At 39.6% G+C, this 72,089-nt stretch overlaps 1 protein-coding gene across 1 annotated transcript; it reads right to left on the reverse strand.

The window, feature by feature from the left end:
- Positions 1-14,404: 14,404 nt before the first annotated feature.
- psmb2 (proteasome 20S subunit beta 2) lies at positions 14,405-48,238 on the reverse strand. The gene is made up of 6 exons (XM_078204263.1): positions 48,026-48,238; positions 41,320-41,442; positions 35,847-35,917; positions 17,073-17,235; positions 15,485-15,534; positions 14,405-14,586 (listed from the first exon to the last, which is right to left on the reverse strand). Exons 1-6 carry the CDS (start codon positions 48,114-48,116, stop codon positions 14,485-14,487), a joined length of 600 nt encoding a protein of 199 aa, XP_078060389.1. The 5' UTR covers positions 48,117-48,238; the 3' UTR covers positions 14,405-14,484.
- Positions 48,239-72,089: the final 23,851 nt, after the last annotated feature.

Consider the following 72,089-nt stretch of genomic DNA (forward strand, 5'->3'; position numbering starts at 1 on the left):
TCTACAAGGTGGGCATGTCTTGTGTGGGATTTTACCTTCAAATGTTTACGCATGTGTAAGTCGTGATGCTCTGTATATTCTTGTTTCTGAAATAGATCCCTTGATAGATTTCTTTCAGTTCCGTCTGCTGGCTTCTGACAATTGTTACTTGTGTCACAGGGTACAGCTACAACTGTCATTTAGAACTATGATGTACTTATTTAACTGACAGGACTAATCAGATAAATTATTGATGTTTTTCTTTGCCCCCACCCTGCCCTGTGCCAGTTTCTGACTGCCCTTCATTCTGTTTACTTTTCCTGGCAGGGGCAATTCTCAGCATCACAGCTTTCTCCTGCTCGGAGTGTTGGGGTCACTGAGGGCCCCAGCAAACCCAGTGTTAGTTTTTCTTTTACAGACGAGACGTTCTAGAAGCTATAGCACAAGTGGCTGACCAAGAACTGGTGAAATCCACTGATGGGTAAGTAGGGTTTCTCTGGAGTCAGGGTTAGCTTTCCAATGATATGCTTGGAAAGGTCAGAGCTGAGTGCTTTCTTCACGGCGGACTCAGCAATCTCACACTTGACCAAGGTGAGTCTGCAGTAATACAATGATCCAGCAGCAGCCAATCTTATCAATGGGGACCAGAGAGGTTAGTCCAGACCTCTTTGCAATGTCGCTGAATAATTCTGCAAGACTAATGGGTCAGATGGTAGTAATTGGACAAGCATCAAAAGCTCACTAGCAATATGCATGTCTTTCATAGAAACATAGAAACTAGAAGCAGGAGTAGGCCATTCATTTTGATCATGGCTGATCATCAAATTCAATATCCTAATCCCCCTTCTTCCATATCCCTTGATCTCTTTAGTCAAGTTGGCTAAATTCTAGTAGTGGTCCTGCCTGCACACACTTGAGAATCCAAAGTCTTGACCTTTGCCAATGTCTCCAAAGCTCTCTGGCCATAAATACCGGAACAAGATGAGAAATGGGGCAGAGAGTATGCACTCTGCAACGGGTTAACACACCTCTAGACTTTGCAATGGTTTGGATTAGGAGATGACGAGGTTCCATACATAACGAAAAAAGGAACCGCTTTACTGATGCTGTGCTGTTGATAAATGGAAATTCTCTGATAGTGTCTGGGACTTAAGATGCTAGGAGACTCCTTTCTACCGGCCAGTGAACAGGGAAATTAAGTTCCATATAAAGAGGAGAGTGATGTTCGGAGGTTGCAGGTTTCATTTGAGTGCTGATGTTCTGGAGCACGGTATAAAAGTGGGTTGACAGTAATATAATCCTGCCGATTGTAATGCACAGTATTCATTGCCGCCAACCGGCGCAAATGGTCTAAGCTCCACAAACCTGGAAACATATATTGTTACGGTTCTCGTGAGCTGCGTTAAACTTAACAGAGCAAGACAACAAGGAGAATTGTAGATTTATGGCGTTGATAGGAGGACGGAAGGAGAAAGAGGGTGGCAGATCTTTGACGAAACGTCATCTGGACTCGAAACGTCAGCTTTTTTCTCTCCTTACAGATGCTGCCAGACTTGCTGAGATTTTCCAGCTTTTTCTATTTTGGTGGGAGATCTTCCCTAAATATAAAGTATATTTAAAAACTGGAAGGTCAGGTTTGGAATGAGAATTGGATTTGTGCTGACAAGTACCATCCGATCAGAGCTGGGTGCAGACTAAAAGTTCTCAAAGTTACAAAAGGAAGATGGATTCCAAGATACAAGTTTTTTCAAGTTCAACTCCAAAATTATGGCCCAAAATGTGCTTTTAACGCTTAACTAAGATGTTTCCATTTTCTACTGGTTGCAAGTCCTAATAATCAAAATTAGAAAATTCGTTTGCGAAGTTTGAGAGTGACAGGTTATTTTCAAGTGATTGAAAATTCTCAGCTAGATTTTTGCGTGTTCGGTATTGCAAAGTATTCAGCGAGTTAGAAATATTCGGCTGCACCCTGGACCATGTCATGAGCCAGAATTGAAGGACTCACAACCAATCTCCCCTCCAGCAAACTCCCTGCAAACCCAAAATTATCAGTTCAGTAAAATGAGAGAAATTCACTTCTAAACAAATATCCGCACAAGTTAAAAAATAATTACATCTTAGTTTTGCACTGCAGGTTTTTTTATTCGCCAATTAGAATGCTATTTGCATTAAATGTACCATATGGATAAATAAAAACAAAATATAGGCTATGACTCAGGCCCTGTGTGTTTCATGACATCAGATTATTGGCAATTAATCTCTCTGAAGGCAGAAGCTCCTGTAGAGCGTTGATTTGGAAATAAATATTTGGGGGGTTGGGGGGACGTTCCTGTGACAGGGCCGCCAAGAGTGTTGGCAATGAATGGTGAACTGTGACAGGCCAGGATTACCCTGTCATTCTGTGCTTGATTAAACTGGTAATAATAGAGGTATTGTCAATGACCGAGTACCTCTGACCTCCACAATGGGGAGAGGCAGCTGACGGCTGCAGCTGTTTCCAAACACACGCACACCCTATCGAGTTCTAATCTGTCATCAACAATGCTATTTAACTGAAAAACTTCAGCGTTTAGAAAAATAGCCTAATGCTTCAGGACCCAATGAATTTAATGTGTATAATAGAATTAAGGGACACAGTCACACGAGCGTTTAGTTGGACTATTGAATCATTTAGCATGGCACTCCCCTTAAACCAAGTGCCTTCTCCCGGTCTCCATTAACCTGACCTCGGATTTCCTCATGGTTTGTGAATTAAACATATGGTGCTGATTACAAGAGAAATCGAGGCAGCAAAGGCCAAGTATTATTGGTAGAGAAGAGCTAAATCTTTGTAAAAAGTAAATGATCGGTGCTGTTAACTGTTTGAGATCTGAAGAATGTCCAAAATGAGTTTACATCGCCTTTTCTTTCATTGTGCCATTCACAGAGAAGGAATAGTAGACGTTTTGGAATATGGAATAATAAACCAATCGCTATACAGTACAAGCAGCCAGTAAATATTTCATCTCCCAATCTCTGCTGAGTGAGTGAACATTTTTCAGGACCGCAATTGAGGTGTTTGTCCTCAGTAACACTGGGTCGAAAAATCATCCAGGGCTCTGACTTCTCATTGCTACCGATGATGCTGACAGCCTCCATAGAACTATATCCTACCCTAAATACAGGGAGGAAAAGAAAACATTATTTAAAAAAGCAAACATGAAAATGTTGCCCCAGGTTGGGGTTGCGTGAAATGAGCTGACGGAATAAGGTCCTTGGGTCTACACATAGATAACACACAGACACAAACCCCTTTTCTTCAGAGATTGCTACATTTCACAACAAAGCAAATCAGTGAGTTTACATGTTAGTCAACATGGAGCATTTATGGAGATCATTCGCACAGTAAAGATACACTGATTACTGAAACATTTCATGGCGATTTTATTAATGAAACTGAATGAACTGTTTTGTCTGAAGTAGTCTCACTTCCCCACCTTTACCGTCCAAAAGCTTCTTTTATTCATTTTTGACATATCTTTTGGGAGATACTTCCATTTTTTTCACACTTAGTGGATATATCTTGGAGCCATTGAGGGAACTCCTTTTGTTTTATTTGTGTCGCTTGTCATACTGCCGTTAAAAAGATTGAAACATTTTGAACATATTCTAGGTTTTTGGAGCACAGTTACAGGGAATAGAGGGGAAATCGGCCGGTTTGGTCCCTGTAATCAGCCTTCTCAAATCAACAGAAATCAAAAAAAAGAAAGATCTATTCATATAATTGTAAGAAATTTGCCATGGACTGGTTAAGTGGTCCTCTCACTGTGATGCAATGAAAGTACACCTTATCTGGTAAGGATGTGTAATTTGTTATATGTGCAAACGGATTATGTTGCGGACATTAAAGATAAATTGCTGAAAGCATCTGTTGAAATAGCGGACTGAGAAATATCGTGGGAACGCTTTAAGCATTCGTCCACTAGTAGCCGGTAGATAGTTCCAGCCTCTTGTCTATAAACTATTAATTGCACACCCCCCCCCCCCGCCCCCCGCCACAAAAGGCTGATTGTGTTTGCAGACTGCTGACAAATCATGGTTTAAAAACGAGTTGTCAGATCCAGTTCGAGTCAGACATTAAGAAACTCCGTTTGCTATCTGTTGGAAATTTGGTGGGAAATAATTGCAAAATCAAAAATAGCCAACATCAAATAGATTGGAATAATGGCTTTCATTTTTTGCTACTTCGCTTCAAAACAGTCAACAAAGAAACTCCCACCAATCATCAATTTGTTTCTACATTCATTCGAATGGCAACAATAATAATCCGGAGAAGCACAATTTCAACAAAGCCCATCCAGATACAACACAATGCTTTGTTGTGGGCAACCTAAGGAAAACAAATTGATTGTTACTTAGTATTTCCAACTGCTACTAATATCCTCAAATGATAAACCTGTATTGTCGCAGATACTCTTGTTAATCCCTGAAATGAAGGGGCTGGATAGGGTAGGGTAGGGTAGAGGTGGAGAGATTCTTTCCACTTCGAAAAGGAAGCTAGAACTAGAGGGCACAGCCTCAAAATAAAGGGGGGTCAGTTTAGGACAGAGTTGAGGAGGAACTTCTTCTCTCAGAGGGTGGTGAATCTCTGGAATTCTCTGCCCACTGAAGTGGTGGAGGCTACTTCGTTGAATATGTTTAAATCACGGATAGATGGATTCCTGATCGGTAAGGGAATTAGGGGTTATGGGGATCAGGCGGGTAAGTGGAACTGATCCACTTCAGATCAGCCATGATCTTATTGAATGGCGGGGCAGGCTCGAGGGGCTAGATGGCCTACTCCTGCTCCTATTTCTTATGTTCTTTTTCTTATGTTCTTATGAAAGGAAGGAAAATGTCCCACAAAAACAAAATACTGCTGATGCTGGAAATCTGAAATAAAAACAGAAAATGCTGGAAATATTTGATTTGATTTATTATTGTCACATGTATTAGTATACAGTGAAAAGTATTGTTTCTTGCGCGCTATACACACAAAACATACCGTTCATAGAGAAGGAAAGGAGAGAGTACAGAATGTAGTGTTACAGTCATAGCTAGGGTGTAGAGAAAAATCAATTTAATGCAAGGTAGGTCCATTCAAAAGTCTGATCGCCTCGGACACTCAATACTCAGCTCGCCTGACAGCATCTGTGGAGAGAGACGGAATCAGGTCATAGAGTCAGAGTCATAGAGGTTTACAGCATGGAAACAGGCCCTTTGGCCCAACTTGTCCATGCCGCCCTTTTTTTTTTAAACCCCTAAACTAATCCCAATTGCCCGCATTTGGCCCATATCCCTCTATACCCTTCGTACCCATGTAACTATCTAAATGCTTTTTAAAAGATAAAATTGTACACGCCTCCACTACTACCTCTGGCAGCTTGTTCCAGACACTCACCACCCTGTGTGTGAAAAAATTGCCCCTCTGGACACTTTTGTATCTCTCCTCTCTCACCTTAAACCTATGCCCTCTAGTTTTAGACTCCCCTACCTTTGGGAAAAGATAATGACTATCTACCTTGTCTATGCCCCTCATTATTTTATAGACCTCTATAAGGTCACCCCTTAACCTCCTACGCTCCAGAGAAAAAAGTCCCAGTCTATTCAGCCTCTCCTTATAACTCAATCCATCAAGTCCCGGTAGCATCCTAGTAAATCTTTTCTGCACTCTTTCTAGTTTAATAATATCCTTTCTATAATAGGGTGACCAGAATTGCACACAGTATTCCAAGTGTGGCCTACCAATGTCTTGCACAACTTCAACAAGACGTCCCAACTCCTGTATTCAATGTTCTGACTGATGAAACCAAGCATGCCGAATGCCTTCTTCACCACTCTGTCCACCTGTGACTCCACTTTCAAGGAGCTATGAACATTTACCCCGACCTCTCTTTGTTCTGTAACTCTCCCCAACGCCCTACCATTAACTGAGTAAGTCCTGCCCTGGTTCAATCTACCAAAATGCATCACCTCGCATTTGTCTAAATTAAACTCCATCTGCCATTCGTCAGCCCACTGGCCCAATTGATCAAGATCCCGTTGCAACTGGAGATAACTTTCTTCACTGTCCACTATGCCACCAATCATGGTGTCATCTGCAAACTTACTAACCATACCCCCCTATATTCTCATCCAAATCATTAATATAAATGACAAATAACAGTGGGCCCAGCACTGATCCCTGAGGCACACCGCTGGTCACAGGCCTCCAGTTTGAAAAACAACTCTCTACAACCACCCTCTGGCTTCTGTCAAGAAACCAATTTTGTATCCATTTAGATACCTCATCCTGGATCCCATGAGATTTAACTTTATGCACCAACCTACCATGTGGTACCTTGTCAAAGACCTTGCTAAAGTCCATGTAGACAACATCAACTGCACTGCCCTCATCTACCTTCTTGGTACCCCTTCAAAAAACTCAATTAAATTTGTGAGACATGATTTTCCACTCACAAAGCCATGCTGACTGTCCCTATTCAGTCCTTGCATCTCTAAATGCCTGTAGATCCTGTCTCTCAAAATACCTTCCAACAATTTACCCACCACAGATGTGAGGATCACTGGCTCGTGATGACCTTTCATTAGAGAGTCTGAAGTAGGTTTCAGGATTATTAGTACAAATGTTCCAATAAGCATGGACACTTTTCAGTTGGATTACAGTATGTGGGGGGTGGGGTGGACGATAAACGTGAGTTCAACTTTAGCGTTAAGTTCCAAAATGTAATTAAAATATGATCCTCGCGCAGTTTCAGAGGTAAAATGCATTTTGCTCCACCGTCCAGTATGGCAACGGATGTCTTATGTGCCTCATGTGATATCGAGTCCCACTGGCTTCAATGGAACTCGGTACCAATTCGGGGGAATAACAGTTTCAGAAATATAACATTGTAATTCACATTTGTAATGGTCATTCACTTTGTTATTTATAATGAAATGTTATTTCACATTCGTATCAAAATTTAACTATCTGGGGAAGTTTGACCATTTTATGCGTTCATACAAAACGTTGGGAAAGTATCTGTTTCTATGCTGGCGGCGTTTTGGCTGCAAAGTCGCCAGACTTTGAACCATAAAAGCAATTTATTAAGAGAAAACAATAGGATTATCGTCCTAACTGCCTGGACAGTAATGTGGTAGGACAAATTGCCTGCCCTTTATAGAATATGCATCATTTGCATTTAATTGATGAAGATCAGGTGGGTTATTTCATCTACGCTGCCACATTACATCACAGACCATAAAGGAGAAATTTAAACTCCACACTTGTCTTTATTTAATAGTTACGATTGATTTTCACCATTAAATGTTAATCATATACACAAACGGTTGCCTTATTTACAGCTTTAAATCAGTGCCAATCTGAACGCTAACCTGAAGTGACCAAATTCTGATGAAAAGTCCTAATATAATAATCTTTCTCAGTTGCTGAATGACCTCTTGCCTATTTGCATATTTAAAAACCGCGCTCTATACATTTTAATCAGTCTCGAAAAATTGAAGACTTTGGGACTGATTTAATTACAACTTCGTTGTGTAAAGTCAACCAATTGACTGAATCAATCCAGTGCATCACTTTCCTTCCACTGTGATTTTGCAGCGCATTGGAGTTCCATCTTTCTGCACTGGTCTAAAGTTAAAGTTTATTTATTAGTGTCACAAGTAGGCTTACATTGACACTGCAATAAAGTTACTGTGAAAATACCTTAGTCGCCACACTCCGGCACCTGTTCGGGTACACTGAGGGAGAATTTAGCATGGCCAATGCATCTATCCAGCACGTCTTTCGGACTGTGGGAGGAAACCAGAGCACCCGGAGGAAACTCATGCAGACACGGGAGAACATGCAGACCCTACATAGACAATGACCCAAACTGGGAATCGAACATGGGTCCCTGGTGCTGTGAGGCAGCAGTGCGAACCACTATGCCTCCGTGCCGCCCTTAATCACCAAAAGGAGACAGAAATGTTCAATTCCTTAATAACGTCTTTATTTAATAGTAAACATTAAAAAGATCTTAGCTATGAATATAGATCATCAAACCAAGTTGTAAAATATACCTTGATGGTCAAAGATATACAATTGATCCAAAGTAGCATCAATTTTTATTTGAAAAATGTACCTCCCCTTAACCTTGCCCTCTGCTAAAATTCCATTTATTCCCTGTGTTTGCCTGCTAACCAAGAATGTCCCATTGAAAACTAATGAATAGGTTTTAAGTGCTTTGATGTGAGGAGGTCCAACTGGGCACTTTACAGCCTCTGTCCTCAACATTGAGTTCAACAATTTTAGTTCATAACCTCTGCCCCCATTTCGCTTTGTGCTTTATTTTTGGTTCTGTTTCTCTCATTCCTTCATTTTCTTTGTGTTTGGATGGCTGTGTCCTGTCATTTACATCTCACCCACTGTTTGTTCACTGTGTTGATTCCTGGAACGAAGGGGTTTATTCTATGAGGAGAGGTCAGGCTGTATCCATTTGGAGTTTAGGAGAATGAGAGCTGATTACATTGAAACATATCAGATCCAGAGAGGACTCAGCAGGGTGGATGCTGTAAAGATGTTTCCCTTGTGGGGAAAAAAATCCTATCTGGTTCACTAATGCCCTCTTAGGGAAGGAAATCTGCCATCCTTACCTGGTCTGGCCTACATGTGACTCCAGAGCCACAGAATGTGGTTGACTCTCAACTGCCCTTGGGCAACTAGGGATAGGCAATAAATGCTGGCCAGCCAGCGACACCCATGTCCCATGAATGAATAAAAAAAAGCAGAACTAAAGCGGCAGAGTGCAGAGTATTGCTGCCTCAAAGCACCAGGAACCCAGATGCAAACCCAGCCTTGGGTGACTGTGGAGTTTTCACATTCTCCCCGTGTATCTGTGGGTTTCCTCCCACAGTCCAAAGATGTGCAGGTTAGGTGGATTAGCCATGATAAATTGCCCCTTAGTGCCCCAAAATGTGTGTAGGCTAGATGAATTAGTCATGGTAAATGTGCGGGATAATGGGGATAGGGCTTGGGTAAGTTGCAGATTGAATGGGCAGAATGGCCTCCTTCTGCAGTATAGGAATTCTATAATTCTTGGGGACAGTTTAGAAATAGGGGTCTCCCATTTAAGATGGGGAGCATCTTTTTTTCTCAAGAGGGTCGTGAATCTATAGAACTTCCCAGAAAGTGGTGGAGACAAGGTTAGTGAATAATTTTAAGACTGAGTTGGATAGATTCTTGATTGACAGAGGAGTCAAAGGGTATTGGGGATAGAAGGAAAGTGGAGTTTAGGGCACAATCAGACCTGCCATGATCTTAATGAATGGTGGAATTGGCCTGAGGGGTTGAATAGCCTACTCTTGCTCCTAATTCATGTTTCTTGTCCCATTACTTCTTCCTTGGTCTTTTGTATCATGAAACCATTTGTCATTTAATCTGTCCTGCTCTCCACCTGACTGTAGACCTTCCCTTTTTTGTTCTTTTCATGCTCCCTTTCTCTTACTCATTTCTAACTTTCCTCAGCTCTGATGAAAAGTCAGAGACCGTTTCCCCACAGATGCTGCCAGACCTGCTGGGCGTTTCCAATCTCTTCCATTTCTTTTATTGGATCTGCTTTTATTTCATCTGCTGCCATTGAGAGTATGGAAGGGAATTTCTGCAGCAGATGGGCTGAGGCTGCTGGATGTGGAAATGTGCATGGAAACTGATGCTATGTAGACACATGATGTTGCCAAGCAGCAGCTTGTGTTTGAAGAAGAGGGGGGCAAAGATGGATCCATGGGGAACTCCAGAGGCAACAGTGAAGGGGAAAGCAGAGAAACCATTGTTACAGATGTGCTGACTACAATTGGTTAAGTGAACTGGTGAAACCAAATATGAGCAGTCCCAGTAAAAATGGACATGGAAAAAAAACATTAGGAGAGGTGGGGGTGTTTAAACTGTATTGCAGGAGGCAAATATGGAAGGACAGTGATTATTCTGTTGGCAGTCCAAGGGGGCAATGGTAGGTGGAGGAAGTGGGACTGGAAATAATTAGCTCACTATACAAAATTAAGCAACTGCCATCAGTATGCGTCCTGTATAAATAAGACAGGGACCATTTTGGGTTGCTTTAGGCTACAATTATTACCATCCTTTCTGTATCAATGCGAAGTGGTTCTGAGTGTGCATCAGTCCAAACGTGGCAGCACAACACCGGCATCAGGCTTGCTTTTGACTGCACAAGATCCCATCTGGGTGCTTATCTTGCACTTGAGATTCTTAGCAGGTGGAACTTTAACTCCACTTCAGTGTGAATACAATTTCAAGTATTCAAAGGTCCTTTATGCCAGTTATAAATATATCATCTTTCTTCACACTGAGTCAATGGATATTGAAAATATTGAAAAATGAATTAGAGAGTTTTATGCACATTAACTCGGCACTCCTCTTGTAGGTAGGATACAAATAATAGCAAGGCACAGCCTGTATTGTAACTCCAGTTCTGCTTGCGTTTTGCATTTTTAAGTTGATAATATATTTTGCAAGACAGCTGCTTGCATTGTTGGCTCCCCACGCACAAGTTTCATGCAGCACATTCTAATATCAGATTGTACCAGATTGGCTAAGCCTGGTGGGGATCTTCATGGTGGATGGCCTAAATGAATCTGGCAGGTTTACCATCAACCACCAAAGTAAAATAGATCAATCTGAAAGGTTAACTGTTTCCTTTCACAGATCCTGCCTGATAGGCTTAGTGTTTTCCATTTCATAGGTTTACCTTTGAATTCCAGCAAGCAGTGCAAGACCAGTATGTAAAAAAAAACAATGGTGCTTCGAGGTCTTGCATGGTATGAATACAGATTTACCAGATTTATTTCAGTAATTTTGTATATATGTATCCTGTGTGTGAACCAGGTGCACAGACAAAATATTCTTTAATATCTTTATTTTGCACAGGATTCCTGCAAAATAACCGCATGTTCAATAACATTTTCCCGTCCGGGGCGGGGGGGGGGGGGGGGGGAAGAGAGAGAGAGAGAGAGAACAGGACAATTTTTGCCTAGTGTACCTTTTAAATGTACAAGATTGCTCCATGGCAGTTATCACCTCATAATTCCTCCCTCTGAATTAGCACCAGCTTTTCAGATATCTTCATTTATGAGTTTCAATAAATAATTCCACATTTAGCTTTGGCAAACTGATCAAAAACTTGGGTTTCTAAGTATATATTTTAGGCGAGTATCAATGATACTGCTATGATTAAATTATTGATGCAAAATTGTAAAGCTTCGGTTTGAATAGTTTGATACAGGTATTGGGAACAGGAGGCCATTCAGCCCCTCAGTTAGTCCATGACTGATCTGTACCTCAACCCCATGCACCCACCTTTGATTCCTATTACCCAAAACATTTATTGTCCCCCAGTCTTAAAAGCTTCAGTTGACCCAGAATCCAGCATTATCTGTGGAAGAGTTTAACTTTCACAAAGCTTTGTGTGAAGAGGTGCTTTCTGATTTAATTCCTGAATGGTCTGGCTAATTTTAAGGTTATGCCCCCAGCCATGGAAATATTTTTCTTTTATCTACCCTATCAAATCCTCTTATCTTAAACAACTTCCAAATGTTTTTTTTTATAAAAAGGTTTATACAACGACCTCAATCAACATATTTTCTCCGTTTTAGACTTTGAATGCCATGAAATTCTCAATGAAAGCTGCTGGCTGGTTGTGTGTCTGTGAAGAGTGCAGTAATACCCTTGCTGCCTTGCAGCCTCTCTCAGCGGGGAAGCCGGAGGGTCTCCTGCCTCAGGCGAAACATATGTTACTTTCAAACTGATTAATACGAGTTTATTTTGGAGCAATAATTATCAAATGTCTATTAATCACCTCTGTGCACATGAGCACCACTGAATAAAGATCACCTCATTGAGACAGAGGCACAAAAAAAAACAAAGGAACAGGTGAACAGGCAGAGAAGAGAATTTTGTTACATCTCACCGTATCAGCAATTGTGTCAAGTTGTCATTCTGCTGAGCTGCTTAAAATCAATTTAATGCAAATATAAACTGGAAAAATAAGAGTTTTGTTTCACATTTTTAAAACCACAAAAACTTTAGTACATGTCCACTCCAATTAGCCACGTTAATTGGATACAGTAGATTCACACAACAGTGACCGTTCCTTTAGTGACAGGTTCAAGCCACAAGGCTAGCTGCTAAAGACTCAATTTATCAGAGTAAAATGCTAGGACTTTCAACAGATGAAATAATGGAGCATTTCAAAGAAGAGGGAAGGAACGGAACAGCCTGATAGAAACCATGATTCTTACTAACTGAAATAAAGCAGCCTTGGTGTAAATTATTGCAAAGTCCACGGTCTTAGCAATGGGAGGAGTTTAAGAGGGTCATGGGGTTAATGATGAATTATGAAAAGCTATGCTAATAGACAGGACAAAGCAGCAATAAAATCCTGACTGCTGTGTCCTATGGATATGGGCAGCTGAAATTGTGGTCGTTGGTTCAGTTTAAAAAATATGGCAAAAACATTATAGCTTCAACTATAAATGAACAACCTTCAGTTATACTGCAGTCTTATCAGCAAGTCTCAAATATACTGCATTATCACCAGTAATGAAAATTAGTGGGAGATCCAAAGCTCCACATTTTCCACTTTCAAAATGATAGTTCACAAAAGAAAGACCTAAATCCCTGAGCTATGGGCGGCATTGTGGCACAGTGGTTAGCACTGCTGCCTCTCAGCGCAGTGACCCGGATTCGATTCCCAGCTTGGGTCACACTCTGTGCGAGTCTGCACGTTCTCCCAGTGTCTGCATGAGTTTCCTCCGGGTGCTCTGATTTCCTCCCACAGTCCAAAAGACGTGCTCGTTAGCTACACTGACCATGCTAAATTTTCCCTGTGTACCCAAACAGGTGCTGGAGTGTGGCAACTAGGAGACTTACACAGTATCATTGCAGTGTTAATGTAAGCCGACTTGTGACACTAATAAATAAACTTAAAACTTACATGACGATTTTGTCATGACCCAATGAATGTTAGGATTACTCCAGTTCTGCATGTAGATTTACATGAAATGATAATCTTCATATTAGTAATGTAGAAAAATCACAGTCTAAAGATTGGCTTTTGACCCCTGACTCAGGGAATAATTTCACTTTACTACTTATAGGCCACATAAAGCTGTTGAGGCCAACCTCAAGACCTTACGCAAATTAGTGGTGAACTGCAGCATTAGCTGACCATGATTGTGAAAATCTTTCAATAATGACTGAATTTGCTCATGGATGTATGTGATGCAATCAATAATCTGATTCTGATTAATATTCTATTGTAATGACAAATCAGAGGGATCACAGCACAGGAGGAGGCCATTTGGTCGGTCATGTCTGTGCTGGCACTTTGCAATGAATAACTTCGTTCAGAAAATAAGAATGAAGTAAAATTTATTTGCAAGAATTCGGCACATTTCTATTAATTAGCAGAACAAAAAAAAACAAGTGTGCAACATTTTATGAATTCAGCTAATAGAAAACAGGTGTCCAGAGCTTCGATGTGGGTTAGACCACTGCAAACTGGGGAAATTGGGACCGGACAACACCCTTCTATCCAGACACCGAGCTTTCCAAATTTAAATAAAAATTCTCTTGCCTAATGTGGCGAGTTTCAGTTTCAAAAGTTTTTTTCTGATTGTATGAAAATGGTTTCCAGTTGCTTACCTAAATATCTGTGATAATGGTAGAATATGATAACATTTTTCAAATACATTTGGGATGAGTTTTATACAAGTCAATGTTCAGCATGAAACATTACTGTGGCCCACATCAAATGATCAGGCACCCCCAGGTCAAGTATGACTGCATGGATCAGATAGAAAGTTTGTATTGCTGCAACGACACTTAACACAAGAAATGTGGATTTGCTCATAAAATGAGCTGAATAAAGTATCCCTCCCTTTTTCTACTTTCAAGGTTCATATTTGCTCATTTTGGGGCGGCACGGTAGCAGTGGTTAGCACTGCTGCTTCACAGCTCCAGGGTCTCAGGTTCGATTCCCGGCTCGGGTCACTGTCTGTGTGGAGTTTGCACATTCTCCTCGTGTCTGCGTGGGTTTCCTCCGGGTGCTCCGGTTTCCTCCCACAGTCCAAAGATGTGCGGGTTAGGTTGATTGGCCAGGTTAAAAATTACCCCTTAGAATCCTGAGATGCGTAGGTTAGAGGGATTAGCGGGTAAATATGTGGGGGTAGGGCCTGGGTGGGATTGTGGTCGGTGCAGACTCGATGGGCCGAATGGCCTCCTTCTGCACTGTAGGGTTTCTATGTTTCTATATGGCTAATTAATATTGTACCAATATAAATGTGAACTATATGCAAGTTTGCGAGAACCACATTTTCAAATAAAACTTATTAAAACAAGTTCAAACTTAGTGTGAATCTCAGCCTTTATTCTGAGCTCATATACACAAACTTCAGAAAGTAAAAAACAAAAAAATATGCCCAAGAGTGAAATTATAAATCTGCCACAGAAATCTGCTCCATATCATGAACACCGTTGTTATCAATGATCCGAACAGTGAAGGAGGGAAGATTCAGAATAAATCGTTTTTGAATCTGAGAAAAAAAACCAAATATAAGTGAATTCAATAAACTAACATTTCAGTTAATGAGGATAACATTTGAGGCATTTATCCTGCACAGGTTCATCAGAGAAATAATTTAAATAGAAAATGTTTGATAAACTCAGCAGGTCTCACAGCATCTGTGGAGTGAAAAAAATGTTTAGAGACCGTATGACCTTCTGTAGAAGGGTCAGATGGACTTGAAATGTTAACTGTTGTTTCACCACAGATGCTGGCAGACCTGCTGAGCTTATCCAGCATTTTCTGTTTTTATTTCAGTTTTCCAGCTTCCGTGTAGTTTGCTTTTACTTGAGGGAAATAATTTGCTATTGCAATCTGTAAAGTTAGAGAGTAACAGGACACAGGTTCATACTTGCTACTCCTAATGTCAGCTGATTTAAAAAGCTGAGGACACTATAAATGTAATTCTTTTAAAGCAGGAACTTTCCTTTTATGCCTCATACAGATACTCTAGAAAATTTGTTTATAGCAGAAATACAGCTAAACTCTAAGAGGCGTTCAGGTCAGGTGGAAACCCACATTCCCACTCAATGGTGCCAGAGAACACTTGCATAAAACGAAGGGTGAACACATTGTTCCTTTCTTGGATGCCTATCAACAGCAGATGAATTTCGAAACTCAGTAACTGCCAAGCAGCACTCTTTAAAAGAAAACAAAATCTTGCTCTGTGATGAACACACCTACTGCTGCGTGATTAGAAAGCAGCAGTACAAGGGAAATGTCGGGGCCAGACTTTCATATTCTCATCTGCTGATGTCGTGTGAGAAAGTATAAACATATGCATCCATTTTCAGAAATCCCACAGCTGAATACTGTTCCTTGTATTGAACAAATTTTCCTAGACAATTTTGTTCAGATTTGGACCTCACCTCTTGCAAGCACTTCTTCAAGAGCTCCACTGCCTCTTCGCGTGTGAGATCTGCAAACACACATTGTTTCAATTTTTGAAGTCTTCTCAAATAAAAACAACCCCCCGCCCCACAAAATTAAATAAAGTCCAGACTTGAAAACAGAAGTTATCTGACTCACAGCTGAATACAGTCCATATGTAAAGCAGGGTTCTTAAACAGAGTCAGTCCCACTCAAGCCACAAGCTGGAATGAATCAATTAGTTTTTGGAAATTGAAGCGCATCAGAATCCGCCTCCTTTTCCTGGTCCGAACTCAGGAAAAGGACAGGCACCTCAGATTCAATTTATTACAAACAGTGTGAAAATGAGCTCCATCTGCAGATGCCGGCTGCAGTTAGCGCACTTCTTTCACCAGCCTCCTGCTGAGCACTAGATTCATCAATGCGTGTGACACGTGCTTTTTACTTCTAAGAGTACAGACCTGTGCTTCCTCTACTATTACTATCTGTGATACAGTCAATGCCACTCAAAACACAGTGAGAGCAAGTATATTCATTGTGCGCTTAAAATAGCTCAAAAATAAACTGCAGTTTTTAAATCCTTTAAACACTACTATTTGTTTCAAATGGAGTGCAAAAACATGAACTTGGGTAGTTAGAAGTCCAGTCAAAGTACAATTCTTGTGATTCCAAAATTCTGTTTAATTGAACAAAATCTTTTCTGTATATTTTATTAGCCAATACAATTGTTTTGGTCACATGGTATGTACATTCACTAAGCTAAAAGATACTTTTTAATTTGAGGTTGGTGTAGGATTTTAGCTCATTAACATTTTAAAAAGTGTTTTGGAATTTACAAAGCAAGATGAAAATGTAATATCAAGGGATTGGAAATTGCATACAAGAGGGTACTGCAGCAGAAGAAGAAAATGCAAAGAGTATATTTTAAATTTGCTCTTTCTCCCCAAAAAGCAACCTTCTACGCTCCTTAACGCAAAGATATCTAAACGTCAGCCTCAACTGAACTGTATTTTGGTAAAAATTAAATTCAAACAACTGATGGCAACCAATTCACTAAAACATTAACCAAATGATTAATTTCGTCCCAAATTAAATAACAGTTTAAGTATTGCTAAGTTATTTGGTACATAAAGTTAATTTCCATCAGTTTTTCACAGCTGGTTTCAGGAAATGTATATCGGATGCTCCAGAGGAAAAAGTTTGCTTCTTACTAGAGTCTCTTTGGACCAGTTCAAAGTTAACGGTGTCTGAGAGCAGCTTGGTCATTCAATATTAAAACCAGGAATAAATCTGGACACAAATCAATAAGCCAAAGTAGTAGTACTCGGATTGTCTTGTTGCATCAAAGAGCAAAAATTGACCAAAGCGGAGTATGTAAATAAGAGACTGAAGGAACATCAGTGACTGAAAGTGGCAAAATGCAAATATAAACAAGACAACTGTGCAATATTGCAGTGTAAATCTAGGCTTTCACGTGGTCTGAATGCCATTCTCAGATGCAGAGTAGCTGGGAAATAGGAAATAGGGCAAGCACATGAGAATCTGCATCATGACGCCAAGGTTCTTTCCACCACAAATTACACCCACCTGGTTTGTAGTATCGGTCCAAGATACTGAGAGTCAGAAACGCTCCATATCCATGAGCGGCAAAAGGGGCTTTAGCCAGAGCTGCCAGGTAGTCCATGTAGTACAGTGCAGGGCCCTCGTGCTCATCGCAGCCAGCTAAAAGCATATTCACATGGTAGGGTGTCTACAAAGTAAAATGGGTTAGACTCATGAGGAGGGTAATCACCACTCAAAAACAAACTGACAACTCTTCCGATAAACAGCGCTTTTTAATTCTGTCAATAAATTCTGAATGCATTTCTTGTGTCCTGCCTCATGATGAGCATTTGAAAGCAGTTGAAATTAACTAAAATGGTGAGGATTACTATGATTTATTATCCGACAGATTAGATGGTGGCCAAAACCAAGACACTGTTGTACTACCAAATAACCACCCACTTCAATTAAGCAGATGAATTGAAACTGTTATACAAGTACCCATTGCTGGCTTAAAATATCAATGACATTCCTTACCTGTGAACATTTTGATATGTATATACTTATTGTTTCTTTGATCCGAATTTTTTTTATATGTTCAGTTCTTGAATATTTTGATACCGTATTATTATTTAGGCATAAATAAATAAAATTGAAGCACTGATTTTCCTTTGATACGTGTCAATGTCTGGCAAACATATACCTAATTTCCTGTTAATTCATTGATGGAGGTTAATTCTTATATTGAAGCTGACTCATGACAATTTAAAAAAAATACAACTAATATGAAGATTAACAAATACCTAGCATTTAGAACAGTTTGGAACCCTTTTGTTGATAGTCACTTCAGTTTGAGCACAAACTGTGCTTTAATATCTGGTCTCACATTTTCTGGAAGAATGTTTTTTTATTCTATTTAAAAGATGGATTAGGAGCAAACTGATAACATGGCCCAGATTAACGCAAAATACTGTGGATGCTGGAATCTGAAACAAAAATAGAAAATGCTGAAAAATCTCAAGAGGTCTGACAGCATCTGTGCAGAGAATAGAGCTAACATTTCGAGTCACGGTCATCTTGCCCCATAGATGCTGTCAGACCTGCTGAGATTTCCCAGCATTTTATGTGAAGGGCCCAGAGTTGTTTTAGACATGTATATTGACAAATGGGCACAGCTACTTTTATACCTAAAAATCAGAAAGCAACAATCTCATGCTTATAGAACTGAGTCTCAATACACAGTTGTTTTGCATTTGTCCTTGCTATTTTCCTCCCGTCAAACGGCTGATGGTGGACAACAGGAACATGGATAACTTGGGTTTGCCAGTAATTAACAGTGGGGTTGTATCGCCAGTAGCGTAACTGAACAATGCATTTTATGCAGAACCATAGTTACACTGCATTTTGCAAAAGACAATATATGAATGATGGTTAAATAAATAATCTTTGAAGTTTAAGGCACTGTCAATTGAAACTCAAAGATTGAAAAGAGTTGCTGTTATATCCAAATCCTATTGCATTATCGGTGCATCAGTTTTGGGACAGTTTTATTTCTAATGAATTTATTATCAGTCACAGACAACTTTAAATAAAAAAAGCTTCAAAACTGAGCTGCTGAACATATTCAGTTTAAAAAAAAACACCTTTTCATTGTCAATTCTTTAACAAATGCAAGATTTATTAGGCTCGGTTAAAGAAAAAACACTAGTTACTAAAAGTTAGCAAGCAAACTGTGTGAAATGACACAGACGTGGTAACCAAGCTAACAGAGTTTAATAAAGAAATTTAAAAAACAAATAGGAAAAAAGAGGCAGGTTACTGACGAGATTCTCTGCGACATCTGGTGAAACAAGCTCACAGTTCGGGCAGAGAGCAGAGAGTGAGGAAGTATCCTACTGAGCAGCGGAGCGGGAGCGTTAATCTCATATTGGACCTCTTCCAAACCCCAGCAGCCATAATTAAATCTTTAGAAACTTGCACCACAGCCGGCACAACTTGAGAAAGAATAAAATACTGAAGAGGGAACTCTCACTGACTGACTTCCTGACCAATTGCAATGAAACAATTCAACGCTGCAACAAACACCCAACCTGTGCCAACCTATACCTCCTTATTTATTTAACTCAGTAATCAAACCTTTGCTTAAAACAAAACAACGGCACATTAGATCTTTATCCACTGCCTTTTTTGAAGGAAGAGAAAGGGAGAAGAAATATATATCATAAGCTCAAGTTCAGGGAAAAACAATTGATTGATGACAGATATCTGCAGCCGCTGGTTCACCTTTGAACAGAAGGTAATGATGAAAGGTTTGAAGCATTGGTTGATATCGGCAGAAGAATGAGAATAATCGTCTGAAATAAGCAGTAACAAAATTGCCATTTTAATCCAAAGCCTGGGTTATCCATCGACATTATTCTTTTGGTTGAAAAGAAAAGATGGCCCAAGTATATTTAACCCATGAAAACAGTCATTATCTATTGGCCAACTAGCTAGCAAGAATACCCTGATGTAGTATCCAAGAAGATCAGTCTTTAGACATTCAGGACAGGTAAAGTTATCCCCATGGAGAAGTTAGAACAAACTTCATGTTAAAACGAGATCTGAACCCAGGCATTTTGCTTCATAATCAGCAAATATCTCATCTTTTGCCCCTCAATCTTTGGTGGGATAAGAGGACATAAATCAAACCTGATGTACTCTAATATTTTCTAGATAAATACAAGTAGCTTTAAATTGCTCAAGACCCATACTAATTCGGAAAAGCATGCATCCCGTAGTGGACTGGAAGCTCAATACAAAACTGCAGGGAATCGTTAAAGAGCCCCTAAACACAAGTCTTCCTGGCAGCCAGCTTTAATGAGTCCTTGCAGTGTAATATTTGCCTTACAGCCAGCTGCACAAGACTCAAGCTTCTGGGAATCTGAATCTGTGACACTAGCAAAAGATCTCAAAGCAAAGCACCTCCATTTTCAGCAGAGTTTACCAATTATACTGTAGCTATTGTACAATAATCCTTTCCCAGATGAGATCTACTTCTGTCACTATTTGAAATGAACACACAACAGTTACAGTGGGTTCCCTGCACTAGTGCCAAGGCAGATACAAATGATCAACGTCCCCTGTAGGCTGCATGAGAGCAATCGGGCAGCAACCCAAAACGTACCACGCAGACAGCACAGACGTTGTCCCATTTAATATACTGCATGTTCATGGGTGCACAGAACATAAAACGGATATTCGAAATGACCTGTAGAAGCATGAGCTTCCTTCAGAGTCAGAACACATGGTGATATTGGTGTGTGAAGAAATCAACCATCGTAAAATGCAAACAAAGTTGATGCTATTTATTATTGTATAATCATTTTTTCCATTCTCCACGTAAGGAACCCAACCTCATTTTGTTATAAAAATTGTTCTGCAGACTTTTAAAAAAACCCCAATTTTTACTATTAGGGAATCAATATTTCTCTTTCTCCATCAATTCCAGTTTGTTGAGATGGGGAAATGAACACAAATTGGACAATGAAATTTACAGAAACACACCTGCATACACAAGTTAACAGGAACAGGCCCTTCGGCCCACCGACTCTGTTCCAACACAGATGCCTCTCTAATATTTTCTTGCCTCCACATGGTCCATATCCCTCTATTCCCTGTCTATTCATGTATCTATCCAGATGCCTCTTGAACGTTGTTATAGAAGCTGCTTCCACCACCTCCTCCGGCAGCATGTACCAGGCATTCACCACACTCTGAACAACTTGCCCCTAACATCTCTTTTAAACTCCCTCCCCCTCTCACTTTCAGCCTATGCCCCCAAGTAACTGACCCTTCGACCCTGGGAAAAGGACACTGACTATCCACTCTATCCAAGCCTATCATAGTCTTGTAAACCTTTATCAGGTCCCCCCTCATTCTCTGACACTCCAATGAAAACAATCCAAGTTTGTTCAACCTTTGGAGAGAGTACAGAGGAGGTTTACCAGGATGTTACCTGGTATGGAGGGGCTTAGTTATGAGGAGAGATTGGGTAAACTGGGGTTGTTCTCCTGGAAAGACGGAGGATGAGGGGAGACTTAATAGAGGTGTATAAAATTATGAAAGGCATAGATAGGGTGAACGGTGGGAAGCTTTTCCCCAGGTCGGTGGTGACGTTCACGAGGGGTCATAGGTTCAAGGTGAAAGGGGGGGGGAGGTTTAACACAGATATCAGAAGGACATATTTTACACAGAGGGTGGTGGGGGCCTGGAATGCGCTGCCAGGCAAGGTGGTGGAGGCGGACACACTGTGAACGTTTAAGACTTATCTAGACAGCCATATGAACGGAGTGGGAATGGAGGGATACAAAAGAATGGTCTAGTTTGGACCAGGGAGCGGCACGGGCTCGGAGGGCCTGTTCCTGTGCTGTATTGTTCTTTTTTCTTTGTTCTTTCTTCATAGTCCATATCCTCCAAACCAGGTAACATCCTGGTAAATCTCTTCTGCACCCTTTCCAATGCATCAACATCCTTCCAGTAGTGTGGCGACCAGAATTGTGCACAATACTCCAAATGCGGCCTAACCAAAATCTTAAACAGATGCAACATGTTTTTCAATTCCTATATTCAATGCCCCGACCAATGAAGGCCAGCATGCCATGCGCCTTCTTGGCCACCTGAGTTGCTACCTTCAGGGACCTGTGGATCTGCACGCCTCGATCCCTCAGAACTTTTAACATCTTTCCTCTCACAGAATGAGTCGAAGTAAACAAAACAAATATGGAGAAATGAGAGGTTCAGAAAAGGCCATTTTAAAATATTTTGGACATTTACATATTGTCCTTCAAAAGGAAAATCTTTTGCTAACAGCACAAATTAATTTTATAAAAACTGGGAAAAAACATTTCAAATTTGAAAAACAAATTCTAATGAACGGAAAATGAATCTAGACAGTGCAGGAAGAGTAACTGGTACTGAGTTAACACCTCTCTAGAAATGTAGCTAATTGTACTTTACTCCTAAATAATTAAGCACAAGGTAGTACTGGCCTAGATCATTCTAAAAGAACAGATGTGTCACAGAACTTGTCCCCAATGGTGATATACTGCAATGTGAGAGTTTTTAGAATGGAAGATTTGTTGAACCTCAATTAGTCTGGAAGTTTTTTTAAAAATCAGGAATGTTGGGCAGAATGGCACAGTGGTTAGCACTGCTGCCTCACAACGCCAGGGGCCCAGATTCGATTCCAGCCTTGGGTGACTATGTGGAGTTTGCACATTCCCATCATGTCTGCGTGGTTTCCTCTGGGTGCTCCGGTTTCCTCCCACAGTCCAAAGATTTGCAGGTTAGGTGGATTAGCCATGTGAAATTGCCCCTTAGTGTCCTGAGATGTGTAATTTCGGGTGTTTAGTGGGTTAAATGCACGGTATTATAGGGATAGGGTGGAGGTCCTGGGTAAGATGCTCTGTCAGACAGTCGATGCAGACTCGATGGGTTGAATGGCCTCCTTTTGCACTACAGTGATTGTATGAGTCTAAAGTTTCAAATATGCCTCTGGTAGCTGCTGAAACAAAGGAAGACGTCAAGAAATTGCATTTGGATACTGCCAGACAAGTCAGATTTTCTTAAAAAGCGAATGCATGCTTTATCTTTTACAATGGAATAGCTGCATTCAAGAAAGAGTTGCAGAAGCAGGAGAAATGATGCATGAAGCTTTGCAGGTTGAGGAACTTGTGCCGAAAACTGCTGCGATTCATAGTGCTGCACCAGCCGTAACAATCAGGGCCATATCGAATACTGTACCACAAGGTTGGATTCTGAAGGGAGTAAACTTTCCTTCCTGGCCTTTGCAACAAGGCAACATTTCACACCGACCTTAGCTCCATTCAAGTGGGAAGATATTGGAGGTGCAGATAATGGACCTTCGAAAGCATTTTATTACTGGCCTCAATATATTTACCTTTATGTTAACTACTGTACAGGCATTAAATGAATACCCATGCAGCATCAAATCACACATCCAGGAGTATGACTGTTTCTCCAGTTAAATACTATTTCACCTGCTCTTAATTAAAATGGTTATACTTAGTGATTCAATTTGTGCCATGGATTACAGGCGCAATGTTATCCTGATATTTTACACTTACCATTTGCTGTGTAAATCAAAATGGTTAATTTCAGCAGTGTTTTCGAAGAGAAAAAAGGCCAAGTTAATAAATTCAAATTTTGTTGTGTATTATTTCCAAGATTCCAAAGTAAAGATTAACCGTCAAAAGATTAATCTGTTTCTGACAATGAAATAGTTTTGAGGTTTTGAGCCAGATTCAAAAATGAGATGAATACATCTGAAACAAAAACAGAAAATGCGGGAAAGTCTCAGCAGGTCTGACAGCATCTGTGGAGAGAGAATAGAGCCAACGTTTCGAGTTATGATGACCCTTCATTAGACCTCTGACAAAGGGTCATCCAGACTCGAAACATTGGCTCTATTCTCTCTCCACAGATGCTGTCAGACCTGCTGAGATCTTCCTGCATTTTCTGTTCTTGTTTCAGATTCCAGCATCCGCAGTATTTTGCCTTTATATTATGAGTGCAGCTGAAGCCTGTTAGCTGGGACAGTGTTTGAAATTAAACAAATCTGTATCAGTCATCGTTAAGTAAATCCATCACTGCTAATTTGAGGTTATGGAATTAAATTTATTTTCACAACTTTTAAGTTTAATAATTAAACAAAACTTCTATGTTTTGAAATTATTACCTGCTGGAAGCTTTGTAAAATCAGTTGTTTGACTTTTAAAAACAAAATTTCCTTGGCATTTACTGTAACTCAATCGCTTGAAACTTTATTTTATACTAGTGTACTCAAGTGCTTCCTTTGAAGGGTCCAAGTAAAATATTTTACAACATTTTGGAGTCTTAAAAAAACATATCAGAGCTTCTTGCAGAAGCTGCAATGCTTCCTTCCATTTGTGCCATATAAAATAGGCTATTCATACAATCCATCAAGTGTATGAACTGTAAATAGTTCTCATTTTTTCCAAATCAGTGATGTACATTTGGCAGTAGAAACTGGAACACCTTTCCCATTTAGTCCTTCAGTTCACATAACTATATCCCCTTCCCCAGTTCTGCTCCAGCTGTAAGTAGTCAGAAAGCACAAGGAATTTAAAGCATCAGAATTCAATATGAATACATTTAGACATAGTAAATTTAAAGCCATCAATTGCCACAAGGAGAATAAAACCCAGGATCACCACATTCCAAAGCCACCCATAAAAATAGTACAAGTGCTACAAAGTGCCAAATACTGGTTTCCTGCACCATTCCACTTGCAGCCACATGCATTCCTAATACTTCTCCACAGTGGCTGATGATAACCTTGCAAATGCATATTTTCTGAACAAGCTATTAGCTTAGTGACTCACTGCTGAATGAAGTTCTATGTGGGTCTCAGACTCCCCATGCATTTCATACATAAGCACTGCCTTCCATCATGAAAATCTCCTGGCCTGAACTCTGAAGACCCAAAAAGCAGCTCAGGGTATTAATAGTCCTTGGCAGTCATATAAATTTGGAAAAACATTAATAGTACGAAAAGTTCAAATAATATATAAACATGCTCCAAATCACATGAAAATTGTGTTAATGGATTGTAACAAAGTGCTGAATAACTTTGTGAAACTTTTATTAACAATTTTTGCCCATTTCTCCTTAAAGCTGGAAATCTTGTAAAAGATTGAGTGAACTTGACGAATAGTGGAAAATTGAAACCTGAAACAACCTCAAGGTTGGCACGGTGGCACAGTTGAATGGCACGGTGGCACAGTGGTTAGCACTGCTGCCACAGCGCCAGGGACCCCGCTTCAATTCCCGGCTTGGGTCACTGTCTGTGTGGAGTTTGCACGTTCTCCCCATGTCTGCGTGGGTTTCCTCCGGATGCTCCTGTTTTCTCCCACAGTCCAAAGATGAGAGGGCTAGGTTGATTGGCCACGATAAATTGCCCCTTAGTGTCAGGGGGATTAGCTAGGGTAAATGCATGAAGTTATGGGGATAGGGCCTGGGAGGGATTGTGGTTGGTGCAGACTTGATGGGCCAAATGGCCTCCTTTTGCACTGTAGAATTCTATGTCTATCTATGTTTTTTCATAAATTGAACCGGTATGTAGAAGAAATCATGCTAAAACTGAACTTAAAAGTAGTCTTCAAATGAATGCTTAGATGGCATGGAGAATGTATAAAGTATATAAATTAACTGACAGCCAATGTTAAGAGTACAGCCAGAAACAAGTGCAGCATCAAGATATCTCAAGGAAGTGAACATGGTATTTATGTACATAAAAACTGGACAATTTGTGATGAAGTCAATGGGTAATGACGTTTGCTACCTCTAACCACACAAGAGCAACTCAAAGATGGCAATGGCACTGAAGGAGACAAATCTACATAGTGGAAAAACCTTGTGTTGGAGTTACCAAATTGATCCTTGGGAATGGGATTTGCCTACAGCAAAATTAAACGCCAGATATGGTAGAATATCTGTTGACTATGCGGTTCTGCTGCTTTTTTGATACTGCTATCCGGTATGGATTTGTGCCCGTCCTTGGGGAAGGCCCCAGCCACAATTACAAAACTGGGAATTCAACTCAAACTGCACATGTATAATTGCTTCAAAGCTACATTCATGATTTCTGAGTAATTATACTATTGTCAATTCTGTTTTATAGGGCCTTTCACCAATGTGAGCTTGCACAGTAACAGAACCATTTTGGAAATGATTCCATTAAAAAAACATCTGGTTCACTAATATCCTTTAGGGAAGGAAATCTTTACCATCTTTATCTGGTCTGGCCTCCATGTGACTGCAGACCCACAGCAATGTGGTTGATTCTTAAGTGCCTTAGGAAGTTACTCAGTTCAAGGGCAATTAAGGATGGGCAATGAATACTGGCCCAGCCAGACACTCATTGCACTTGGAATAACAAAAGGACACTAAAGTTACATTACATTCTATCAAATGGATGTCAAATAATAGGTTTCACATGTTGTAGCATTAGAACAAAAGTTTTCTGAGTCGGCTTACATAACCAGTCCCTCAGATTTTAAATATTCAAGGAATCAAATGGTACCCGAGGAAAAATGTTGCAAATAAAAACTATCCATCTATTTGGAATCAATATTTTCAGTAAAAAGGTTTCATGCTCCAGAAAGATCACATGGAAAAACGACAAGTATTAAATATCATTCATGAGATAATTGGGATAAGTATGCTTTCCCTTTACAATACATTTGGTGATATAATTCTTCACGTCTTAAATCAAAACATAGACCTTTTGTAGATTTATAAATAGGAGGCAAATTCTTCAATTAATGCCTAGTAAAAGTCAATTTTTCTCTATTATTTAATTTAAAAACTGTGTACAGCAGGCAGAGATTACAATTTGTCATTGCAAATTAGTGTTCCAGCTTGCAACAAGACATTATTCAAGTTTTATTGCACCCCAAAGCAGAAGAATGCTGAATACTACTCAGAAATTAAAGCAATGTGATTGACTCTTCCCTTGGTATGCCCTGCCCCTCCTCGAGGGGTGACAGCACAATGGTATACAGGGAGTTGCCCTCGGACTCCTCAACATCGATTCTAGACCCCATGAAGTCTCATAGCATCAGATCAAATTTGGGCACAGAAACATCCTGCTAGTTATCACCTACCATTCCCCCTCAGCCAATGAATCAGTACATCTCCATGTTGAACACCTCTTGGAGGAACCACCGAGGGTGACGAGGCAAAGAATGTACTCTGGATGTGGGACTTCAATATCTATCCCAAGAGTGTCCTGGTAGCACCACAACTGACCGAGCTGGTCAAGTCCTAAATATGTGGAGATGCCAGCGTTGGACTGGGGTAAACACAGTAAGAAGTCTCACAACACTAGGTTAAAGTCCAACAGGTTTATTTGGTAGCAAAAGCCACAAGGTTTCGGAGCGCTCGCTGCTCCTTCGTCAGGTGAGTGGGATTTCAGTTCACAAACAGGGCATATAAAGACACAAACTCAATTTACCAAATAATAATAATAAAAAATAGGCATTATTTGGTAAATTGAGTTTGTGTCTTTATATGCCCTGTTTGTGAACTGAAATCCCACTCACCTGACGAAGGAGCAGCGAGCGCTCTGAAACCTTGTGGCTTTTGCTACCAAATAAACCTGTTGGACTTTAACCTGGTGTTGTGAGACTTCTTACCAAGTCCTAAAGGACACAGATGCTTAACTGGATCTGCGGCAGATGGTGAAGGAACCAACAAGAGGAAAAACATACTTGACCTTGTCCTCACCTATGCATCTGTCCATGACTGCATTAATGGGAGTGACCACCGCACAGTCCTTGTGGAAACCAACTCCCATCTTCCCCATCATGTTGCTTGGCACTATCACCGCGTGAAATGGGATAAATTTCAAACAGATCTAGCAACTTAAAACTGGTTGGCCACGAGGTCTGTGGGCCAACAGTAGCAGCAGAACTGTATGCAAACACAGTCTGTAACCACATCTCCCTGCATATCCCCCACTCTAACATTACCATTGAACGGGGGATCAATCCTGGTTCAATGAAGAGTGCAGGAGGGCATGCCAGGGACAGCACCAGACATAACTAAAAATGAGGTGTCAACCTGGTGAAGCTACAACACAGGACTTGAACACCAAATAGCGGAGACAGCATGTGATTCCACAACCAACAAATCAGATCGAAGCTCTGCAGTCCGGCCACATCCAATTGTGAATTGTGGTGGACAATTAAAAACTAACTGGAGGACGAGGTTCCAAAAAATATCCCCAACCTCAATGAAGGGGGAGCACATCAGTGCAAAAGAGAAGGCTGAAGCATTTTCAGCTATCTTCAGCCAGGAGCACTGAGTAGATGATCCATTTAGGCTTCTTCCTCATGTGCCCAGCGTCACAGATGCCAGACTTCAGCCAATTTGATTCACTCCACATGCTATCAAGAAACTGCTGAAGGCAATGGACTCTGCAAAGGCAATAGTACTGAAGACTTGTGCACCCAGAACTAATCACGCCCTTAGCCAAGCTATTCCAGTACAGCCACTACACTGGTATCTACATGGCAATGTGGAAAATTGCCCAGGTATGTCCTGTCCATAAAAAGCTGGACGGATCCAGCCCATAATTACCACCCCAGTATACTCTTGATTATCAGCAAAGTGATGGAAAATGTTGTCAACAGCACTATCATGCAGCACTTAACCAGCTCCCTGGCTCTTAATTTGGGTTCTACCAGGGCCACACATCTCTTGACCTCAGAGCAGCCTTATTCCAAACATGGACAAGAGAGTTGAACTCCAGAGGCGAGATGAGAGTGAGGTGAGTGAGTACTCTTGACATCAAGGCAGCATTTGACTGAATGTGGCCTCAAGGAGCACTAGCAAAATAAATGGGCATCAGAGAGAAAACTTTCCACTGGTTAGAGTCCTAGTCCAAAGGAAGATGGTTGTGGTTTTGGAAGTCAAACATCTCAGTCTTAGGACATTACTGCAGGAGCTCCCTAGTGGGTAGTGCCCTAGACCCAACCATCTTCAGCTGTTTCATGCCACCATCTCTCACATCATAAGATCAGAAATTGGGATAGTCATTGATGACTGCACAATGTTCAGCACCATTCGCAACTTCTCAGATACTGAAGCAGCCTGCTTCTAAATGCAACAGGACATGGACAATATTTAGGTTTGGGCTGATAAGTTGCAAATAACATTCACATCACACAAGTGCCAAACATGACCATCACCAAGATGAAGGAATCTAACCATCTCCCCATGACATTCAATGGCACTATAATCACTAAATCCCCAGCTATCCACATTCTGGGGCTTACCATTGAACAGAAACTGAACAGGACCTGCCATATAAATACTATGACGACAAGAACAGGTCAGGGTCTGGGAATTCTGCGGGCAGTAACTCACTTCATGACTCCCCAAAGGTATCCACCACCTGCAAGGCACAAGTCAAGAGTGTGATGAAATATTCTCTACTAAACTGGAGGAGTGCAGCTCCAACAACACTCAAGGAGCTTGACACCATGCAGGACAAAGTAACCTGGTAGATTGGCACCCACAGACGTTCACTCCCTCCACTACCGACACAGTGGCAGCAGTGAGCACCATCTACAAAATGCACTGCAGCAACTCTACAAAGCTCCTTTGATAACATCGTCCAAATTCGCAACTTCTACCAATTAAAAGGACATGGGCAGCAGATGTATGGGACATCATCACCTTTAAACCATCTTGACTTGGAACTATATCGCAGTTTCTTCACAGTCACAGGTAAAAATCTTGGAAACTCCCTTCCAAACAGCACTATGGGTCTTCCTACATCAAATGGACTGCAGTGGTTGAAGGCGGCTGTTCAGCAACACCTTCTCAAAGGCAATGAGGGATGGGTGCGCACATCCCATGAACAAATAATAAAAAATAAACACAGCAAATGGTGTAGTAATGTTCCTGTCGTGTTCAATACTGGTGTTGAAATCAAACACTGCTAAAATTTAGTAGTCGGAAGTATTAACAATTGGGATTTTGGTCATCTAAATACAAATCAGGAGGTAACAGCTTCACTGGTTCAGACTTAGCTTAGAGATGCTATTTAATTCATACAATTGAAGTAACTAAAGTTTTAGTTTTTTTTGCTGGAGAAGTTTTGGGGAGGGAAACTAGAAGACAATTCATCCCCCTGCTTACTTTGTCGCCTCAAATGTTCCTTTCTTCCAGAAGTTTGATTAATAATATGGATCATTGAATTCTCCAGTGCTACCATCAAAACTGATTTCTATCCAATAGGAAGCATCTTGGTAGGCAGGATTTGTCTATTTTCGAGTCTCCTAAAATGAGTTGGCCAGTTAGTATGGCATGATATAGACAAACAAGTTCCAAACAAACTTGTGAGTCGAGACAATTTATTTTAAGGAATGGCAGAGATTAGAATTTTACATGGTCTCTGTATGAGGTTTAGTGCTCTACCATTCAATAGTCATTTGCCAGTTTAGTGACTTCTCAATAGCATTTGTTATCTTATGTTTAAACATTCAATGGCAAATACACAATTAGTTTTTGGTCAGAGAAGCCATGATTTTCAGATATGATCACCAGCATTCTAATCACAAGCAAAACGTTTGTGGCCAGCTGTGGAACTTTGTTACCTCAATGCCCTGTTCGCAAAACGAAGAGCACAGGGCAAGTTTGCTGCACAGATTAAAATCAAGGTCATTGGAGGAGCTGCAAGAATTTGACTTTACATATGGGAATTTAGAAAAAAAAGATTGCAAACATGCTCATTACGAAATTTAATATTCCAGCTCCATGAAGATGAATTTGGAGTTTCAGTTACCCATCGTAATAGCAATGGGTTTAATTTTAATGGAGAAGGCATAAATTAACTACAAAGACGCAACATTCTTGACTATGCCTCTCTGATTTGAGAAACAATACTTTCAAGTTATGTTTGATGGAGTGATTTTTATTCCCCACAATATTCCCAATGCACGACAACTTGGACAAACACCTTTCACACTATTTGCTGCTCAAGATTCAGTTTTGACAGTATTATTTAAATTCACCTAAATAAAGATGGAGAAATCTTTTGCCCAATTCCCAAAAGGAAAACCGCAGATATTCTGGCCGGATTCTAGACTGAGCCTGTGTGTATGTGTCTAACCCAGTTGCCACCGAGGCAAAATAACAAAATGAACAATGACATGTTTTTAACTACAGCGTATTAGCTGGAAGATTGACATACGTATGAACTGAGTAACATAATCTGAACGAGCTGGGACTTGTTCAGTGTGATGTCATCATGTTACTGCTCACAACTCTGAGTGCACATTTAACGAGCACCATTCTGTCAACAGATTCATGAAGTCCAAATATTTCACTGTTCAAATAAGGAATGGAATATTTAAGTCATAATTGCCAATCACCTTCTCAGAAAAATGTTACCACAAATAGTAACTGAAAAATAGCTTTCACGTAGAGTCCACAAAATTGGATAATTAATATGCTTCTTAGGGGAAATATATAGTGCTCTGATATTAATATTTCAAAAACAATTGCAAAATGGTGCTGTCGCCAATCATGCTTACTATTCCAAAAATACAAATTTAAGACTCCAGAGGTTAAGGCCCTGTCAAACATATTAAGCATTATGAATTTTATCACTTGAGGGGGTGGGGTTTAGTTAATAACTGCAGCGTGTTGTGGTGTCTAGAATCCAGGGCAGGCAGCGACCGCAGTTCTGGGAAATAAGTGTCGTTCCATCCTTTAACTCACTTTAAACACATTCTTCCATTGAGAGCACAGTTCCAATCCACTGGGGAAAATTAAACAGCTGGCTAACTAAAAACGTTAGGTGTCAAGGGAGGGCAAGGTTCAGTGCCAATACAACATCATCAATTATGGATAATTTAATTGGGATGTTTTGCCCACCCTTCTGTGCAAAGTGCAAAAGGGGGGCTGATGAGACGAGCTGATTAGGTGTCTGACACTGATCATGTGATTAACAACATATGGCACAGGTGAATGCTGTGAATGGTTGAGTCTGTGTTCCCTTGCCAGAGCACTGCAATTGTGACTTGCTACAACTGATTAAAATAAATTCAGTAATAAGGTAATTAACAAGTTTTGGTTAGTGGAGGTCGCAAGGTGCAGTCGAGGTCCCCCGTGTTTGATCCTTGCAGTCTGCCCATGCCTGGACTTGCCCAACAGCCTGCCTGCTCCAGATGGACTACACAGCAGGGAGAGCACTGGCATGGGCAGATGTGCTTTTCTGGAAGGGGGGGGGGGGGGGTCACATGTGGTAAAAATACTTGCTCTTGCAGATGATACCTTGAAACTGGTGCTAAAGTCTATAGCAATAAAACTAGCAGTCACTACACCACAAAGGCCAATTACAAAATAAAGGATCTCCCATTTAAAACAGAGATTGGGAGGTGAAATTTCTTCTGAGGGTTATTAGTCTTTGGAATTCTCTATCTCAGAGCAGTGGAGGCTGGCTCATTGAATGTATTCATGGCTAAATTAGACAGGTTTTTGGTCCAGAAGGAAATCAAGTTATGGGGCCATAAGATGATCAGCCATGATCTTATTGAAGGGCGAACCAGGTTTGAGCGGTCAAATGGCCTACTCCTGCTCCTATGTCTTACATTTCCACAAAATTTCACCATTTAAAAAAAATCCAAATTTTTGGAAGAGAAGACACAATACATTCCATATTTTCATTAAGAGTACTTTTGGATATCAAAATACTGACAGTAACTTAATTTTTTTACAAGCAAATCTAGGTTTTACAATAGTTAGTCCTTGAATATACTCTTGGCACTAAAAGCACCAAAGAGCACGAGGGGCCTACTATTGTTATTCATGTGGAGTTTTCCTTCTTCAAATGATAAACATCTTCCATGCAGTATATGAGAGAACCTCTCTACCTCTTTAGAAGTCACCTAATGAGCGTGAAAATGAAAGTGAAAATATCGTCAGAGAGTGCAGCATGTGATCTCCTTCCATGTCTGACAAAGCCTTAGGATTAGTATACAACTGTATTAGTTCATTTTAACCCAGACATGGACCAAAGACCACTTGAGTATAATCTTTCCCGCCCCAAAAAGCTAAATGCCTGCAGGGCTGGAAGGGTAAAATTATGTATGGAGGTTGTGCATTTCTCGAAAAATGAAGATGACTCTAATCTGTCTTTTTTTTTGCATCTGGCATATATCATAGCGTATCATCAATTTTAGGATTACAGAAACCACTAAGTGCCGTAAACATTTTACACAGTGATACATGAAAAGCAGCTCAATGGCTTTAGATATATAATCACATGGGCGGCATGCTGGCACAGTGGTTAGCACTGCTCTCAGTGCCAGGGACCTGGGTTTGATTCCCGGCTTGGGTCACTAACTGTGCGGAGTCTGCACGATCTCTCCATTACTGCACGGGTTTCCTCCGGGTGCTCCGGTTTCCTTCCACTGTCCAAAAAGCGTGCTGGTTAGGTGCATTGGCCAAGCTAAATTCTCCCTCAGTGTACCTGAACAGGCGTCGGAGTGTGGCGACTAAGAGATTTCCACCGTAACTTCATTGCAGTATTAATGTAAGCCTACTTGTGACACTAACAAATAAACTTTTAAAAATTCACCAGTTTACAGTAAACTGGCCGATGAAAGTAATTACAGTGGGGTAGTACTGGAAATAACAATCTGGAACAGCAGTGAACAATTCCATAGGATATGGACCAAAATATATTGACATCACTAATCGATTTTTGGTCGTTGGGGGGAATGGAATACAAACAAAACAAATTAAAGGTATTAATTTTAAAGAGATTATCTTCCACCATGGTTCATTCTAGGAAGTTCAATGATCTAATCCCGTATCATTACTAGATACATCAATATTACTTCTCAATCATCGCCCAAGACAGTGGGCTTGAGCAGGACGTCTTACACATCCACTTTCACTCATTTCCTCTAACAAATCATGCACCATTACCAAAAATCAGCTCTCTGGGGAAGTAGGAATATGAATGTTGGAACTATATCGGCGTCAGGTACTGTAACACTCGATCATCCTTGCTACCAGTCAGTCTATGCTGTAGCACTGTAGGTAAATAAGGTTGCTTGGGCAATTCTGTGAATTCCCATAGGTTCACACTTTAAGTAATTTCCATTTTGTCATAAAGAGCCTAATTAGCCACAAAGCCAGAAAGAAGGAATGGAACTCCCCCCACACTCAATATTGAATCCAGATTAGCTGATCATTAAAGTATGCTTTATTTACTCAAAACCAAAGTAATACCCCAAAGCAAGATCCTCGAACAGTTTTTCCTAAAGTTACATAATATCCAAGTGTCTTTTTATAAAATTCTATCGCCCATGTGCTGTCATAACATTTCCCCTTTATTTTGCAGAATCCAGAGCAGCAATGAGAGTTTGACTTCTAGGCTGGCCACTGCTTCATTTGCTTAAGAGAGATTTTAGCCAGCAATTGCACGTGGGAAACAGGTCAAATTTAAAGGTATTTTTATATGCAGAGATTGATAAGAAATGGATCTGAACATACAGATAACATACATTGCTTGTCTGGGTTTAGATGATGCATACATATACAGGAATAAATAAAAAAATCGTGCAGTGTTTCAGAGGTTGAATAAGTGAATACCTGCAATTGTTCACTTGGCAAGTTCATGAATGCACCAAATAGAAACCAACTGTTACATTTATGAAAAATCACATATAATGCAAAAATGGTATGAACAATTTTTCTCATTGTCATCGGCAGCTGATGAGGTGGAAGAGGTCATCATCATAGAATCATAGAAACCCTACAGTACAGAAAGAGGCCATTCGGCGCATCGAGTCTGCACCGACCACAATCCCACCCAGGCCCTACCCCCATATCCCTACATATTTTACCTGCTAATCCCTCTAATCTACGCATCCCAGGGCACTAAGGGGCAATTTTAGCATGGCCAATCAACCTAACCCGCACATCTTTGGACTGTGGGAGGAAACCGGAGCACGTGGAGGAAACCCACGCAGACACGAGGAGAATGTGCAAACTCCACACAGACAGTGACCCAAGCCGGGAATCGAACCCAGGTCCCTGGAGCTGTGAGGCAGCAGTGCTAACCACTGTGCTACCGTACTACATAAAAGTTGCTGCTGATGATTACATATTTTCAAAGTGCTGCCACTTTACCTGCAGTAAGTAGCATATAGTGAACAGATAAGCTTGGCATGTGAAGGCTGCCTGGTATCCAACATAAAAAATATTTTAAAACCACTTGATAACCTAGAATTTATTTTGACATTTCCCATCTTGTTTTATAAAGTGAACTAAATCATAGAACCCCTACAGTGAGGAGGAGTCCGCACTGACAACAATTCCACCCAGGCCCTATCCCCGTAACCCCACGTATTTACACTGCTGATGGCCCTGACACTAAAGGCCAATCAACCTAACCTGCACATCTTTGGACTGTGGGAGGAAACTGGAGCACCTGGAGGAAACCCACGCAGATGCAAGGCGAATGTGCAGACTCCACACAGACAGTGACCTATGGTTGTAATTGAAACTGGGCCCTGGTGCTGAGACAGCAGTGCTAACCGCTTGCCGCCCATACTTTTCATCGTCTTCAGCTTACATAAAAATGATTAAATGATAACGTGCATTCTGTTCTATTTTTTGAAAAGCTTTTTGTTAAGAGACTGACAACTGTTGCTGCACAATATGTAGGTTTAAAAATAAAACTCCTCACAGAGAGGGGAAAATCACATTGCATCATTGTTGACTCTCCTTTATTAGAGTTTGGACGGGGGAAAACATTACAATTTTGAAGAGTTGAGAAATCAGGCTCTTCCATTAGTATTGACAAGGTTTAGGGCAATTTGATGGAAGTCTTCAAGATTATGAACTACTATGGTAGGTTAAGCAGTGATAGGTGTTCTCTCGAACTGACAAAACAGTAACAAGGACACAAATTTAAGCTAGCAAAAAAAAAGGGAATGAGGATGTTGGAATTTCCTGACATATTGGTGAGAATTGGTATTCTAAAGAGTCATTTTGTTAAAAATTGGATTTTACAGCTGCCTGTAAGAAGGGAATATTAAAGGGATGGGGAACAAGTAGGAGATTGTGATTATAGACCAAAGTTCCTCATGGACAGAAAGATACCGGTACTGATGCGGTTGACAAAATGGTATCATAATAATATTATGGATGCATCTTCATTAACAAAAGTCCGTAACGCCCTGCAAGCTGCCATATTCTTTCACTTACCCGACTTCGGAGGTACTCTGCCAGGTTCTTGCGAGTGAAGTTGGCAGCTGCTGTAGGGGACAGTTCATAACCTGTAATGATAGAATAATGATGAATGGTCCCTAACTCGTGATAAAATATGCAATGTGTAATGTGACAAACTTACACTTGAAACTCTACTTATTATAGTTTTTTTTATATACACACACTCCAGTGGCATTATTCATGGTAAATTGAAAGGGACAATTTTTATCATGAAAGCAATGTTAAATCATCTAGTGCACAATTAAATAGTAAATGGAGAATTGTATCTGTATAACTCAGTTGTAAAACACTCCTGACTGTTCCAAAAGATTATGGGTTCAGGCCCTATCCTGGCACTTGAACATCACCTTGGTTGAAAGTTTTATGCAGCACGTTGTGATTTGGATGAAATTTAAACTTATATCCCCTCTGGCTGTTTGGGTGGGTGTAAAGGTTTCATGGCATTATTCAAAAAAGAACAGTGTCCTAATATTCCTTCTCCTGACACCCTGGCAAAAAAGGATTATAATTATCTTAGAGCAATAGGGCAATGCTAGGACTCAAACTTATAGCCAGAGTGGTAAATAAGTATTTCAGGTCCACTCTCAACCAGATACTGAGCCGAATTCTCGCATGCCTAAGGAAACAATTCATCCACGCACAATTCACTACCTCACAAATCTGAGCAGGAAGTTTACAATGTGGATGTACAATGCAGTTTCAATATCTAACGTACTGAGGGATTCCCACAGGCCTCACTTAAGTTTCATGGACAGCTACCGGGTGCACTTGATGTTTTGCAGAAGTGTTGTAAAATGATCACTGAAGTGTAGAAAAATGCTTTATTTTGGTACAAAAGGAGGAATTCATGGAAAAGATAAAATTAAAATAATGTAGCCATTGCACATATACGTTTCAGTCTTAATTTCACGTCACATCAGTAAGACAAGTTCAAGGATGAAACTGATTCTGAAAGAAGATTTATCAATAGGGACAAAAACACATAGGACCAGTAACAGGATAGATCACAAAAGCTAACTTTAATTTATCATGTTCACACAAATTCGTATTTGGATTTGAACAAAATGATTGCTTGGTGAAAATTATCTTTGACTTCTGCTTGAATGCAGACTGAATAAAATCATAGAATCTCTACAGTGCAGAAGGAGGCCATTCAACCCATCAAGTCTGCACCGACTCTTGACAGAGCATCTTACCCATGCCCACCTCGCCCTATTGCTTTAACACCACGTATTTACCCTACTAACCCACCGCCCCCCCCCCCAAACTACACAATCCACCTAACCTGGACTGCAGAAGGAAACCCACACAGACATGGGCAGAACGTGCGAATTCCACACAGACCCAAGGCTGGAATAAATCCGGCACTGTTGAAGTGAGACAGCAGTGCTGACCACTGAGATTTATTTCTTTGCATAGAAATGTCACTGCTGTGGCATTCCATAAGTTAAATGCATAGAAAAGATATAATTCAACAGGACATTTCAGTGGATAGAATAGCTGCCCATCACAATTGAGCTATGGACAACTATTCATTTAATAGAAACACTCACAGGCAAACATCCTAATCTGCACTGATACAAAAAGAGACAAAACAGGAGACAGGTTGGAATTTAGGAGGCAGAGTGACAAACAGTTGTTGCTTAGTTGAATGTGGGGCTAAAGGGACTTAAACCAGATGTTTTGCAAACTAATTCTATCCAACAGCATGGAAAATAATCAACTTTCAAAGTTGACTTCACAAACCTCAGTGCTGTAAAAAAGTTCAGTACCTGCTAAATTCAGTAGAGAGAATTATACATTATAAGTCTGAAAGACGTGCTGGTTAGGTGCATTGACCCAAACAGGCGCCAGAGTGTGGCGACTAGGGGAATTTCACAGTAACTTCATTGCAGTGCTAATATAAGCATTGTGACCAATAAATGCTCTTTATATATGAAAAAGAACATTTTCAGCTTCCTTGACGAAGCTCACAAGCAATTTTTATTTCATAACAGTGGCGTACATTTAAATCAGACTTGATGACCATCATGCAACCGTATCCAGTGCAGACACATGCTGTTTCCTCCCCCTCTAAGAACACTTGCGTCTTGGGAAACCCTTATATGTTAATAAACTTTGAAACAGAATATTGCTAGCAATTTAAAAAACCTGACCTTAAATATTGACAAAGCTTTCATTCTTTCATGGGAATACGAACACAACATGTAAATGCAAAAGAATACCCGTGATTGTAACATACTTTGCCACACTTCATGGCTGAGTTATTTTTCCTTTTAATAATTAATTATTTTTGGATAAAATACCTCAAAAATCATTTTCCCCCATCAAGGGTGGGGGTTATTAAAAAAAAGTTTTGTCCTGAAAATCCGAAAAAGGATTTTGCATCCAGACTAGAATCCAAAGTTTTGACTGCGATTACGTGGCTCATCACAGATAAGGGTATGCACTAACTTTCCATGCGCACCCCAAATTTGTACAGTTTACATTGATTCAGAGTTCAGATGTCAACTCGGCTATTTAACATCCAGCAACAAACAATGCGCAAAGCCGGCAAGCCAAATGTAAATTCCCCAACATGTTCCTTAATTTTGTAAAAGATGAAACATGCTCATTTTTCGCAATTAAACACCCTACGATCAAGTCAATCAGCATGGATACACAAACGTTGTAGGCGCAATTTGCTCATTTTTGGGCATGTAAGCAGCAGTAAACATTTTTATACTCACGCTGATTTTTTAAAAAACAACAAATCTTAGTGCGTGTCTCTATACAGCTTGTTCAACAAAAGGGTAAACTTTACACTGGAAATTAAGCTTTAAAAACTTCGTAAAAAAAGATCAGGAAGTCAACAAATCAAAAATCACTCATGATTACTTAGCCTCAAATTTATGACTGACCAATTCTGATTTGGTTGAGATAAAGATGACATCGTATAACAAACAGAAGAATAAAAACACACCACGGGCTGGATTTAATGCAGCTTGTCGTAGTGGAAACGACTGCAGCCAAGTCTACCTTCTGCGTGAAAGGCCTGACATCAGTCTTCAGGCAACCCAAAGCCTCCTATGATTACATCAGAGTGTGGAAGGGGCAGATGTGGGAGTCCAGGTCACCAGCAGAGGGATATCAATATGCCCTTGAGCTCAACACAATTTCGTAGCGGCTCAGGGATTTAATTTTGGGTGCGTAGCTTTCCTGCACCATCAGAAAACCGCTCAGCAAGCTCCAATGGGTTTGAGCTTGCCAGTGGCCTCTGGAGGAGCGGTGGTATGAGGAGGAAGGGTTGTGTTTGCAGTCAGACACTCCAGGCAGGATTTTCCAACAGGCGCCCCAAATCCAGAAAATCCTGCTCGAAGTCAATGGACTTTTGCATGGTTTGCTCCCCACGAGTCCCGTGGCAGATGGGACAGGAACATTCTCCCCTCCGTGCCCAATCTAGGAACAAGGCATTAAGAAAGTCGGGGATTGGGGGTCTGTGCTGAAAGCTATATTCCTGTTCTTGCTTCCGATCCTCCCGCTACCTCTCCCAGCCCTCGTCCCACCTTCACTTACCTTTGGTCTGGGGCCCCATGGTGGTGCTGGGCCTCAACACCAACTGCCAGCACAGCCGCTGGTTCTGCTGGCATGAGAAGCTGTCAGCCTGTGATTTTCCAGTAGTGCTTGGTTGGTAGGACATCTACCTTCGGGGACCTTAGGCCTTGGTAAGGCTCAAAGGTGCCACATAAGTGCAGGAAGGGCACTTGATTCCTCTGGACTGCCCCCATGAAACTGACAGGGGCCTGGTTCAATAATCACTTAATATTCAATTACTAAGCTAATTGGCTGGTTCTTTCCTTATTTCAAATCCTGTGCATGGCAGCAATTCCATTTAGGATAAAATGCAAATGCGTTAATAGAAACCTATTCTCTCAACTTTCAGTTACTGTGCTGCAATTAATAACTGAAACAGAATTTTATTACACCAACATATTCCAAAACTGAGAAAATCTTTATATTTAAGAGCTAAGCTAAAATGAACACCAATAAAAATAAATTACCAGAATTTTGAGATAAAATAGTTTGTTGCACTTTCAAAATACAAAAACATACTGTTTGCATTCCATTATGGCAGGTTAAGACATAAAACATCTTATTTATAAAATGTATATATAACCTGAATCAATTATTCTGTAAGTCCTGGCTGTTAAGAAGTTACATTACAAAATGTCTAAGAATGAATAGGTTTCAATGTAGCTCTAATAACAGGATACAATTAGATTTGACAATTCTAAGATAGAGGTTAGTTAAAGCTAATTCGAGGACAATGAAGAATGTTTTCCGTAGCTGGTGAGTCTAGAACCAGGGCTCACAGTTTCAGAGGCCATTTAGGCCGAGATGAGGGGGAATTTCTTCACGCAAGAGGTGGCAAATCTTTGGTATTGTCTGTCCGAGGGGACTGTGGAAGCTCGATCAATGAGCATGTTCAAGACAGAAATTGATAGATTTTTGGTGTCATGAAAAATGGCAATAGTGGGTGGAAATGGCTTAGAGGCAGATATCAGCCATGATCTGTTTGAATGGCAGAGCAGGTTAGATGGGCCAAATGGCCCACTCCTAACAAAAGGAAAAGAAATACACCTTAGCAGTGTAGCTCAGGAAGTTACTGATGATGAGTATTAACTCCTGACGCTTTACAACAGCAGAGGTGGTCAAGAAATAGGCCAATTCAAGTGACAAAATAAGAACTTTAAAATTCTCAATAGAAAAAGATGTCATTGAACAAAACCACAGCAGGCTGAATTCTGTGACTTGTTCTTTGATAGATGCCCAAAAATGAGAAAATTGTGCATACAATGTTTCAATGTATCCATACTGATTGGCTTGATGGTAGGGTGATTAATTTGTTGCTTTGTGGAAAATGAACATGTTTCATCTTTTACAATATTAAGGGACATGTTGGGAAATTTACATTTGGTTTGCCGGCTTTGGGTATTGTTTGATGTCAAATGGCCAGAGTTGAGATCTGAACTCAGAATCAATGTAAACTGCAAATTTGAAACACCCGTGGAAGGTTACAGCGATCAGCCTGTACTGAGACACAAAAATATTATCAAAGCTTGCAAATGTGGTCCTTTTAAACCTTAAAAGGGAATAGAGTGATGCCAAACTATGCAGACTTTTAAAAACGTCTGTCTGAGTTTTGACAACAGTACAGATTCCATTGAGGTTACTATCTGACTAAGAATTAGTGAAAACGTTAAACACTCATTTTAGCGCTTAAAACATTGGAAAAGCTCCAAAGAGACCATGTAGTTGTAGGTTAATTACAAAGGCAACGCTAGCAAAAAAAAACCAGATCTATAACTTTTTTAGTTGCTCTCTATCAAATAAGCAATTGCTGATCATTTAAAAAAAATGTGATTGAAATCACAACTTAAGTCCTCAAAGCGGTTCACCAGTTACCCACCATTTCTCATTTTGTAAAGCTGTACGTTTTTCTGAATGTACTCTGCAAACTGGACGGTGTCTCCAGCTTCTCCGACACATAGCAGCATGATCTTCTCACTCAGTTTAAACATTTTATCATAATCTAAATGAAACAAGGAAATGAAGGAATGTGGAAATTAAAAACGACAAATGACAGCAGAATTTAGAGATCCACTCTTCTAAACCTAATGATTTTAGTGAGCAGAACAACTATGTCACAGAAAGATACAATATATGTATGCAGTAAGTACAGAAAGTCACTCACTCACCATGAAGCACTCTTCAAATTACGACAGGTTAATAACTTCATATGTACACAGATACTGACACTTGAAATTAATTACTCTACCGTACAATTATATGACTCCCATATTGTTCAAGATCACTGGGTAGTTAGCCATATTCTAAGTCAAACTGAACAGTTTAAAAGAAAGTCAGAATAATTCTGATTCTCTGGTATGAAAACAGTGTCTGGTCAGGGAGAAGTTGCTATTAACACACTGTAGGGCATCAATAAGCCTTTCATTCATTAAACATACTGGCTGTAGGTAATGGTATACCCTACAGTAAATGACTCCTGGGTCCGTCCCATGATTATGAGATCCACCCCAGAGATAAATTGAACTCTCAACCCAAAGCAATAAGAATCAGTGAAAAATGTGGGGTTAGCCAGTACTTTGCCCCAACTGATTGGGGCAAGCATCAAGTAGTTTTGATAATATATGTTCAACTCCATTTTGTCCCTTTGAAATTGTCAGATCGCTGTGCTCACTTATACTTTCACTTTCAATTTGCTCAATAATGCTGAATAATACTGAGAGCCGAGGTAAGGCCTGAAAAAGCAGACTAAAAAAGGGAACTGTAGTTCTTAGTTAAATGCTGATGATTCTGGATGCTCTGGGATAATAGTTATGAATGTCTCTCACCAAAAACTGAAAATGTTACACTGAGGACATTTTGTTGCACAAAGGACTCATCGATGCATCAAATTAGTGACTATTTGCACTAGATCGACACAACCCCAGTTTAAAATACAAATTAAATAAATTACCATTATTATCCAGTTTTGTAAACTTAAATTAATAACACTAGAAAAGTTTTCAATGTTCTTTATACATTACTGAAGACATGCTCCAGATGTTATTTTCAAAAAGTGTCAGAAACAAGTTGGTTTTCTAAAATGTTTCCCCGCACTTAAGAGTATAATCTAACAAGTACTAATAACACGTTGTTTTATGAATCATGAACAGTAGTAACTCTATTCCTGTCAATGCCTAAATGTTAGTTTTTTTCGCAATGTTCACATTAATTTTAAATATTCTGAAACATGTGCCCAAAAGAACTTTAAAGAGTGCTTAACAGGACTTATGTTACACTGCATTTGCTAATTAGATGTGAATTAGATTTAAGGTACATTTTAAAGTCACACTGGATTGATAGCCTGCAGGTAATATTCCAATCTGTTTCTCACCATAGTACAGTAAACAGAACAGAGGAAGCTATATGACATCACTATGATTAGTATTTTAATCCGCTATTGGAAGTGAGAACACTCAGTTACTTAGTGACAGTAACTTTGTGCCTCTTTTTGGCATCCTCCATGACATGTCTGCAGCTATCCATTTGCTAAATCACAAGCTCATTTCCAACTCCAAAATCTGTACCTATCTTTCCCAAAACTCCACTGGTGAGGGTGAGGGGGCTGCTCCCCCCAAAATAATTTTAAGGACAGGATTTTACGGCCTCGCTCGTCCTGAAACCGTTAAATCCTGCACGAGGTCAACAGACTTCCCATTATCCACCCCAGCCAAAGTGTCAGAAAAGTCTGAAAATGGGAGTGTTCTACAATCCGATTTTGGCGCTGCAATCTCCCCACACTCTGGTCAGTTTTACTGGCAGCTGGGAGATTTGCGCTGGTCGCGAGGGGCAAAGGCTAGGTACACCAGGGAAGCCGGTTGGAACGCGCTTGGGTGCCATTTCACAGGGTGCCCCTCTGATCTCCCAGTGAACTGGGATGACTTCACCCGCAGCCCCCCCCCCCCCCCCCCCCGCCCAAGGACTTCGGACCCCCACCATCATCATCAGCGGCATTGCTACCCCCCAACACCAACATGACTCGCCAGCATTGGGGCTTCAGGATCCACCTGATGAGTCCAAACGTGCCCATCCGCCTTGCAGAGCTTCCTTGTCATCGTGCATACCCCCCTGTCCCACCTCCACAGCACTGCCCCTGGCACACTTATGGTGTCTAAATGGGCACTGCCAGACTGGCACTGCCCAACCATGCCCCCAAACACCTGGGGGCTTCAATGATCCCCTCGGTATGACCATGGCGCCTTGTCTTTGTTGGTGGACACCAGCAGTGATTCCAGCAGGTGGAAAATGCTGTGCAGGAACAAGTCAAGTCCTTTTAACTCTTGCTAATTGGCTTTATGCTCTTTTTGGACACGAAGGCGATCTCGCCGGCAAAACAGGGGAGGAGGATAGCAAACCGATCATGCCTGTTTTTTAATCCTTGCCAGCGATCTACCCGGCTCACCACGCTGATCAATTGGCATGGTGAGCCGGTAAGATCGCGTCCCATATTTGAATCTCTCTAATCGGGTTTCCACTGACCATGATGAACTATCCCTCCTCTTTCTTCTCTACCTGTCTGCAGCCTTTGACACCAACAATGCCTCTCCACTGAAGTCTAGCAGGCAGAGACTGAACTGGATCCTTTCCTTATCTATTCAAGCCGTAGCCAAGGATCTATATCCTCAACACTCTCCTATTTCTCATCTACATCCTGCTCTTTGGTGACATCATCCAAAAACATTGCAGGTTCGACATGCATGCCGACAGCATTCAGCTCTCCCTAACCACATCTTTTGACCTTTTCATTATGTACAAACTGGTCTGACATCCAGTACTGGATGAGCGAAAATTTCTCCCATCTAAAAATTGGGAAGACTGAAGCTATTGTCTTCAGTCCTCACTACAAACTCTTTACCCTTGCCACCAACTTCATCCTTATTCTCTGGCAAGCTTTCGAGTCTGAATCAGAAAGTTCACAATCTTGGCATCATAAACGAATGTTACTTGGTCATTAACGCTGTTTATTTCCACCTCCATAATATTGCCCAACTTCATTACTTCCTCAATTTATTTACTGCTAAACTCTATTCTAGGCCTTTGTTACCTCCAGACCTGACGATTCTAATGTATTAGTGGCCTGTCTCCCATATTCCACACTCCATATACTTGTTTTTAGCTCGCATTCTAATACAAACCAAGTTCCATTCAGTAGCACCCATGTGCTTGCTGGGTAACCAACATTTTGATTTCAAAATTCCCATCTTTGTTTTCAATCCCTCATGAGCTTTGCTCACTTTGTCCTGGTAACCTCCATCCATACAACCTTCTACGATATCAGAGCTCCTCTAATTTAGCCTCCTGGCTGTTTGATTAGAGCAGCAACCTTAACATTCTCTCTCCGATCCCCCAAAATCAACAGGGCAAGTTCCCCCCACTCCCCAGAGGAGCAACTCTCCTCCACCTCACCCAAGTAGAACAGGTTTCTCATGAACCCCCAGGTCTCTATCACCCACTCCCAAAAGGGAGCAGCTCCCAGCCCATCCCTCCCAAAAGAGAGAAACTCCCTCTCGATCCCACCACCCCCCCCCCCCCGCCCAAAAGGGAATAGCTCCCTCCCAAAAGGTAGTAGCTCTCCATGCCTCTCCCCCCCGCCATTGAGCAGCTCTACCCCCCTCCCCCCACACACTCTCCTGCCCCCACGATCAATCTGACCCCCCCTCCCTGTTCTCCCCTTCCACACTCGCCCCCCCCCCCTCGCTCCTCCCCTCTCCCCACTTGCCGCTCTCACTCCCACCCCCTCCTCTTCCCTCCCCGGTCTCTTATCCCCCCTTGCCCCCCGCTCTCTTTCCCCCCCGCTCTCTTTCCCTTCCCCCCCCGCTCTCTTTCCCTTCCCCCCCTCTCTTCCACTTCCCCCCCTCTCGCCCTCTCTTCCACTCCCCCCCCCCTCTCGCTCCCTCTCTTCCACTCCCCCCCCTCTCGCTCACTCCCCCCCCCTCTCTTCCACTCCCCCCCCTCTCGCTCCCTCTCTTCCACTCCCCCCCTTCTCGCTCCCTCTCTTCCACTCCCCACCCCCTCGCTCCCTCTCTTCCACTCCCCCCCCTCTCGCTCCCTCTCTTCCACTCCCCCCCCCTCTCGCTCCCTCTCTTCCACTCCCCCCCCTCTCGCTCCCTCTCTTCCACTCCCCCCCCTCTCGCCCTCTCTTCCACTTCCCCCCCTCTCGCTCCCTCTCTTCCACTCCCCCCCCTCTCGCTCACTCCCCCCCTCTCGCTCCCTCTCTTCCACTCCCCCCCTTCTCGCTCCCTCTCTTCCACTCCCCCCCCTCTCGCCCTCTCTTCCACTCCCCCCCCCTCTCGCTCCCTCTCTTCCACTCCCCCCCCTCTCGCTCCCTCTCTTCCACTCCCCCCCTTCTCGCTCCCTCTCTTCCACTCCCCCCCCCCTCGCTCCCTCTCTTCCACTCCCCCCCCCTCTCGCTCCCTCTCTTCCACTCCCCCCCCTCTCGCTCCCTCTCTTCCACTCCCCCCCCTCTCGCTCCCTCTCTTCCACTCCCCCCCCCCTCGCTCCCTCTTCCACTCCCCCCCCTCTCGCTCCCTCTCTTCCACTCCCCCCCTCTCTCCCACTCCCCCCCCCTCTCGCTCCCTCTCTTCCACTCCCCCCCTCTCGCTCCCTCTCTTCCACTCCCCCCCCCTCTCGCTCCCTCTCTTCCACTACCCCCCCCTCTCTTCCACTCCCCCCCCCTCTCGCTCCCTCTCTTCCACTCCCCCCCCTCGCTCCCTCTCTTCCACTCCCCCCCCTCGCTCCCTCTCTTCCACTCACCCCCCCTCGCTCCCTCTCTTCCACTCCCCCCCCTCGCTCCCACTCCCCCCCATCGCTCCCTCTCTTCCACTCCCCCCCCCTCGCTCCCTCTCTTCCACTCCCCCCCCCCTCGCTCCCTCTCTTCCACTGCCCCCCCCTCGCTCCCTCTCTTCCACTCCCCCCCTCGCTCCCTCTCTTCCACACCCCCCTCCCTCGCTCCCTCTCTTCCACTCCCCCCCCCCCTCGCTCCCTCTCTTCCACTCCCCCCTCCCTCGCTCCCTCTCTTCCACTCCCCCCCCCTCGCTCCCTCTCTTCCACTCCCCTCCCTCTCGCTCCCTCTCTTCCACTCCCCCCTCGCTCCCTCTCTTCCACTCCCCCCCTCGCTCCCTCTCTTCCACTCCCCCCCTCGCTCCTCTCTTCCACCCCCCCCCCTCTCGCTCCCTCTCTTCCACTCCCCCCCCCTCGCTCCCTCTCTTCCACTCCCCCCCCTCGCTCCCTCTCTTCCACTCCCCCCCTCGCTCCCTCTCTTCCACTCCCCCCCTCGCTCCCTCTCTTCCACTCCCCCCCTCGCTCCCTCTCTTCCACTGCCCCCCCCTCGCTCCCACTCCCCCCCCTCGCTCCCTCTCTTCCACTCACCCCCCCACGCTCCCTCTCTTCCACTCACCCCCCCTCGCTCCCTCTCTTCCACTCACCCCCCCTCGCTCCCTCTCTTCCACTCCCCCCCCTCGCTCCCACTCCCCCCCTCGCTCCCTCTCTTCCACTCCCCCCCCCTCGCTCCCTCCCTTCCACTCCCCCCCCCTCGCTCCCTCTCTTCCACTCCCCCCCCCTCGCTCCCTCTCTTCCACTCCCCCCCCCCTCGCTCCCTCTCTTCCACTCCCCCCCCCTCGCTCCCTCTCTTCCACTCCCCCCCCCCTCGCTCCCTCTCTTCCACTCCCCCCCCTCGCTCCCTCTCTTCCACTCCCCCCCCTCGCTCCCTCTCTTCCACTCCCCCCCACCCTCGCTCCCTCTCTTCCACTCCCCCCTCCCTCGCTCCCTCTCTTCCACTCCCCCCCCCCTCGCTCCCTCTCTTCCACTCCCCCCCCCCTCGCTCCCTCTCTTCCACTCCCCCCCCCTCGCTCCCTCTCTTCCACTCCCCCCTCCCTCGCTCCCTCTCTTCCACTCCCCCCTCCCTCGCTCCCTCTCTTCCACTCCCCCCCCCTCGCTCCCTCTCTTCCACTCCCCCCTCCCTCGCTCCCTCTCTTCCACTCCCCCCCCCCTCGCTCCCTCTCTTCCACTCCCCCCCCTCGCTCCCTCTCTTCCACTCCCCCCCCTCGCTCCCTCTCTTCCACTCCCCCCCCACTCGCTCCTCCTCTTCCACTCCCCCCGCCCCTCGCTCGCTCTCATCCACTCCCCCCTCGCTCCCTCTCTTCCACTCCCCCCCCCTCGCTCCCTCTCTTCCACTCCCCCCCCCTCGCTCCCTCTCTTCCACTCCCCCCCCCTCGCTCCCTCTCTTCCACTCCCCCCCCCCTCGCTCCTTCTCTTCCACTCCCCCCGCCCCTCGCTCCCTCTCATCCACTCCCTCCCCCTCGCTCCCTCTCTTCCACTCCCCCCCTCTCGCTCCCTCTCTTCCCCCGCCCCCTCTCTTCACCCCCTCTTTCTTTCCCTTCCCCCCCCCTCTTCACCCCCTCTTTCTTTTCCTTCCCCCCTCTCTTTCTTTCCATTCCCCCTCCCCCCCGCCGCTCTCTTATCCCCCCCGCCCCCGCTCTCCCCCTGGTGTCCCCAGTGAGGGAAGGCCGCTGGTCCCGGGCCTGCCTCCGCGCTGCGCTCCGCTGCCTCACCGTGCTTCATGGCGACGATGCTGCTGGCCGCCACCGTGTCGGAGGAGACCAGGACGAAGTCTGTGCCCTGTATTCCTATCAGATACTCCATGGCGGGGCGGCTCAGACACAGCGAGCAACCACCCTGAGACAGCAAAACCAACAGCGCCTGCGCGCGAACTCAGCAACACCGCGAGAACACCCTGGGGGCGGGGCTTAGACCAGAGAATGTTCCAGAGAGAGAGATGGGCCGAATGTCCACTTTCTGTACGAAGTTTAACAACACCAGGTTAAAGTCCAACAGGTTTATTTGGTAGCAAAAGCCACACAAGCTTTCGAAGCTCTAAGCCCCTTCTTCAGGTGAGTGGGAATTCTGTTCACAAACAGAGTTTGTAAAGACACAGACTCAATTTACATGAATAATGGTTGGAATGCGAATACTTACAACTAATCAAGTCTTTAAGAAACAAAACAATGGGAGTGGAGAGAGCATCAAGACAGGCTAAAAAGATGTGTATTGTCTCCAGACAAGACAGCCAGTGAAACTCTGCAGGTCTAGGCAACTGTGGGGGTTACAAATAGTGTGACATGAACCCAATATCCCGGTTGAGGCCGTCCTCGTGTGTGCGGAACTTGGCTATCAGTTTCTGCTCAGCGACTCTGCGCTGTCGTGTGTCGCGAAGGCCGCCTTGGAGAACGCTTACCCGAATATCAGAGGCCGAATGCCTCTGATATTCGGGCAAGCGTTCTCCAAGGCGGCCTTCGCGACACACGACAGCGCAGAGTCGCTGAGCAGAAACTGATAGCCAAGTTCCGCACACACGCGGACGGCCTCAACCGGGATATTGGGTTCATGTCACACTATTTGTAACGCCCACAGTTGCGTGGACCTGCAGAGTTTCACTGGCTGTCTTGTCTGGAGACAATACACATCTTTTTAGCCTGTCTTGATGCTCTCTCCACTCCCATTGTTTTGTTTCTTAAAGACTTGATTAGTTGTAAGTATTCGCATTCCAACCATTATTCATGTAAATTGAGTCTGTGTCTTTACAAACTCTGTTTGTGAACAGAATTCCCACTCACCTGAAGAAGGGGCTGAGAGCTTCGAAAGCTTGTGTGGCTTTTGCTACCAAATAAACCTGTTGGACTTTAACCTGGTGTTGTTAAACTTCTTACTGTGTTTACCCCAGTCCAACGCCGGCAACTCCACATCACTTTCTGGACTGCAGGGATTCTATGATGTCTATGAATGTTACAGTGAATAAACAGAGTGAATGTTACAGTGAGTGAATAAACAGAGTGAATGTTACAATGTGTTAATAAACAGAGTGAATGTTACAGTGAGTGAAGAAACAGAGTGAATGTTACAATGTGTTAATAAACAGAGTGAATGTTACAGTGAGTGAATAAACAGAGTGAATGTTACAATGTGTTAATAAACAGAGTGAATGTTACAGTGAGTGAATAAACAGAGTGAATGTTACAGTGAGTGAATAAACAGAGTGAATGTTACAGTGAGTGAAGAAACAGAGTGAATGTTACAATGTGTTAAGAAACAGAGTGAATGTTACAGTGAGTGAATAAACAGAGTGAATGTTACAATGTGTTAATAAACAGAGTGAATGTTACAGTGAGTGAATAAACAGAGTGAATGTTACAGTGAGTGAATAAACAGAGTGAATGGTACAATGTGTTAATAAACAGAGTGAATAATTCAGTGAGTGAATAAACAGAGTGAATGCTACAGTGAGTGAATACACAGAGTGAATGTTACAGTGAGTGAAGAAACAGAGTGAATGTTACAGTGAGTGAAAAAACAGAGTGAATGTTACAGTGAATGAATAAACAGAGTGAATGTTACAGTGAGTGAAGAAACAGAGTGAATGTTACAGTGAGTGAATAAACAGAGTGAATGTTACAGACAGTGAATAAACAGAGTGAATGTTACAATGTGTTAACAAACAGAGTGAATGTTACAATGTGTTAATAAACAGAGTAAATGTTACAGTGAGTGAATAAAAAGAGTGAATATTACAGTGAGTGACTAAACAGAGTGAATGTTACAGTGAGTGAATAACCAGAGAGAATGTTACAGTGAGTGAATAAACAGAGTGAATGTTACAATGTGTTAATAAACAGAGTGAATGTTACAGTGAGTGAATAAACTGAGTGAATGTTACAGTGAGTGAACAACCAGAGTGAATGTTACAGTGAGTGAATCAACAGAGTGAATGGTACAGTGAGTGAATAAACAGAGTGAATGTAACAGTGACTGAATAAACAGAGAGAATGCTACAGTGAGTGAATAAACAGAGTGAATGTTACAGTCAGTGAAAAAACAGAGTGAATGTTACACTCAATGAATAAACAGAGTAAATGTTACAGTGAGTGAATAAACAGAGAGAATGTAACAGTGAGGGAATCACAGAGTGAATGTTACAGTGATTGAATAAACAGAGTGAATGTTACAGTGAGTGAATAAACAGAGTGAATGTTACAGTGAGTGAATAAACAGAGAGAATGTTACAGTGAGTGAATAAACAGAGTGAATGTTACAGTGAATGAATAAACAGAGTGAATGTTACAGTGAGTGAATAAACAGAGTGAATATTACAATGTGTTAATAAGCAGTGTGAATGTTACAGTGAGTGAATAAACAGAGTGAATGTTACAATGTGTTAGTAAACAGATTGAATGTTACAGTGAGTGAATAAACAGAGAGAATGTTACAGTGAGTGAATAAACAGAGTGAATGTTACAGTGAGTGAACAAACAGAGTGAATGTTACAGTGAGTGAATAAACAGAGTGAATGTTACAATGTGTTAATAAACAGTGTGAATGTTACAGTGAGTGAATAAACAGAGTGAATGATACAGTGAGTGAATAAACAGAGTGAATGTTACAGACAGTGAATAAACAGAGTGAATGTTACAATGTGTTAACAGAGTGAATGTTACAATGTGTTAATAAAGAGAGTGAATGTTACAGTGAGTGAATAAACAGAGTGAATATTAAAGTGAGTGACAAAACAGAGTGAATGATACAGTCAGTGAATAAACAGAGTGAATGTTACAATGTGTTAATAAACAGAGTGAATGTTACAGTGAGTGAATAAACAGAGTGAATGTTCCAGTCAGTGAATAAACAGAGTGAATGTTACAATGTGTTAATAAACAGAGTGAATGTTACAATGTGTTAATAAACAGAGTGAATGTTACAGTGAGTGAATAAACAGAGTGAATGTTACAATTTGTTAATAAACAGAGTGAATGTTGCAGTGAGTGAATAAACAGAGAGAATGTTACAGTGAGTGAATAAACAGAGTGAATGTTGCAGTGAGTGAATAAACAGAGAGAATGTTATAGTGAGTGAATAAAAAGAGTGAATGTTACAGTGAGTGAATAAACAGAGTGAATGTTACAGTGAGTGAATCAACAGAGTGAATGTTACAGTGAGTGAATACACAGAGTGAATGTTACAGTGAGTGAATAAACAGAATGAATGGTACAATGTGTTAATAAACAGAGTGAATGTTCGAGTCAGTGAATAAACAGAGTGAATGTTACAATGTGTTCATAAACAGAGTGAATGTTACAGTGAGTGAATAAACAGAGTGAATGTTACAGTGAGTGAATAAACAGAGTGAATGTTACAATGTGTTAATAAACAGAGTGAATGTTACAGTGAGTGAATAAACAGAGTGAATGATACAGTGAGTGAATAAACAGAGTGAATGTTACAGACAGTGAATAAACAGAGTGAATGTTACAATGTGTTAACAGAGTGAATGTTACAATGTGTTAATAAACAGAGTAAATGTTACAGTGAGTGACTAAACAGAGTGAATGATACAGTCAGTGAATAAACAGAGTGAATGTTACAGTGAGTGAATAAACAGAGTGAATGTTACAATGTGTTAATAAACAGAGTGAATCTTACAGTGAGTGAATAAACAGAGTGAATGATACAGTGAGTGAATAAACAGAGTGAATGTTACAGTGAGTGAATAAACAGAGTGAATGTTACAGTGAGTGAATAAACAGAGTGAATGTTACAATGTGTTAATAAACAGAGTGAATGTTCCAGTGAGTGAATAAACAGAGTGAATGTTACAGTGAGTGAATGAACAGAGTGAATGTTACAATGTGTTAATAAACAGATTGAATGTTAGAGTTAGTGAATAAACAGAGTGAATGTTACAGTGAGTGAATAAACAAAGTGAATGTTACAGTGAGTGAATAAACAGAGTGAATGTTACAGTGAGTGAATAAACAGAGTGAATGTTACAGTGAGTGAATAAACAGAGTGAATGTTACAATGAGTGAATAAACAGAGTGAATGTTACAGTGAGTGAATGAACAGAGTGTATTTACAATGTGTTAATAAACAGAGTGAATGTTACAGTGAGTGAATAAACAGAGTGAATGTTACAGTGAGTGAATAAACAGAGTGAATGTTACAATGTGTTAATAAACAGAGTGAATGTTACAGTGAGTGAATAAACAGAGTGAATGTTACAGTGATTGAATAAACAGAGTGAATGTTACAGTGGGTGAATAAACAGAGTGAATTTACAATGTGTGAATAAACAGAGTGAATGTTACAGTGAGTGAACAAACAGAGTGAATGTTACAGTGAGTGAATAAACAGAGTGAATGTTACAATGTGTTAATAAACAGAGTGAATGTTACAGTGAGTGAATAAACAGAGTGAATGATACAGTGAGTGAATAAACAGAGTGAATGTTACAGACAGTGAATAAACAGAGTGAATGTTACAATGTGTTAACAGAGTGAATGTTACAATGTGTTAATAAAGAGAGTGAATGTTACAGTGAGTGAATAAACAGAGTGAATATTAAAGTGAGTGACAAAACAGAGTGAATGATACAGTCAGTGAATAAACAGAGTGACTGTTACAATGTGTTAATAAACAGAGTGAATGTTACAGTGAGTGAATAAACAGAGTGAATGTTCCAGTCAGTGAATAAACAGAGTGAATGTTACAATGTGTTAATAAACAGAGTGAATGTTACAATGTGTTAATAAACAGAGTGAATGTTACAGTGAGTGAATAAACAGAGTGAATGTTACAATTTGTTAATAAACAGAGTGAATGTTGCAGTGAGTGAATAAACAGAGAGAATGTTACAGTGAGTGAATAAACAGAGTGAATGTTGCAGTGAGTGAATAAACAGAGAGAATGTTATAGTGAGTGAATAAACAGAGTGAATGTTACAGTGAGTGAATAAACAGAGTGAATGTTACAGTGAGTGAATCAACAGAGTGAATGTTACAGTGAGTGAATACACAGAGTGAATGTTACAGTGAGTGAATAAACAGAGTGAATGGTACAATGTGTTAATAAACAGAGTGAATGTTCGAGTGAGTGAATAAACAGAGTGAATGTTACAATGTGTTCATAAACAGAGTGAATGTTACAGTGAGTGAATAAACAGAGTGAATGTTACAGTGAGTGAATAAACAGAGTGAATGTTACAATGTGTTAATAAACAGAGTGAATGTTACAGTGAGTGAATAAAAAGAGTGAATGATACAGTGAGTGAATAAACAGAGTGAATGTTACAGACAGTGAATAAACAGAGTGAATGTTACAATGTGTTAATAAACAGAGTAAATGTTACAGTGAGTGAATAAACAGAGTGAATATTACAGTGAGTGACTAAACAGAGTGAATGATACAGTCAGTGAATAAACAGAGTGAATGTTACAATGTATTAATAAACAGAGTGAATGTTACAGTGAGTGAATAAACAGAGTAAATGTTACAGTGAGTGAATAAACAGAGTGAATGTTACAATGAGTTAATAAACAGAGTGAATCTTACAGTGAGTGAATAAACAGAGTGAATGATACAGTGAGTGAATAAACAGAGTGAATGTTACAGACAGTGAATAAACAGAGTGAATGTTACAAAGTGTTTACAGAGTGAATGTTACAATGTGTTAATAAACAGAGTAAATGTTACAGTGAGTGAATGAACAGAGTGAATATTACAGTCAGTGAATAAACAGAGTGAATGTTACAGTCAGTGAATAAACAGAGAGAACGTTACAGTGAGTGAATAAAAATAGTGAATGTTACAGTGAGTGAATAAACAGAGTGAATGTTACAGTGAGTGAATAAACAGAGTGAATGTTACAGTGAGTGAATAAACAGAGTGAATGTTACAGTGAGTGAATAAACAGAGTGAATGTTACAGTGAGTGAATAAACAGAGAGAATGTTATAGTGAGTGAATAAACAGAGTGAATGGTACAATGTGTTAATAAACAGAGTGAATGTTACAGTGAGTGAATAAACTGAGTGAATGTTACAGTGAGTGAATGAACAGAGTGAATGTTACAGTGAGTGAATAAACTGAGTGAATGTTACAGTGAGTGAATAAACAGAGAGAATGTTACAGTGATTGAATAAACAGAGTGAATGTTACAGTCAGTGAATAAAGAGAGTGAATGTTACACTCAGTGAATAAACAGAGTGAATGTTACAGTGAGTGAATAAACAGAGTGAATGTTACAGTGAGTGAATAAACAGAGTGAATGTTACAATGTGTTAATCAAATGTGTGAATGTTACAGTGAGTGAATAAACAGAGTGAATATTACAATGTGTTAATAAACAGAGTGAATGTTACAGTGAGTCAATAAACAGAGAGAATGTTACAGTGAGTGAATAAACAGAGTGAATGTTACAGTGAGTGAATATACAGAGTGAATGTTACAGTGAGTGAATAAACAGAGTGAATGTTACAGTCAGTGAATAAACAGAGTGAATGTTACAGTGAGTGAATAAACAGAGTGAATGTTACAGTGAGTGAATAAACAGAGTGAATGTTACAATGAGTGAATAAACAGAGTGAATGTTACAGTGAGTGAATGAACAGAGTGTATTTACAATGTGTTAATAAACAGAGTGAATGTTACAGTGAGTGAATAAACAGAGTGAATGTTACAGTGAGTGAATAAACAGAGTGAATGTTACATTGTGTTAACTAACAGAGTGAATGTTACAGTGAGTGAATAAAGAGAGTGAATGTTACAGTGATTGAATAAACAGAGTGAATGTTACAGTGGGTGAATAAACAGAGTGAATTTACAATGTGTGAATAAACAGAGTGAATGTTACAGTGAGTGAACAAACAGAGTGAATGTTACAGTGAGTGAATAAACAGAGTGAATGTTACAATGTGTTAATAAACAGAGTGAATGTTACAGTGAGTGAATAAACAGAGTGAATGATACAGTGAGTGAATAAACAGAGTGAATGTTACAGACAGTGAATAAACAGAGTGAATGTTACAATGTGTTAACAGAGTGAATGTTACAATGTGTTAATAAAGAGAGTGAATGTTACAGTGAGTGAATAAACAGAGTGAATATTAAAGTGAGTGACAAAACAGAGTGAATGATACAGTCAGTGAATAAACAGAGTGAATGTTACAATGTGTTAATAAACAGAGTGAATGTTACAGTGAGTGAATAAACAGAGTGAATGTTCCAGTCAGTGAATAAACAGAGTGAATGTTACAATGTGTTAATAAACAGAGTGAATGTTACAATGTGTTAATAAACAGAGTGAATGTTACAGTGAGTGAATAAACAGAGTGAATGTTACAATTTGTTAATAAACAGAGTGAATGTTGCAGTGAGTGAATAAACAGAGAGAATGTTACAGTGAGTGAATAAACAGAGTGAATGTTGCAGTGAGTGAATTAACAGAGAGAATGTTATAGTGAGTGAATAAAAAGAGTGAATGTTACAGTGAGTGAATAAACAGAGTGAATGTTACAGTGAGTGAATCAACAGAGTGAATGTTACAGTGAGTGAATACACAGAGTGAATGTTACAGTGAGTGAATAAAAAGAATGAATGGTACAATGTGTTAATAAACAGAGTGAATGTTCGAGTCAGTGAATAAACAGAGTGAATGTTACAATGTGTTCATAAACAGAGTGAATGTTACAGTGAGTGAATAAACAGAGTGAATGTTACAGTGAGTGAATAAACAGAGTGAATGTTACAATGTGTTAATAAACAGAGTGAATGTTACAGTGAGTGAATAAACAGAGTGAATGATACAGTGAGTGAATAAACAGAGTGAATGTTACAGACAGTGAATAAACAGAGTGAATGTTACAATGTGTTAACAGAGTGAATGTTACAATGTGTTAATAAACAGAGTAAATGTTACAGTGAGTGACTAAACAGAGTGAATGATACAGTCAGTGAATAAACAGAGTGAATGTTACAGTGAGTGAATAAACAGAGTGAATGTTACAATGTGTTAATAAACAGAGTGAATCTTACAGTGAGTGAATAAACAGAGTGAATGATACAGTGAGTGAATAAACAGAGTGAATGTTACAGTGAGTGAATAAACAGAGTGAATGTTACAGTGAGTGAATAAACAGAGTGAATGTTACAATGTGTTAATAAACAGAGTGAATGTTCCAGTGAGTGAATAAACAGAGTGAATGTTACAGTGAGTGAATGAACAGAGTGAATGTTACAATGTGTTAATAAACAGATTGAATGTTAGAGTTAGTGAATAAACAGAGTGAATGTTACAGTGAGTGAATAAACAAAGTGAATGTTACAGTGAGTGAATAAACAGAGTGAATGTTACAGTGAGTGAATAAACAGAGTGAATGTTACAGTGAGTGAATAAACAGAGTGAATGTTACAATGAGTGAATAAACAGAGTGAATGTTACAGTGAGTGAATGAACAGAGTGTATTTACAATGTGTTAATAAACAGAGTGAATGTTACAGTGAGTGAATAAACAGAGTGAATGTTACAGTGAGTGAATAAACAGAGTGAATGTTACAATGTGTTAATAAACAGAGTGAATGTTACAGTGAGTGAATAAACAGAGTGAATGTTACAGTGATTGAATAAACAGAGTGAATGTTACAGTGGGTGAATAAACAGAGTGAATTTACAATGTGTGAATAAACAGAGTGAATGTTACAGTGAGTGAACAAACAGAGTGAATGTTACAGTGAGTGAATAAACAGAGTGAATGTTACAATGTGTTAATAAACAGAGTGAATGTTACAGTGAGTGAATAAACAGAGTGAATGATACAGTGAGTGAATAAACAGAGTGAATGTTACAATGTGTTAATAAACAGAGTGAATGTTACAATGTGTTAATAAACAGAGTGAATGTTACAGTGAGTGAATAAACAGAGTGAATGTTACAATTTGTTAATAAACAGAGTGAATGTTGCAGTGAGTGAATAAACAGAGAGAATGTTACAGTGAGTGAATAAACAGGGTGAATGTTGCAGTGAGTGAATAAACAGAGAGAATGTTATAGTGAGTGAATAAACAGAGTGAATGTTACAGTGAGTGAATAAACAGAGTGAATGTTACCGTGAGTGAATCAACAGAGTGAATGTTACAGTGAGTGAATACACAGAGTGAATGTTACAGTGAGTGAATAAACAAAGTGAATGGTACAATGTGATAATAAACAGAGTGAATGTTCGAGTGAGTGAATAAACAGAGTGAATGTTACAATGTGTTCATAAACAGAGTGAATGTTACAGTGAGTGAATAAACAGAGTGAATGTTACAGTGAGTGAATAAACAGAGTGAATGTTACAATGTGTTAATAAACAGAGTGAATGTTACAGTGAGTGAATAAAAAGAGTGAATGATACAGTGAGTGAATAAACAGAGTGAATGTTACAGACAGTGAATAAACAGAGTGAATGTTACAATGTGTTAATAAACAGAGTAAATGTTACAGTGAGTGAATAAACAGAGTGAATATTACAGTGAGTGACTAAACAGAGTGAATGATACAGTCAGTGAATAAACAGAGTGAATGTTACAATGTATTAATAAACAGAGTGAATGTTACAGTGAGTGAATAAACAGAGTGAATGTTACAGTGAGTGAATAAACAGAGTGAATGTTACAATGAGTTAATAAACAGAGTGAATCTTACAGTGAGTGAATAAACAGAGTGAATGATACAGTGAGTGAATAAACAGAGTGAATGTTACAGACAGTGAATAAACAGAGTGAATGTTACAAAGTGTTTACAGAGTGAATGTTACAATGTGTTAATAAACAGAGTAAATGTTACAGTGAGTGAATGAACAGAGTGAATATTACAGTCAGTGAATAAACAGAGTGAATGTTACAGTCAGTGAATAAACAGAGTGAATGTTACAATGTGTGAATAAACAGAGTGAATGTTACAGTGAGTGAATAAACAGAGTGAATGTTACAGTGAGTGAATAAACAGAGTGAATGTTACAATGTGTTAATAAACAGAGTGAATGTTACAGTGAGTGAATAAACAGAGTGAATGTTACAGTGAGTGAATGAACAGAGTGAAAGGTACAAGGTGTTAATAAACAGAGTGAATGTTAGAGTTAGTGAATAAACAGAGTGAATGTTACAGTGAGTGAATAAACAAATTGAATGTTACAGTGAGTGAATTAACACAGTGAATGTTACAGTGAGTGAATAAACAGAGTGAATGTTCCAGTCAGTGAATAAACAGAGTGAATGTTACAATGTGTTAATAAACAGAGTGAATGTTGCAGTGAGTGAATAAACAGAGAGAATGTTACAGTGAGTAAATAAACAGAGTGAATGTTACAATGTGTTAATAAACAGAGTGAATGTTGCAGTGAGTGAATAAACAGAGAGAATGTTATAGTGAGTGAATAAACAGAGTGAATGTTACAGTGTGTGAATAAACAGAGTGAATGTTACAGTGAGTGAATAAACAGAGTGAATGTTAGAGTGAGTGAATACACAGAGTGAATGTTACAGTGAGTGAATCAACAGAGTGAATGGTACAATGTGTTAATAAACAGAGTGAATGTTAGAGTGAGTGAATAAACAGAGTGAATGTTACAATGTGTTCATAAACAGAGTGAATGTTACAGTGAGTGAATAAACAGAGTGAATGTTACAGTGAGTGAATAAACAGAGTGATTGTTACAATGTGTTAATAAACAGAGTGAATGTTACAGTGAGTGAATAAACAGAGTGAATGATACAGTGAGTGAATAAACAGAGTGAATGTTACAGACAGTGAATAAACAGAGTGAATGTTACAATGTGTTAACAGAGTGACTGTTACAATGTGTTAATAAACAGAGTAAATGTTACAGTGAGTGAATAAACAGAGTGAATATTACAGTGAGTGACTAATCAGAGTGAATGTTACAGTCAGTGAATAAACAGAGTGAATGTTACAATGTGTTAATAAACAGAGTGAATGTTACAGTGAGTGAATAAACAGAGTGAACGTTACAGTGAGTGAATGAACAGAGTGAACGGTACAATGTGTTAATAAACAGAGTGAATGTTAGAGTTAGTGAAAAAACAGAGAGAATGTTACAGTGAGTGAATGAACAAAGTGAATGTTACAGTGAGTGAATAAACAGAGTAAATGTTACAGTGAGTGAGTAAACAGAGTGAATGTTACAGTGAGTCAATAAACACAGTGAATGTTACAGTGAGTGAATAAACAGAGTGAATGTTACAGTGAGTGAATAAACAGAGTGAATGTTCCAGTCAGTGAATAAACAGAGTGAATGATACAGTCAGTGAATAAACAGAGTGAATGTTACAGTGAGTGAATAAACAGAGTGAATGTTACAATGTGTTAATAAACAGAGTGAATCTTACAGTGAGTGAATAAACAGAGTGAATGATACAGTGAGTGAATAAACAGAGTGAATGTTACAGTGAGTGAATAAACAGAGTGAATGTTACAGTGAGTGAATAAACAGAGTGAATGTTACAATGTGTTAATAAACAGAGTGAATGTTCCAGTGAGTGAATAAACAGAGTGAATGTTACAGTGAGTGAATGAACAGAGTGAATGTTACAATGTGTTAATAAACAGATTGAATGTTAGAGTTAGTGAATAAACAGAGTGAATGTTACAGTGAGTGAATAAACAAAGTGAATGTTACAGTGAGTGAATAAACAGAGTGAATGTTACAGTGAGTGAATAAACAGAGTGAATGTTACAGTGAGTGAATAAACAGAGTGAATGTTACAATGAGTGAATAAACAGAGTGAATGTTACAGTGAGTGAATGAACAGAGTGTATTTACAATGTGTTAATAAACAGAGTGAATGTTACAGTGAGTGAATAAACAGAGTGAATGTTACAGTGAGTGAATAAACAGAGTGAATGTTACAATGTGTTAATAAACAGAGTGAATGTTACAGTGAGTGAATAAACAGAGTGAATGTTACAGTGATTGAATAAACAGAGTGAATGTTACAGTGGGTGAATAAACAGAGTGAATTTACAATGTGTGAATAAACAGAGTGAATGTTACAGTGAGTGAACAAACAGAGTGAATGTTACAGTGAGTGAATAAACAGAGTGAATGTTACAATGTGTTAATAAACAGAGTGAATGTTACAGTGAGTGAATAAACAGAGTGAATGATACAGTGAGTGAATAAACAGAGTGAATGTTACAATGTGTTAATAAACAGAGTGAATGTTACAATGTGTTAATAAACAGAGTGAATGTTACAGTGAGTGAATAAACAGAGTGAATGTTACAATTTGTTAATAAACAGAGTGAATGTTGCAGTGAGTGAATAAACAGAGAGAATGTTACAGTGAGTGAATAAACAGGGTGAATGTTGCAGTGAGTGAATAAACAGAGAGAATGTTATAGTGAGTGAATAAACAGAGTGAATGTTACAGTGAGTGAATAAACAGAGTGAATGTTACCGTGAGTGAATCAACAGAGTGAATGTTACAGTGAGTGAATACACAGAGTGAATGTTACAGTGAGTGAATAAACAAAGTGAATGGTACAATGTGATAATAAACAGAGTGAATGTTCGAGTGAGTGAATAAACAGAGTGAATGTTACAATGTGTTCATAAACAGAGTGAATGTTACAGTGAGTGAATAAACAGCGTGAATGTTACAGTGAGTGAATAAACAGAGTGAATGTTACAATGTGTTAATAAACAGAGTGAATGTTACAGTGAGTGAATAAAAAGAGTGAATGATACAGTGAGTGAATAAACAGAGTGAATGTTACAGACAGTGAATAAACAGAGTGAATGTTACAATGTGTTAATAAACAGAGTAAATGTTACAGTGAGTGAATAAACAGAGTGAATATTACAGTGAGTGACTAAACAGAGTGAATGATACAGTCAGTGAATAAACAGAGTGAATGTTACAATGTATTAATAAACAGAGTGAATGTTACAGTGAGTGAATAAACAGAGTGAATGTTACAGTGAGTGAATAAACAGAGTGAATGTTACAATGAGTTAATAAACAGAGTGAATCTTACAGTGAGTGAATAAACAGAGTGAATGATACAGTGAGTGAATAAACAGAGTGAATGTTACAGACAGTGAATAAACAGAGTGAATGTTACAAAGTGTTTACAGAGTGAATGTTACAATGTGTTAATAAACAGAGTAAATGTTACAGTGAGTGAATGAACAGAGTGAATATTACAGTCAGTGAATAAACAGAGTGAATGTTACAGTCAGTGAATAAACAGAGTGAATGTTACAATGTGTGAATAAACAGAGTGAATGTTACAGTGAGTGAATAAACAGAGTGAATGTTACAGTGAGTGAATAAACAGAGTGAATGTTACAATGTGTTAATAAACAGAGTGAATGTTACAGTGAGTGAATAAACAGAGTGAATGTTACAGTGAGTGAATGAACAGAGTGAAAGGTACAAGGTGTTAATAAACAGAGTGAATGTTAGAGTTAGTGAATAAACAGAGTGAATGTTACAGTGAGTGAATAAACAAATTGAATGTTACAGTGAGTGAATTAACACAGTGAATGTTACAGTGAGTGAATAAACAGAGTGAATGTTCCAGTCAGTGAATAAACAGAGTGAATGTTACAATGTGTTAATAAACAGAGTGAATGTTGCAGTGAGTGAATAAACAGAGAGAATGTTACAGTGAGTAAATAAACAGAGTGAATGTTACAATGTGTTAATAAACAGAGTGAATGTTGCAGTGAGTGAATAAACAGAGAGAATGTTATAGTGAGTGAATAAACAGAGTGAATGTTACAGTGTGTGAATAAACAGAGTGAATGTTACAGTGAGTGAATAAACAGAGTGAATGTTAGAGTGAGTGAATACACAGAGTGAATGTTACAGTGAGTGAATCAACAGAGTGAATGGTACAATGTGTTAATAAACAGAGTGAATGTTAGAGTGAGTGAATAAACAGAGTGAATGTTACAATGTGTTCATAAACAGAGTGAATGTTACAGTGAGTGAATAAACAGAGTGAATGTTACAGTGAGTGAATAAACAGAGTGATTGTTACAATGTGTTAATAAACAGAGTGAATGTTACAGTGAGTGAATAAACAGAGTGAATGATACAGTGAGTGAATAAACAGAGTGAATGTTACAGACAGTGAATAAACAGAGTGAATGTTACAATGTGTTAACAGAGTGACTGTTACAATGTGTTAATAAACAGAGTAAATGTTACAGTGAGTGAATAAACAGAGTGAATATTACAGTGAGTGACTAATCAGAGTGAATGTTACAGTCAGTGAATAAACAGAGTGAATGTTACAATGTGTTAATAAACAGAGTGAATGTTACAGTGAGTGAATAAACAGAGTGAACGTTACAGTGAGTGAATGAACAGAGTGAACGGTACAATGTGTTAATAAACAGAGTGAATGTTAGAGTTAGTGAAAAAACAGAGAGAATGTTACAGTGAGTGAATGAACAAAGTGAATGTTACAGTGAGTGAATAAACAGAGTAAATGTTACAGTGAGTGAGTAAACAGAGTGAATGTTACAGTGAGTCAATAAACACAGTGAATGTTACAGTGAGTGAATAAACAGAGTGAATGTTACAGTGAGTGAATAAACAGAGTGAATGTTCCAGTCAGTGAATAAACAGAGTGAATGTTACAATGTGTTAATAAACAGAGTGAATGTTACAATGTGTTAATAAACAGAGTGTATGTTCCAGTGAGTCAATAAGCAGAGAGAATGATACAGTGAGTGAATGAACAGAGTGAATGTTACAGACAGTGAATAAACAGAGTGAATGTTACAATGTGTTAACAGAGTGAATGTTACAATGTGTTAATAAACAGAATGAATGTTGCAGTGTGTGAATAAACAGAGAGAATGTTACAGTGAGTGAATAAACAGAGTAAATGTTACAATGTGTTAATAAACAGAGTGAATGTTACAGTGAGTGAATAAACAGAGTGAATGTTGCAGTGAGTGAATAAACAGAGAGAATGTTATAGTGAGTGAATAAACAGAGTGAATGTTACAGTGAGTGAAAAAACAGAGTGAATGTTACAGTGAGTGAATAAACAGAGTGAATGTTACAGTGAGTGAATAAACAGAGAGAATGTTACAGTGAGTGAATAACCAGAGTGAATGTTACAGTGAGTGAATAAAAAGAGAGAATGTTACAGTGAGTGAATAAACAGAGTGAATGTTACAGTGAGTGAATAAACAGAGTGAATGTTACAATGTGTTAATAAACAGAGTGAATGTTACATAGAGTGAAAAAACAGAGTGAATGTTACAGTGAGTGAATAAACAGAGTGAATGTTCCAGTCAGTGAATAAACAGAGTGAATGTTACAATGTGTTAATAAACAGAGTGAATGTTACAATGTGTTAATAAACAGAGTGAATGTTACAGTGAGTGAAGAAACAGAGTGAATGTTACAATTTGTTAATAAACAGAGTGAATGTTGCAGTGAGTGAATAAACAGAGAGAATGTTACAGTGAGTGAATAAACAGAGTGAATGTTGCAGTGAGTGAATAAACAGAGAGAATGTTATAGTGAGTGAATAAACAGAGTGAATGTTACAGTGAGTGAATAAACAGAGTGAATGTTACAGTGAGTGAATCAACAGAGTGAATGTTACAGTGAGTGAATACACAGAGTGAATGTTACAGTGAGTGAATAAACAGAGTGAATGGTACAATGTGTTAATAAACAGAGTGAATGTTCGAGTGAGTGAATAAACAGAGTGAATGTTACAATGTGTTCATAAACAGAGTGAATGTTACAGTGAGTGAATAAACAGAGTGAATGTTACAGTGAGTGAATAAACAGAGTGAATGTTACAATGTGTTAATAAACAGAGTGAATGTTACAGTGAGTGAATAAAAAGAGTGAATGATACAGTGAGTGAATAAACAGAGTGAATGTTACAGACAGTGAATAAACAGAGTGAATGTTACAATGTGTTAATAAACAGAGTAAATGTTACAGTGAGTGAATAAACAGAGTGAATATTACAGTGAGTGACTAAACAGAGTGAATGATACAGTCAGTGAATAAACAGAGTGAATGTTACAATGTATTAATAAACAGAGTGAATGTTACAGTGAGTGAATAAACAGAGTGAATGTTACAGTGAGTGAATAAACAGAGTGAATGTTACAATGAATTAATAAACAGAGTGAATCTTACAGTGAGTGAATAAACAGAGTGAATGATACAGTGAGTGAATAAACAGAGTGAATGTTACAGACAGTGAATAAACAGAGTGAATGTTACAAAGTGTTTACAGAGTGAATGTTACAATGTGTTAATAAACAGAGTAAATGTTACAGTGAGTGAATGAACAGAGTGAATATTACAGTCAGTGAATAAACAGAGTGAATGTTACAGTCAGTGAATAAACAGAGTGAATGTTACAATGTGTGAATAAACAGAGTGAATGTTACAGTGAGTGAATAAACAGAGTGAATGTTACAGTGAGTGAATAAACAGAGTGAATGTTACAATGTGTTAATAAACAGAGTGAATGTTACAGTGAGTGAATAAACAGAGTGAATGTTACAGTGAGTGAATGAACAGAGTGAAAGGTACAAGGTGTTAATAAACAGAGTGAATGTTAGAGTTAGTGAATAAACAGAGTGAATGTTACAGTGAGTGAATAAACAAATTGAATGTTACAGTGAGTGAATTAACAAAGTGAATGTTACAGTGACTGAATAAACACAGTGAATGTTACAGTGAGTGAATAAACAGAGTGAATGTTCCAGTCAGTGAATAAACAGAGTGAATGTTACAATGTGTTAATAAACAGAGTGAATGTTGCAGTGAGTGAATAAACAGAGAGAATGTTACAGTGAGTAAATAAACAGAGTGAATGTTACAATGTGTTAATAAACAGAGTGAATGTTACAGTGAGTGAATAAACAGAGTGAATGTTGCAGTGAGTGAATAAACAGAGAGAATGTTATAGTGAGTGAATAAACAGAGTGAATGTTACAGTGTGTGAATAAACAGAGTGAATGTTACAGTGAGTGAATAAACAGAGTGAATGTTAGAGTGAGTGAATACACAGAGTGAATGTTACAGTGAGTGAATCAACAGAGTGAATGGTACAATGTGTTAATAAACAGAGTGAATGTTAGAGTGAGTGAATAAACAGAGTGAATGTTACAATGTGTTCATAAACAGAGTGAATGTTACAGTGAGTGAATAAACAGAGTGAATGTTACAGTGAGTGAATAAACAGAGTGAATGTTACAATGTGTTAATAAACAGAGTGAATGTTACAGTGAGTGAATAAACAGAGTGAATGATACAGTGAGTGAATAAACAGAGTGAATGTTACAGACAGTGAATAAACAGAGTGAATGTTACAATGTGTTAACAGAGTGACTGTTACAATGTGTTAATAAACAGAGTAAATGTTACAGTGAGTGAATAAACAGAGTGAATATTACAGTGAGTGACTAATCAGAGTGAATGTTACAGTCAGTGAATAAACAGAGTGAATGTTACAATGTGTTAATAAACAGAGTGAATGTTACAGTGAGTGAATAAACAGAGTGAACGTTACAGTGAGTGAATGAACAGAGTGAACGGTACAATGTGTTAATAAACAGAGTGAATGTTAGAGTTAGTGAAAAAACAGAGAGAATGTTACAGTGAGTGAATGAACAAAGTGAATGTTACAGTGAGTGAATAAACAGAGTAAATGTTACAGTGAGTGAGTAAACAGAGTGAATGTTACAGTGAGTCAATAAACACAGTGAATGTTACAGTGAGTGAATAAACAGAGTGAATGTTACAGTGAGTGAATAAACAGAGTGAATGTTCCAGTCAGTGAATAAACAGAGTGAATGTTACAATGTGTTAATAAACAGAGTGAATGTTACAATGTGTTAATAAACAGAGTGAATGTTACAATGTGTTAATAAACAGAGTGAATGTTCCAGTGAGTCAATAAGCAGAGAGAATGATACAGTGAGTGAATGAACAGAGTGAATGTTACAGACAGTGAATAAACAGAGTGAATGTTACAATGTGTTAACAGAGTGAATGTTACAATGTGTTAATAAACAGAGTGAATGTTGCAGTGTGTGAATAAACAGAGAGAATGTTACAGTGAGTGAATAAACAGAGTAAATGTTACAATGTGTTAATAAACAGAGTGAATGTTACAGTGAGTGAATAAACAGAGTGAATGTTGCAGTGAGTGAATAAACAGAGAGAATGTTATAGTGAGTGAATAAACAGAGTGAATGTTACATTAATTAAAAAACAGAGTGAATGTTACAGTGAGTGAATAAACAGAGTGAATGTTACAGTGAGTGAATAAACAGAGAGAATGTTACAGTGAGTGAATAACCAGAGTGAATGTTACAGTGAGTGAATAAAAAGAGAGAATGTTACAGTGAGTGAATAAACAGAGTGAATGTTACAGTGAGTGAATAAACAGAGTGAATGTTACAATGTGTTAATAAACAGAGTGAATGTTACATAGAGTGAAAAAACAGAGTGAATGTTACAGTGAGTGAATAAACAGAGTGAATGTTCCAGTGAATGAATAAACAGAGAGAATGTTACAGTGAGTGAATAAACAGAGTGAATGTTACAGTGAGTGAATAAACAGAGTGAATGTTAGAGTGAGTGAATAAACAGAGAGAATGTTACAGTGAGTGAATAAACAGACTGAATGTTACAGTGAGTGAATAAACAGAGAGAATGTTACAGTGAGTGAATAAACAGAGTGAATTTTACCATGTGTTAATAAACAGAGTAAATGTTCCAGTGAGTGAATAAACAGAGAATGTTACAGTGAGTGAGTAAACAGAGTGAATGTTACAGTGAGTGAATAAACACAGTGAATGTTACAGTGAGTGAATAAACAGAGTGAATGTTACAGTGAGTGAATAAACAGAGTGAATGTTCCAGTCAGTGAATAAACAGAGTGAATGTTACAATGTGTTAATAAACAGAGTGAATGTTGCAGTGAGTGAATAAACAGAGAGAATGTTACAGTGAGTAAATAAACAGAGTGAATGTTACAATGTGTTAAAAAACAGAGTGAATGTTACAGTGATTGAATAAACAGAGTGAATGTTGCAGTGAGTGAATAAACAGAGAGAATGTTATAGTGAGTGAATAAACAGAGTGAATGTTACAGTGAGTGAATAAACAGAGTGAATGTTACAGTGAGTGAATAAACAGAGTGAATGTTACAGTGAGTGAATAAACAGAGTGAATAGTAAAATGTGTTAATAAACAGAGTGAATGTTAGAGTGAGTGAATAAACAGAGTGAATGTTACAATGTGTTCATAAACAGAGTGAATGTTACAGTGAGTGAATAAACAGAGTGAATGATACAGTGAGTGAATAAACAGAGTGAATGTTACAGTGAGTGAATAAACAGAGAGAATGTTACAGTGAGTGAATAAAAAGTGTGAATGTTACAATGTGTTAATAAACAGAGTGAATGTTACATAGAGTGAAAAAACTGTGTTAATGTTACAGTGAGTGAATAAACAGAGTGAATGTTAGAGTGAGTGAATAAACAGAGAGAATGTTACAGTGAGTGAATAAACAGAGTGAATGTTACAATGTGTTAATAAACAGAGTGAATCTTACAGTGAGTGAATAAACAGAGTGAATGATACAGTGAGTGAATAAACAGAGTGAATGTTACAGACAGTGAATAAACAGAGTGAATTTTATAATGTGTTAACAGAGTGAATGTTACAATGTGTTAATAAACAGAGTAAATGTTACAGTGAGTGAATAAACAGAGTGAATATTACAGTGAGTGACTAAACAGAGTGAATGTTACAGTCAGTGAATAAACAGAGTGAATGTTACAATGTGTTAATAAACAGTGTGAATGTTACAGTGAGTGCATAAACAGAGTGAATGTTACAGTGAGTGAATAAACAGAGTGAATGTTACAATGTGTTAATAAACAGAGTGAATGTTACAGTGAGTGAATAAACAGAGTGAATGTTACAGTGAGTGAATAAACAAAGTGAATGTTACAGTGAGTGAATAAACAGAGTGAATGTTACAGTGAGTGAGGAAACAGAGTGAATGTTACAGTGAGTGAATAAACACAGTGAATGTTACAGTGAGTGAATGAACAGAGTGAATGTTACAGTGAGTGAATAAACAGAGTGAATGTTACAGTCAGTGAATAAACAGAGTGAATGTTACATTGTGTTAATAAACAGAGTGAATGTTACAGTGAGTGAATAAACACAGTGAATGTTACAGTGAGTGAATAAACAGAGTGAATGTTACAGTGAGTGAATAAACAGAGTGAATGTTCCAGTCAGTGAATAAACAGAGTGAATGTTACAATGTGTTAATAAACAGAGTGAATGTTACAATGTGTTAATAAACAGAGTGAATGTTACCGTGAGTCAATAAACAGAGTGAATGTTACAATGTGTTAATAAACAGGGTGAATGTTGCAGTGAGTGAATAAACAGAGAGAATGTTACAGTGAGTGATTAAACAGAGTGAATGTTACAATGTGTTAATAAACAGAGAGAATGTTATAGTGAGTGAATAAACAGAGTGAATGTTACAGTAAGTGAATAAACAGAGTGAATGTTACAGTGAGGGAATAAACAGAGTGACTGTTACAGTGAGTGAATAAACAGAGAGAATGTTACAGTGAGTGAATAACCAGAGTGAATGTTACAGTGAGTGAATAAACAGAGAGAATGTTACAGTGAGTGAATAAAAAGGGAGAATGTTACAGTGAGTGAATAAACAGAGTGAATGTTACAGTGAGTGAATAAACAGAGAGAATGTTACAGTGAGTGAATAAAAAGAGTGAATGTTACTATGTTAATAAACAGAGTGAATGTCAGAGTGAGTGAAGAATCAGAGTGAATGATACAGTGAGTGAATAAACAGAGTGAATGTTACAGACAGTGAATAAACAGAGTGAATGTTATAATGTGTTAACAGAGTGAATGTTACAATGTTTTAATAAACAGAGTAAATGTTACAGTGAGTGAATAAACAGAGTGAATATTACATTGAGTGACTAAACAGAGTGAATGTTACAGTCAGTGAATAAACAGAGTGAATGTTACAATGTGTTAATAAACAGAGTGAATGTTACAGTGAGTGAATAAACAGAGTGAATGTTACAGTGAGTGAATAAACAGAGTGAATGTTACAATGTGTTAATAAACAGAGTGAATCTTACAGTGAGTGAATAAACAGAGTGAATGATACAGTGAGTGAATGAACAGAGTGAAAGGTACAATGTGTTAATAAACAGAGTGAATGTTCGAGTTAGTGAATAAACCGAGTGAATGTTACAGTGAGTGAATAAACAAAGTGGATGTTACAGTGAGTGAATAATCAGAGTGAATGTTACAGTGAGTGAGTAAACAGAGTGAATGTTACAATGTGTTAATAATCAGAGTGAACCTTACAGTGAGTGAATAAACAGAGTGAATGATACAGTGAGTGAATGAACAGAGTGAAAGGTACAATGTGTTAATAAACAGAGTGAATGTTCGAGTTAGTGAATAAACCGAGTGAATGTTACAGTGAGTGAATAAACAAAGTGGATGTTACAGTGAGTGAATAAACAGAGTGAATGTTACAGTGAGTGAGTAAACAGAGTGAATGTTCCAGTGAGTGAATAAACACAGTGAATGTTACAGTGAGTGAATAAACAGAGTGAATGTTACAGTGAGTGAATAAACAGAGTGAATGTTCCAGTCAGTGAATAAACAGAGTGAATGTTACAATGTGTTAATGAACAGAGTGAATGTTACAATGTGTTAATAAACAGAGTGAATGTTACAGTGAGTGAATAAACAGAGTGAATGTTACAATTTGTTAATAAACAGAGTGAATGTTGCAGTGAGTGAATAAACAGAGAGAATGTTACAGTGAGTGAATAAACAGAGTGAATGTTACAATGTGTTAATAAACAGAGTGAATGTTACAGTGAGTGAATAAACAGAGTGAATGTTGCAGTGAGTGAATAAACAGAGAGAATGTTATAGTGAGTGAATAAACAGAGTGAATGTTACAGTGAGTTAATAAACAGAGTGAATGTTACAGTGAGTGAATAAACAGAGTGAATGTGACACTGAGTGAATACACAGAGTGAATGTTACAGTGAGTGAATAAACAGAGTGAATGGTACAATGTGTTAATAAACAGAGTGAATGTTAAAGTGAGTGAATAAACTGAGTGAATGTTACAATGTGTTCATTATCAGAGTGAATGTTACAGTGAGTGAATAAACAGAGTGAATGTTACAGTGAGTGAATAAACAGAGTGAATGTTACAATGTGTTAAGAAACAGAGTGAATGGTACAGTGAGTGAATCAACAGAGTGAATGGTACATTGAGTGAATAAACAGAGTGAATGTTACAGACAGTGAATAAACAGAGTGAATGTTACAATGTGTTAACAGATTGAATGTTACAATGTGTTAATAAACAGAGTAAATGTTACAGTGAGTGAATAAACAGAGTGAATATTACAGTGAGTGACGAAACAGAGTGAATGTTACAGTCAGTGAATAAACAGAGTGAATGTTACAATGTGTTAATAAACAGAGTGAATGTGACAGTGAGTGAATAAACAGAGTGAATGTTACAGTGAGTGAATAAACAGAGTGAATGTTACAATGTGTTAATAAATAGAGTGAATGTTACAGTGAGTGAATAAACAGAGTGAATGTTACAGTGAGTGAATGAACAGAGTGAAAGGTACAATGTGTTAATAAACAGAGTGAATGTTAGAGTTAGTGAATAAACAGAGTGAATGTTACAGTGAGTGAATAAACAAAGTGAATGTTACAGTGAGTGAATAAACAGAGTGAATGTTACAGTGAGTGAGTAAACAGAGTGAATGTTACAGTGAGTGAATAAACACAGTGAATGTTACAGTGAGTGAATAAACAGAGTGAATGTTACAGTGAGTGAATAAACAGAGTGAATGTTCCAGTCAGTGAATAAACAGAGTGAATGTTACAATGTGTTAATAAACAGAGTGAATGTTACAATGTGTTAATAAACAGGGTGAATGTTACAGTGAGTCAATAAACAGAGTGAATGTTACAATGTGTTAATAAACAGAGTGAATGTTGCAGTGAGTGAATAAACAGAGAGAATGTTACAGTGAGTGAATAAACAGAGTGAATGTTACAATGTGTTAATAAACAGAGTGAATGTTACAGTGAGTGAATACACAGAGTGAATGTTACAGTGAGTGAAAAAACAGAGTGAATGGTACAATGTGTTTATAAACAGAGTGAATGTTAGAGTGAATGAATAAACAGAGTGAATGTTACAATGTGTTCATAAACAGAGTGAATGTTACAGTGAGTGAATAAACAGAGTGAATGTTACAGTGAATGAATAAACAGAGTGAATGATACAGTGAGTGAATAAAAAGAGTGAATGTTACAGACAGTGAATAAACAGAGTGAATGTTACAATGTGTGAACAGATTGAATGTTACAATGTGTTAATAAACAGAGTAAATGTTACAGTGAGTGAATAAACAGAGTGAATATTACAGTGAGTGACTAAACAGAGTGAATGTTACAGTCAGTGAATAAACAGAGTGATTGTTACAATGTGTTAATAAACAGAGTGAATGTTACAGTGAGTGAATAAACAGAGTGAATGTTACAGTGAGTGAATGAACAGAGTGAATGTTACAGTGAGTGAATGAACAGAGTGAAAGGTACAATGTGTTAATAAACAGAGTAAATGTTACAGTGAGTGAATAAACAAAGTGAATGTTACAGTGAGTGA

The sequence above is a fragment of the Mustelus asterias genome, unplaced genomic scaffold, assembly GCF_964213995.1.
Source record: "Mustelus asterias unplaced genomic scaffold, sMusAst1.hap1.1 HAP1_SCAFFOLD_293, whole genome shotgun sequence".
Lineage (NCBI taxonomy): Eukaryota > Metazoa > Chordata > Chondrichthyes > Carcharhiniformes > Triakidae > Mustelus > Mustelus asterias.

Coding starts and splice junctions, on each gene's coding strand:
- psmb2 (XM_078204263.1), bottom strand. CDS start 48,116: ATGGAGTATCTGATAGGAATACAGGGCACAGACTTCGTCCTGGTCTCC. Junction 35,918..41,319: donor GCTTTACAAAATGAGAAATG/GTGGGTAACTGG, acceptor CTATCATTACAG/GTTATGAACTGTCCCCTACA. Junction 17,236..35,846: donor CAGAGTACCTCCGAAGTCGG/GTAAGTGAAAGA, acceptor TTTACTTTGTAG/ACACCCTACCATGTGAATAT.